This window comes from Lygodium microphyllum, chromosome 17 (assembly GCF_053477565.2).
Source record: "Lygodium microphyllum isolate KBCC chromosome 17, Lygodium_microphyllum_v1.1.10, whole genome shotgun sequence".
Lineage (NCBI taxonomy): Eukaryota > Viridiplantae > Streptophyta > Polypodiopsida > Schizaeales > Lygodiaceae > Lygodium > Lygodium microphyllum.
The window spans coordinates 31,385,832-31,457,920 of record NC_141151.1 but is presented as its reverse complement, the minus strand read 5'-3'; the positions used below and the strand labels follow the sequence as shown (position 1 = coordinate 31,457,920).

General features: G+C 42.6%; 1 protein-coding gene across 1 annotated transcript; it reads right to left on the bottom strand.

The window, feature by feature from the left end:
• Positions 1–47,592: 47,592 nt before the first annotated feature.
• On the bottom strand, positions 47,593–52,083 carry CID7 (CTC-interacting domain 7). Its single transcript, XM_087697285.1, has 8 exons — positions 51,748–52,083; positions 51,329–51,391; positions 49,906–50,214; positions 49,617–49,779; positions 49,107–49,536; positions 48,856–48,926; positions 48,211–48,335; positions 47,593–48,134 (listed from the first exon to the last, which is right to left on the bottom strand). Exons 3-8 carry the CDS (start codon positions 50,151–50,153, stop codon positions 47,843–47,845), a joined length of 1,329 nt encoding a protein of 442 aa, XP_087553411.1. The 5' UTR covers positions 50,154–50,214; positions 51,329–51,391; positions 51,748–52,083; the 3' UTR covers positions 47,593–47,842.
• Positions 52,084–72,089: the final 20,006 nt, after the last annotated feature.

The following is a 72,089-nucleotide window of genomic DNA, read 5'->3' as shown; positions in this document are numbered from 1 at the left end:
TATTCTCCTTTTCTAAGCTAAGGAGGATGCTCTCCCTGATTAGGTGTGCGGATATGTTGAGTGCTAAAATGGTTGTATTTTTAGCTAATTTTTATTGATTTTTGGATGGTTTTTGGTTAATATGAGGGGGTGTTGATTGAATAGGGATGACTTTCAAAGTGTTTTGGGATAGTGTGAGTATGTTTGGAAGAGTTGTGATAGGTTTTGGTTGAGATTTGATGTTCTAATAGGTTTTGTGATGAGTTTTTTGGTTTTGTTATGGTCTATTTTGCCTTTGTTTTGATCTATTTTCTTTCTATTGGTGAGGTTGAGATGGTGAATAAGTCTTTTGAGGATTGATTGAGAGGGTGTTGAATAGTATTGGATGGCTCGAAGTGGCTTTGGTTGAAGTTGTATGATTTTTATGTTTTTTATTGACCCTTTGTTAAACTTCTGTAGAGCCTCTGTCTCTGCTCTATTTTTGTTGTGTTTGCTCTATGAATGTTGTGTGGGATGGATGTTTAGCTTGGGAATGTTTTGTAATCTTTGAAGAGGAAGAATGCAAGCTCAAAACAGCTTGAAGAGGCAAAATAAGTATCTGAAGAAAACTTAAACTGAAGACTGCACTGACAATGACAGTAGTGAGCTCTCAAGGGACACTGTAGTGGCTTTGGTGACTCTTCATATCAGACATACCTCTTGGGAGGGGTATCCATGACCAAGACATGGTTATTGAGGATTATCAATTGTAATTCCATTGTACTATTAAGTGAGGACAGGTGTGAGAGAGACCAAGTGTGAGAGATAGTAATTTCTATGCTAAAAAACATTGTATCTATATGAGAGACTATGAAGGCTATAAAAACATTGAAGATGAATACTACATGATGAAATTACATTCAAAATGGAGCATTCTTTTGTATTTTTGTGGTTCTTTTATGGATTCTAAGAAGAATAGGAAGAATGCGATTAATTTTGTTGAAGATAAAGCCATGGGAGATTCTTGTTACAATGCAACATGAAGACGTGAAGATTTATTGTGCTTGGTGTTCTTTTTCCTGTTGTGGTTACAAAAAGAATGAAAACAAGCTTGTTGATGCATATAAGATATATTTTATTGCATTAAGATCCTTGTTTCTTGGTGTTCTCTTGAGAGCTCCATTAGCCCATTTGGTCAAGTAATCAATAGCAACAATAATATACCTAGCCTAAGAATATTGAGTTATAGGACTTGTAGGTCCTACAACATCTATCCCTCATTTTTCAAATGTTGACATGCAATCACCGGTGTTAACTCCATCTTGTCCTTTTTTGTTGTAACTTTTTTATGTTGACATCCATGATAGTGCTTGACAAACCTTGTAGCATCGGAGAATAGAGTTGGCCACTACAATGAAGACTGCAAGATCTTCAGAGCCATGAAGTCTCCATCAAAGTGATCCCCCACAATTCTTGCGTGCATTTAGTCAAAAATTCATACATTTCATGTTGGCAAACGCAACATCTCAAGAGGCCATATTGGCCTAATTTGTATAGTTGTTCAGCAAGTTGCTGATATCGATTGCACTTTGATTATGAGTCCACAAAGTTGAGCCTTTTCTATTGGTCAATCAAGTATTTCAATTTCCAAGATCTCAATGATGTCATAAGGCCAGTAGGGTGTGAGGTCGGCTTTAAAGAGATCCTTTGCTTTAGGTATTTTGAACAAGTGTGCATCAAGAAGGTCATTTGCAATGCCCTTTTCTATTGGCTCTTGTTGGGTATTCGAGACAAATTATCAACCATGCAGTGTTTCTTTCCTTTTCATTCTAATAGTGAGAAGTTAAACTTGAGAAGAAGTAGTGGCCATTGGGCTATACAACCAATAGCACATGGTTTATTAAAAAGTTATGATAGAACATGGTTGTCCACAAAGAAAGTGAAAGGTATTGCTAGTAAATATAATGATGAAACTTCTTCACTACAAACATCATCACCAATCCGACCCTCTCAATGATAGAATAGTTCATCTTAGTGTCCATGAGTTGGTGGCTAGCAAAGCTCATTGGATAGTCCAATTTTTGTTCTCAAGGCTACTCCCATGCCAAACTTTGAGGCATCAATGTGCACACGGAAGATTATATTCCAATTTGGGGGTTATAGAATCATGTTGTGGTTAGAGTCTTTTCCAATGTCTCATAGGCACGTTGGCATTCTTTAGTCCATTCGAAAATGATCAATAGCTTATATAAAGTGTTAACCTCAGCACAAGAAAAAGTGAAAAAAGTGAAAAAATGCAAGTCGAGAGGTAAAAGAGATGGGCCCAGAAGGAAATCAAACACAATGAAAGAAGCAGGAAGGGAAACTCTCGAAAGCATAGGGGCGGCCTTAAAAGCTAAGTCAAAGGCAAAAGCGCATTTGTAAATGCAAGGCACCCCTGAAACTTTTGTAAAAGAGTGCTAGGCTCCCTTCTGTGCAAATTTTAAGGGTAGACGAGAGGTAGAAAGGAAGCTAAGAGGATAGGAGGACAATGGGAGAGAGGGCCTTGGCCACGGCCACGGCCATGTAAAAAAGAGGATGGCCACCCAAAAGGGATTAGGGTTTTGTATATAAACTCAAAAAGTGAATGAGAAGCTCATTCTTTGGTGTGTGGCAAAGTGGACTCATCTTCTTCTTTCTTGCTTGTGTGTGCTTGAGAGAGGGAGTGTGAGAGTGTGAGGGAGTGAGTGTGTGAGGGTGAGGGATCTTGGAGGTGAAGCTCTCCATCATCTCCTCTCTTCTTCTCTTCTCTTCTCTTGTCTCACGCGTGACTATGAAGGATGGAGCTTGGAGGTGGAGGCTTGAGGATGCTTGAGCTTGCATCTCGAATCATGGAGCTACTTGTGTGCTTGAGGGAGAAGGAAACTCATTCAAGCATCAAGAAAAGCTCATTACACCCTACTAGGATCGAAGGTGTGTCAGCTAGGTGAGAGATAGCCATAGGTGTTCACTTGAAACACTAGAACTATAAGCCGTCTGTGGGTCTTGGCGGTTGAGCATGACCTCACCTCTACATTTTGGTTCCATTGCCGAGACCAACAAATTCAAGCTTGAGCACTTGTGCACTTCAAATCGAGTAACCAAGTAAGGGTTTCATCCCCAAATAGGATCTTGATTAGGTAAGAGGTTTTGGATTTTTAATCTCTGCAAAGTAAGTATTTTCATTTTTTGATGATTAGGCAAGTAGGAGAAATCATTCGAGTATTTTGCTTTCAATTTTTGTTGGATTTAGAGTTGGATAGGACTGAGAAATTGAAGTGGGAAGCTTTAGGGCTGTTGTTATGGAATAGGCCCAAATAGGGCATGGAGAAAAAGAGTGCTTAGAGTGTTAGAATTGCACGAGGAGTGATCAGGGAGATTGAGGTTGAATCTAGCAATGGTTTAAGACCCTGGGAAGCAAAGGGAGACCTCATTTTCACTTGTGGCATTGAGAGAGAGAGAGAGAGAGAGAGAGAGAGAGCTTGGACAGCCAAGGTTTCCTACAAATCGATCGACTCCCACTGGCATCATTAGTGCACATCCCATGTATATACAAACATTGCCTTATGGGCATAGTTGCATTCTGGTTGCTAGCTTGCCCATTATCGTATCATTGATTCAATTTTTCATCATTTTAGCCCCTTGATCGGTGGAATCGGACCACCTTACTAGTGTCCGATTCCCAAAATCAGATGTTTGATTTTGGAAATCGGACGCTTGAACACCCTATACCCATTTGATTTTGAGAATCGGACGGCCAACAATCGGACCATTGCCACAGGCGTTCGATTTTGAGGATTGAACACTTAGATCTGTGACCTTGTCTGATTTTGAAAATCAAACTCTCAAACCACCCTTTCCAAATTTGGCAATCAAACACACTCAAATCCCACCAACCCATCCTATCCGATTAGACATACCCTGTCTGATTTCAAAAATTGAACATGAAATTTGAATCATTCAAAATTGGACAGTTAAAATCATACACTTGTCAAATTGGATGTCCGATTCCTGGAATCAGACACTTCAGTATCCGACCACATTTTGATACATCGAAATTGCCAAATTTAGCACGTCCAAGATGACAAAGAGTACAACCCACAATAGGAGAATTCATCGAAAGCCTCACAGACAAATCTAACCCTAGAAATCATAGTCGAATGACCAAGAATAGTACTGACACTCATATCAGCATATTTGACACGATTAGAGCCATAGGCTAACCAACAAACCCCAATTTGACATTGAATGAGTTGAACGATGTAGCGCATACCCTAATCACCAGCAAGAACCTCTAGGAATTGAGCCTAGAGCCCCATTAGGCGGAGTACATAAATGAGAGTGTGAGAGCTACAATTATCACTTTGTAGTCACACCCACATAGTTTTCCAGCACTTGAAATGCACTTAATAAAAACTGAAAGCTTGATTTTGCACGATGCACAGAAGAGAGTACGTACACACATCAAGTGAGTGTAAATTGAAGATTATTTGTAAATAATAAGGAATTCACTCAGACTTAACAATCAAAATAAACCCACCAGTAGCAGGAGAAAACCCTAAAATGTAGTCCGGTGATCAAGAACCCCAAGTATAGGACCAAGCAAGGACGCGACACAGGAGTCAAACACGTAGCAAGGACTGACACCACTGGAGGAGAGAATCTACCCAACTTGATCAATCTCATCAACAACTTGGTGGAGCACAAGACCGCGGATATGGCAGAGTCAAGCACTAACCATAGACATAGCGAAGAGCTTGACCTAGGTGATTTCCCGACGGAAATCCAGTAGCTAGTCACCAAAACCTGGACAGCCTAACACCACGATAGGCCATCTGAGGATATCATAGCAAACCTCAAAGAGGAGAGGAGACTAGCACGCGATGCTTTGCGAGGCATAGTGGCCTACAATCAAGAATAGCAAGCTAGAAGCTTGCGACAGAATATAGAAATGTGAGAGATCTAGTGAGTGTTAGCCTTAGCCAACAGAAATTGATTGGGACCTAATGCATAGAGAGAGAGAGAGAGAGAGAGAGAGAGAGAGAGAGAGAGAGCTAGAAGGAGACCTTACACTGAGCAAGCTTCTTACGAAGTGATTGCTGGACAACACCTCCAAAGAGCAGAGCACAGCAGCACTTGTGACCTCGTTGCTCACAGGGCTAGGAGTCAATCAGGAGCCAATCAAAAATCCATGTCATTGCTAAGCAGTTGGATAAGTACCAGTCAAACAAAAATCCCTACAGCTTTGTAGAGAAATTCAAGGAGGCCAACGGCCTCATTGATCTCACCCAGCACTCATAGGCTTTCGATCTATGCTTAGGTGATAATAAGGGAAGGACTTGGTACACCAACTTAGATGCCGCAAGACGTAACAACTTTAACTATCTCAAGAATCTCTTCATTAAGAGATTCTCAGAGGGGCGGGGTACTCAGACAACCTGATCGTATGGCTCATGAATGTGAAGCAGAAAGATAAGGAGGATATCAGGGATTATGTGACCCATGTGAGGAGTCTCTTTAAGAGAATCCTGACAAATGAACAACCCACGAAAAGAGCAGTGTCCACGGTCTTCATCAACAGACTACTAAGTGAGGAACTCTACAAGGCCTTGGTAGGCAACTTAAGCTTGCAAAAGACGCACTAACTAGGGTCTTTGAAGAGGCCATTTGAGTGGATGACCAGATAAGCTCAAAGAGCTCAATGACAAGGCTGGCTCTAGAACCTCAGAAAGGGCAACCACATCCAATGAATGGTCGGGTTCCCAAATAGCCAGGATAAGGGAAAGAGTATTGATCAAAACTAGGAGCTAGCGGAGATGAAGATGGAGATAGCAAGGCTACAAGAAATGGTGAGGAGACCAATGTGCCCACACATCTAGTGCATGTATTGTGGTGGAAACCACGTGCCAGACGAGTGTCTGGACCCTAGGTCTCAACCTTCCGCCAATTGCGGTAGGTTCGATCACGATGCCTTGCATTGCAAAGACTACTAAGACAACTCCCATACTCGCAACCTTACAACCAACCTTACCTAGGGAATAGACCTTATGTGCCAGACACGTGTCAGGACCCTAGGTCTCGACCTTGCATCATTTCTAGTAGGTTCGGTCACGATGTCATGCATTGCAGACTACCGAGACGACTCCCACACTCGCAACCTTACAACCAACCTTGCCTAGGAAATAGGCCACCAAATTTTTTTGGGAGGGGAGTACCATTGGCTCTCCCGACACCTAATGATGCTAAACCGACCATTCCTAGGATGGAAATAAATCTCACGGGCATCCCCCAGCCACCTAGACCTTTCGTAACCCATCCAACGCAATGCTCTAGTCCACTACGTGGAGGAGCTAAATGACAACAAGCCCTATGCAAACCCTTACATCTCATATGACGAAGAGGGCAATCCAATCCTCGTGGATTATCGACCAATGCCAGTCATGGTGCTAGGTAGAGGTAGAGGCTTAGGGGGGCAAACCCAAGAACCGATTTCTTATTGGAATTGTAGTTACCCAAGACACATCTCACACTACTTTGAACGGGAGCAGACTAATCGAGAAAAGGTTGGTCTTAGATGCCCAGAGTGTGGAATCACTCACTTATTTGCTGAATTTCCTAGACAAAAATCACCCTCTAGTGCAATGAATGAGCCATTAGTACCATTGGGGTTGTTTGGAGTTGAGAGATTTAATAGAGAGGACACACTTATCCCATTACACGTCATGACTCGGGCATAGATGAAGCAAGCCGACATATCACTACTTGGACCCAACAATCTAGACGCAGTCTCGATAGGGAAAAAGGGCTATAGACAAAGGAAGAAGAGGACAGAGGCCAAGGTCATGCTTAAAATGGAGGGTGCTATGACATTGGCCACAGGAAAGAAAGTCACCAATGCAAAGGCAGAGACATCCGCTCCAAGAATTACTGAGAAGGGTAGTGCTAGGATGGGGGAGTATCAAAACCCAAAACACCAACTTAAAGACATAGAGAAGATCAAGGAGTGGGTGAAAGAGGCCCAAGAGCACCTTAAAGACACTAAGCCCATCTTGGAGGATGAGATCGATGATCTCTCAATCATAAGAACACCAGCTTCGCCTCCACGACCAAAGTCATAAGAGCTGTTTGCACCACAAGCAGTGCCGCTTAGATGGAGTTTAAACGCTACGGGCCAACAAACCAATCAAGGCCATTGGCCAAGGAACACTGGACTAGATGAAAAGCAAGCAGCTAGCAATCTTCTTACAATGCTAGTGACCACCCAGTGATTGTAGAGACGAGCACAAGCTCAACTGTCAAGACCCACGGACCACTTATTATTCAAGTGTTTCAAGTGAGCACTAGTGGCTACCTCTCACATAGTTGACACACTATCCCTCTCTACGAGTGTAGTGAGCTTACCTTGATGCCTGATTGAGTTGCTTCCTCTCTCAAGCACTCTGATAGCTCCACAATTCATGATGCAAGCTCAAGCATCCTCAAGCCTCTTCCTCCAAGCTCCATCCTCCATAGCCACGCACGAGATGAGAGAAGAGAAGAGAAGAAGAAGAGAGGAGATGGTGGAGAGCTTCACCTCCAAGATCTCTCACTCTCACACACACACTCCCTCACTCACTCACACTCCCTCCCTCAAGCACTCACAAGCAAGCAAGAGAAGAGAGGAAGAGAAGAAAAAGAAGAGTCCACTTTGCCACATACCAAAGAATGAGCTCTCATTCACTTTTTGAACTTTATATACAAAACCCTCTTTCCCTTGGGAGGTCGTCTCCTTTTTACATGGCCATCGGCCGTAGCCTAGACCCTTTTTTCCATTGTTCTCCTATCTTCCTAGCTTCCTTTCTACTACCCATCTACCTTTACAATTTGCATAGATCAGAGCCCGACGCTCTTAAAATAAATCAAGGTGCACCTTGCACTCCTTTACGAAAGTATTGAATTGCACTTTTTCTTGTGCGTCTCTCCTTGATTTAGGACTTTTTTACACTTCTTGTGTTTCTCAATTTTTCTTGGCATGCCTTCATTTTCCATGCCTTCGTCTTTCGTGCCTTTGTCCTCCATTCCGATTTTGCCTTGGCCTTGTCTGATGAATGCTACCCCAGCCCTAGTCTTGGAGGGATTTATGGACTTGAAAGGCCCTTGTACGAGCCCTACTGGAAGATGTATTGGAGGGATTTATGCCTTTGAAATTGAAGATAAAGTTGGATAGATCTTTTGTTTGCCCCTCCGTGGATGCCATCTCCGGTGCAGTTTTAAATGAGCTTCTTCATTCACTTTTTGACTGGATATATTGCATTTTCTACTTGCTTTGGTGTGCCTACATGGTGACATGTTGCATAAGATGGGGAGTACATTGCATGGATGATGGGGTCTTTGGAGTTGGTGGTGGAAACCTTTGTTTGTACTTGGGAAGAAAAGAAGCTACACTACCTGGGGGTGTGTTTGCCTTATCATGGAGTGTGTGGTGCTGGTGCTTGTGGAACTGGGACATGGGTCTACCTTGGGCAAGCCCTTGGTGGTGTCCCGTACTTGAGGATCCAATTGGTGCATAAGGGAGGTGTGGTGCAGGGGGCTTAGGGTGACAGGTCTTAACCATAGGCAAGTGTTACCTCCCTAGGTGTGTCTTGCCCTTGATGTGCCCTAAGTGTGAAGGGGGGAATTAAAATGAGCCTAGGGGTTAAGGACGGAGCTGGCCGATCGGAGCCACCGGATGCACCTAACTTGAGAACCCCTAGATACAGTGACTGTGATAGATGTGCAACTTGCGGTGGCTACATGTGATATCTTTTTCTTTTTCTTTTATTTTCTTTCTTTCTTGCTTTCTTGCTTTCTTCTTCTTCTTCTTCTTCTTCTTGTAAATAAATAGTTTCTTGAATTTGGTGAAGTAATACAAGATAACGAATTCATTTTCTAGGTTCATGGCTGTGGGATGGGGAGGTTGGGGGCTTTAATGATTTACTAAGGAAGTGCCTACTTAGCATATACCCTTTTTGGCCTATTCTAACATGGAGAGGTGTTGTGAACAAGAATGGATGGCTATAGTTGGTGAATTGGTTGTTGTTCATGTCCTCAAGGAGAGCCATGCAAAAGGATGGGAGTAACGTAGCACACAGCATTAGCCGAGTCATGGTGCACCCATCTATTCCTGCATTAATGTCAAAAAAGAGTGGCGAAAGATGGTACTTTGCTTCTACTGGTGCGGGGGGGTTGCTTGAGGAGAGTCCTAAGTAATCTAATATAATTACATGTTGTTACAAAGGCAAGGTCTAGGAAAGAGGAGAATTCCATTAGGAAATGGGCCATGGAGTCCCATATATCTTGTTTTGAGAAGGTGAGTGCGTCCTCTAGTTTTATGGCATTGACGTTGTAGATCTTAGGAAAGTTGTATTGGCCATGGATGTTGGGGTCAAAATCTACTCCCACTCTCTGAGGATATGGTAGATAGGTTGGGTCATTCCATTCGAAGGGTAGGGAGCCACAAAACGACATCCACATGTCCATGTTGCTGTTCCAAACTCTTCTCCTCCACTTAGGTTGGGATTCGTAGCATTTCACCGTGTGGGGTACCTCATCAACCTTGTTTTCCTAGTAATCTAGGGATTTTGTCCCATAAGCCGTTGGATTTTTATCTCTTTCATCGAGCCATCTTTCACCAAGCCTTCTTCCCATGGTTATTACTTCCATTACTGCTTCGATGGATAGTACTTTGCTCAAGCCTGTTGGATATCGAAAGGTGAAGTTGAAGGGTTGGCGGCCATTTTCCCACTGCTCCCACACCAACAGCTCTGTATTCCAGTTCATGGGCAAGCATTCCCTTTCTAGTGGGATGGGTGGCTATGGAACTGCAAGAGATTGTGCTTGAGCTCTTTTGCGTGTTTGATCTAACATTCTGGCCCTCTTCTTTTTTGCTTTTGCCTTCTTTTCTGATGTGGCATCTTGTTCTTAAGGGGGCTATGGTTGTGGTGAGGGGGGTGGTGGGATCCATTCCTCATCTTGTTTCATTCCTTCATGGCTTGACCCTGCCCGTGGCTCCTAGGGTTGTCGTTTTTGAAGTTCCAAGGTGTCAATCTCCTCTAGTGTCAAGCTTGCTCCCAACCAATTCTCTTGCCTATCTTGACTGATCGAGTTGAGGCTTGTGTCTTGGACCTGGGAGCACATCCCTTTTTTGATCGCCTAGCAGGTTATTTCTAGTTCCCTTTTAAGCACATCAACTGCCTCCTCCTTCTCTTAGAGAGTGTGATGTCTAAGATCGTGTTGAGGAAGGCATGTTGTTGGACTTTGAGACTACCTCGCCTGCCCTACCTTGTGCTAATATTTGGCCTCCCTCTGCAAAGGCCAAGCGGCTTGCTAGATCCTTTACTTGCTTTCTCGCTCTTGGCTTCCCATTCCCTTGCCTTCTTTTTCATTTCTTCCAGGGCCTTGCTTTGCCTTTGTGACAGGGCCACTATCACCAACTCCTACCTTTTCCATTTTTGTACAAGGTCCTCTTTTTCTTTTGTTAGGCGCCCAATCTCCTTCTCTAGTATGCTCTCTCTGCTTCTAGCATGGTGAGCTCTTCCATGCCCTCTTGGAGTTTTCTCATCTATGCTTCCAGCTTCGCCTACTGTAGAAGCAAGAGTTTGTATTCCCTTTGCATTGCAACCAGCTCCTAGTTCTTTTCCTCTAGCCTTTTTTGCCACTGTTCTTCGTCGTCTTCCTTGAACCTTAACTTTGCTTTCAATGCATATATTTCTTTTTGTTGCAAGGCCACTTGGTGGGTCTTTTCTAGCTGGGAGGCATTTGTTGTTTCCCTTTCCGTTTCCAGCTTCGCCACTACCGCTCTCTTCTCCTCCTTTGCCCTTTCCAACTGAGCATACAGCTCCCTGACATGCTCGTCATGGTCGACATCTGCGGCTCCATGGTGGTAGTATCTATTCTTGGTCACTTGGGCCCCTATTGAGATTCAATGTCTGTAGTAGCTACCGGTCTTTTCACTCATGTCATTGGGGTTCCCGCACTAGAGGTGGGCATTGGGGTATGTGCCACCAAGAACTGCACCCATGCCATGAGATTGCTGGTGTCCACTGTGGTTGGGGTGTCTAGCGTTGCTATGGTGGTCGGGGTAATTGGGCAAGAGAATAGACAGGGTCAGGTGGATTGCAGCCTTGCCCTTTCCTTCTAGGACAAGTGGAGGTAAGTCTTCTAATGCTTGGGTAGTGGTTCCCGGTCTGTCTTGTCTAGGCAGGATATTTGCTGCTAGTTCCCTCTTGCCTACACTACTATTCTATGGACATGTGCACAGCTTGTGCCACGTCCTCTTCTTCTTTCCTTCTCAACTCCTCCTCCTGTTTAGTGGCTTTTCTCCTCCTCTCTTCCTCGGCTCTTTTTGACTCAACCTTGGCTTTTAGTAGGTTTGCTTCCTCTTTTTTCTTCCTCTCTTTCTCTTGCTTCTTCTTTGTCACCTTTTTTTTGTGTCTTCACCTTCCTCTTGCTAGATTGAGATTCTTGCTCCCCCTCTTCTTCACTAACCATTCTCCCACTTGATTGTTCTTTGTCATGAACGAGGAGGTGACCTCTCAGGCCAGTCTACTTTCTATCAATTCCCTTTGATGCTGGGGATTCTCCACCCGCCAGTCTACTTCCAAGGTCTAGTGTCTTGGCTGATTGGTCTATGGTTTTCCTAACATAGGCGTTCCAATCCACTTCATGCAATAAATGAGCCGCCACACTCTCCAACACATGCATGTTGATCCTATGCATGAGCAAATTGTATCTTAGGCTAGAGAAGAGAGTGTGGATCACCTTGGCTTGCAATTTTACCTCCGCGTTGCGAATGTCCGGGATACTTATGCCATCATTCATTAAGACACTTTCCTTCTTCATCCCCAACATGGCATAGACATATCTTTTATGCCTCTTCTCCACCTTCGGTTCCAACCCCAACGCCTTCTCCACTAAGGCCTTGCTGAGCGAAACCTGCACCTACTTGATTCCTTCTCTGCTTGCCAAGGACATTGGCCCACTCTCCTTATTAGGGTCATACATCCTTAGGAATTCCACACACCTAGTGTGGTCAATCCAAACTTTTTTATATACATGGAGAGGTTGCAATGATCCACAATCCTCTTGATGGCTCCCTTGCTGGTCACTACCCCTTCAATGTTGTGGATGTACCTAAACCTGAGCTAGTTGTACACCCGATTTTCAAGGGAGAGGACATACTTCGCTCTTTTTTCTTCTGTGAAGGGTAGGCGATGGGCTCGATCTTACTGCGACATCTTCAACTCCTGTCATAAGCTATGGTTTTCCATTAGTGCTTTTCCAAATAGTTACTCATTGAAAGAAAAGACTTCATGCTTGGCAGATTAAATTGTTTTTAGTACAGAATTAGACTTTTTGCTTCAAGCAGTCTAAGTCTATTGCTTTCAAATTTTATCGTCAAATCCTCAATCGCAAGTTACTTCGTCCTACCATTGAGGTCCCTCATGTGTGATTTTTCTTTATGGTTTTTCTTATGTGTTTGGTTTGATTCACCTTACCTCCCCCCTCTTTGAATTGAGAAGAATCCTTCCTAGGATTAAAGGGTTAGAGGATGAAGGGCGTTCAACACACAATCTTAGTGCTTTACCTTCACATGAGCCAAGCTTAGAAATTTGGATTATACTCAAAATTAGCATAGCTATCCATGTCGAAAGGGTGGATGCCTACATGAGTAATGTAAGTGAGGATGTCAAGCAAGAAGTCATCGAGGTCCACTCGACTAGTGACATGCAACTCCTCCTCTTAGTGAGGATGCGATCTAAATAACGATGTCCCTTAATGTGTTCTTCCAAGGGTCGGTTGCGAATGGAAGTCAACACCCGATAGGAAGTTGGAGCGACATAGGTTGGGTCATATTCAGATGCCTTGATTGCATATCGTTGTTTAGCGTTGGTCATTATTTGGCATCTCTCTAACTCCCATTGTAGGCGTAAAGCGTACTATTTTTGCAAGAAGGAGGAGTCATGGTCGGTGAACTGTTTCAATTTCTCGATTTCTTGGTTTGTAGCCATGATTGTATTCTTGCTATACGACATAATGAGATGCTGCTTGATTGATTGCTCATGGGATATCTCAGTTGCAATTAACTCCTGATTTGCTTCAAAATCCTTAACAAATACATATTCTGACTCCTCCCAAGAGCAAAGGAGTGTTCGTACTTCCGTTGCTATGGGTTCTTCCAAGAGGCCTAAGTCTAGTCAATCGTAGCTTTTAGCCAAGGTCATGAAAGTAGCATCCAAGCATCAGAGGCAAGCAACCAAGTCGTCCCCCGTATTTTCAACTAAGTCTATGGCCAAGGTTAGAATTTATTGTCACTCATAAGAGGGTCAAAGTCTGGTGGGTGGTTGAGGCTTGACAGGACTAGAGAGTTTAGCTAATGGTCACAGCTTGGTTTGCTCTTTAGGTTGGAGCTTGGCCTCACATTCAATGGGTTTGGTGGTAGTTGCGGTTGTCATGCTACTAGATGCATTTGAGATCTAAGGGGTATCATCAACCCTAGAATTGGGCATTTTGTTAGTAGCAAGCTGCGATTTTGGGCGATAGATTAGTTCAGGCTTGGTTGAGCTAGGATTTGGAGGTTCTATGGACTTAGCGGTCTGATTCTCTTGTGTTGTGAGTGTCTCTGGCATGATGTTTCATGTGGTCAAGCTTGAGGGTGTGGCATTTGTGTAAGATCTTTGGTTGCTTTGGTTTTAGGCAACCAAATCCAGGTGTTACCCGTATAGTAGCCTTGCGCTTGCAATAAGGCCTTGGGGACCCATCGCGGCTTGACCATGCATTGGTGTTTATAGTTTCGTCTTGGCATCCTAGGTTTCAAGTGCGGATCATTAGCCTTGTGAGGCCATGGGTTGCTATTCCTAGGCAGCGTTCTGTGTTTAGGTACCCATCTGAACTCGGGTTCGTGGGCTTCAGCATTGGTTCCAGTGGGTTGCTGGCATCGAGGCTTGGTAGGTGCGATGAGCCATGACCCCCATCCTTATTCTTGATGGTGGGTTCCTCTACCGATGGCTTCGCAATCTTGGAAAGAGTCGCGCTGCCCTTACCGAAAGTTGTAACAATGCGAACATTGCCCACGGCTAGGTGGATACGCAGTGACTCATAGTTGACATTGTAATGAGCTTTCTTCTTGAATGTTTGTCCTAATAGCGATTCCGTGCATGCATTCTTAGTGTTGGGCAACACATAAAAGATTATTGGCATGCTTTCAAACTCGATAGAAATTGCAACCTTGCACTTTCCCAATAGCATGTAGGGTTGGCCTCCATAAGGGGTGAGATTAGCATTAGTGGGCTACAACTGTGGTTTGCCAATTTGGGTCCAATGGTCATGAGTTAAGATATTAAAATCAACCCCCTCATCGATCAATGCATTGATGGTGCATGTGTGTTTAGGAGTGACCATCAGGCATAGGTAAGCTGGTGGTACTGCTTCCTCATCCTCACCGTCCACCTCAGTGATAGTGGCTACTCATACGTGGCCAGGGGATGCTAGCATTGGGGGCTCATGCAATGGGTGCATGGGACATACTTCTTTATGCGACTGCCATTGAAGAAGCCTATGCCCTCACCCTCTATGGTTTCGAGTTCTACGTTGCCAGTTTGACTGATGATTCAAACCTTAAAAGGTTCTAGCCCCCAAAACTTCAGCTTTTGCTTATGTCCTTTGACTAAGTATAGCAGTACTAAGTCACCTTGTTTGAAGCTGTGCTGCTTGATATGCTTGTCAAACCAGCTTTTGCGTCTTGCCTTCTTGCGTATGAGCACATGGGTAGCTAGAAGTCAGGTTTCTGTCAAGCATTCAAGTTCAATCAAGCGTTCCTTCCATGCAGCCTTCCCATCCCGTCTTTCTTGAAGGGCTATCCTAAGGCTTGGTACGAAGAATTCCAAGGGAAGGATTGCCTCTATACCATATGCAGTCGTCTTGTAAGCCGTGTGATAGGCCCACAAGGCCGCCATCAACTTGTTATCCCAATCACTGCGTGAAGTAGAGATGACTTTGGTTAGGATGTTTACCAGGATTTTATTTGTTGATTCGGCTTGACCATTTGCCTGAGGGTAATAAGGTGAGGATTTTTTATGGATGATTAGGAAGGAGGACATGATGTGAGCTATCATTTCTTTGATGAACTGTGTGCCTTGGTTGCTAATTAGTTTGATGGTGCTGGTGCGTAAATCGGATGTTGTATGCGTACATAGCGAGCATCAAAAGGTCCCCAAGAACAAAAGAACTCTACTTTTGCACAAAAAACAAGAAAGAAGACTTGCACGACATGAAGCAAAAAGACTAATTGGGTACAATCTCCCCCCATGCCTTGTGTGAGGGCTCCACAAAGCATGTATTTAATATATTATTCATCTTCAAGCTCAAAAATAGCCCAAATTTACAATTAACATGCTTTAGCTTTTGTGTTTGCTTTTGTCCAAACAAAGAATAAAGCGGTTGGGTGCCTAAAGAGTCGGGCTGTGCCCAAATACAATGTCCAATAACAAATATTTAAATCATGCGCCCATGAGCATACAAAATAATAAATAAATATCAAGCACTTTAATAAATAAACGCGTCAAAATAAATATCGGTGCCACGTCTAAGATGCGTGCCCATCAAAAATGATAATTTCTTCTAAATAACTTGAATACATGCTATTGCCCAGTGCTTCTCAACGCCACCGTTGCTTGCTCTACACATCAACCGAAGCATTCACAATTGTTAGAAAAATAATAAAATTAAACCGATAAAAGTGAATACCTAGTAGTCTTCAGCTACAAAATAAATAAATTGGTTAGAACTCAATTCTAACCTTAATTGATTACAAGTGCGCACTCTAAACTCATAAACGTCCATTAATTTAAATATGTATTTTGTAGAATCACCCACTATGGAATCACCCACTTGCACATTAAATTAACAAGATGCCCAAAAAGAATAGGCGTCCCCATCGACTTTTCGCACAAGGAATCCACCTTGTGTATGAGCCCCGGCAATAAATATAATTTTACAGAATCCATCGTAAAACCTCACGGAATCCACCGTGGAATATGCCTCCTGGCATCAGGGACATCCAAATCATGAGATCACTTGCTCCCATAGGAACTTAGCAGTGGTCGAAGCGCCATTCTTTCTCGTAGCTCGAGCTTCTGCCCATTTTGTCAAATAATCGATAGCCACAATGATGTATTTGTCTTGTGAACACTGTGTTGCAGGACTAATAGTCCGATGAAGTCAATCCCCCATTTCTTGAAGGGTTGTTGTACAATAATTGGGGCTAGCTTCATGTGATCCTTATGAATTAGAACTTTAGTCCTTTGGCACTCGTCACAGTGCTTCACAAATCGTACCACATCTTGGAAGAGGGTGGACCATCACAACTGGGACTGCAACACCTTATGGGTTGTCGCGTCTCTGCTGTGCTGAAATGTCCTCCTGCAATTCCATCATGTGCCTCTCTCAGCACATCATGCATCTCGTGCTCACACATGCATCTACGCAATAACCCATCTTGCCCCAATCTATAAAGTTGTCCAGCTATCAACTGATAGGGTTGGATTTTCAGGACGAGCCGCTTGAGTTGGGCCTTTTCTATCGGTCATTTTGGTAGTCTATGTTCAAGCACTTAAACTATATCATTTGCCCAATATGGCATCATGTCAGTTCTAAACAAATCTTTTTCGCAAGATAAGAAAAATAGATGTACATCTGGCAGTTCGTTCACAATGCCTTGTCCAGTCGCTTCTCCCGTGGGGATGTGAGACAAGTGGTCAGCCATGTAATGTTTTTTCCCTTTATACACCATCACTGAGAAATCAAACTCCAAAAGTAGAAGAAGTCATCTAGCAATGCGTCCTATAGGGCATGGTTTGTTAACCAGATACAACAAGGCTTGATGGTCAACAAAGAAAGTAAAATGCATAGCCAAAAGATAATGTTGAAATTTCTTTACGGCAAACACCATGGCCAAGCCCTCTCTCTCTATCGTCAAGTAATTCATTTCAGTCTCAGTGAGTTGTCTACTAGTAAAGCTCACTGGATAGTCCAAGTTTTGTTCACCAGGTTTGCACAACACAACTCCTATAGAAAATTTCAAAGCATCGATGTGCATGTGAAACGTGAGTATCCATCTTATATGCGTATTGGCATTCCTTGTCCATTCGAATATAATCAACAGCTTGTATAGAGGTCTAGCAATCAATGCATATTTTAACACAAACTGCCAATACCTTATATGTCCTAAAAAGCATTGAACACCCTTGTAATTAGTTGGGGGTGGAAGATCAACAATGACCTTGATTTTTGAGAAATCTATGGCAATGCCATTCTTTGACACCATGTGTCCTAGGATACATCCATGCTTTACCCCTTAGAATTGGCACTTCAATGAGAGGTGATATAATCAACATCATTCAAAGACTGTCTAAGTGTTCTTGCCACGTAGGGTGAACACATAAGTCATCCACAAAGACCTCTAACTCCTTCCTCAACATGTCTTTGAATATTGTACACATCAGTCATTGGAAAGTAGTCGGCGCATTAGTCAATCCAAAAGGCATGACTATGTAGGCAAAGACTCCCCATTCAGTGGCAAACACAGTCTTATGCCTATCATTAGGATGCACTTGCACCTGATTGTACCCAGAGAAACCGTCCAAGAAACTGTAGACCTCTTTTCCATCCACTCTCTTGAGCATGTGCTCGAGGTACGGAAGTGGGTAATTATCTCTCTTTGTAGCTGTTTTACCTTCTTGTAATTGACACACACTCTAATCTTTCCATTCTTCTTTAATACGATAACTATGGGGGAAACCCTGTCTGTGTGTTCAATTTTGTAGATGAGTCATCCTGCTCTCATTAGCTTGTCAATTTCTTCCTTGACAGCATGGGCGTGCTTTGGATTCATGGGCTATGGTCGTTGTTTGACCGGTGTTGCATCAGGTGTCATGGGTATATTCTGAGTCACCACACTTGGGTCTACCCCTTTGAGCTCTTTTAGGGACCAAGCAAAGATGTCTACATACTCCCGCAAGAGAGTAATGAGACTTGCTTCGTCTTGCTCAGCCAAGTCATCAACTATAAAGATAGGTCATGGGGTCTCCCCCTCCCTGGCTAAATTGACCTCCTTGACCTTGGCGATCCCTCGATTGGTTTGCTTGCTTGCCCATGTCATTTGGCTCCCAGCAAGATCACCACCCTATCTCCCTTTTTGAACTTTGTGAATCGTTTTGGCATGTTTTGCGGGTTTCGTTGTTCTTCTGTCCGCATTAATTTACTCAACGTCTGTTGTTCCTCCCTTAATCATCGGCGTCTAGGTGGACGGGTAGGTCCCCCTTAGTGTGTCTAGTCTTGGGAGGTCAAGGTATTTCAGGGTCACTATCTGAGCTGACTTCCAATTCAGAATCGAACTCTTTGTCTTCACTAGAAGAGGGGCTCTCTCTTCGTGATCGTAGCTCAGAAGGTGACTCTATTCGCAGCAGTGGTGTGTCACTTGATTGGGCTAGGCCTGCTTGCTCGTAGTCAATTGCACCCGTGTGCTCCAACCAAGTTCATTCGCAATCCTTGTGTTTGAATCCTTTCTTCACTCTAAGTGCACTCTACTTGCGTGGTCCGGGGTCTACCCATATTTGTTCGATTATACACCCCCCCAATGTTGTACTCTAGAGTATCGATTTTCCTTTCACTCTCGTCATTGAAGGAACTGCACTCCTCGTATTCATCGTTAGAGTTGTTTTTGTCCATAGTTGCTCATCATTTTCTAGGTTTTGACATATTTATTCTTGTTGGTCAAGGATTAGAGCCCAATTGTATCTCAATTTTAAATCATGTATCTTAGACCATCGCCATTCAGGCTCATCCAAGAGGTCTTGGAGTGGCTTAAGATTTGTTGATGGATTGTCCGTCGACTTGTCGATCAAGTACCCTAGAATCTCGAGGAGCTCTAGCCTATTGGTTGGGACTCGGAATGTAACAGGATTGGGTCTTCCATGTAGGCTCCCAGTCATTATGCAGACTAGCACTCAAGGTGTGTCCTTGAACTTACTAGTTGCCTTGATGGCGTGTTTATGCTCCTCAGTGTCTGAGAACGGTAGATCGATGGTAGCAAGAACATGCATCCAGTCTCGCTCATCCTCAGGGCATGGGATATTGTCTGTCGCCCTTCAGCATGGTGGAGATGGCATCTAAGTTGACTGATGTAGTCTTCAAAGTGTCCATCTCTACTCTTACAGCCTCTGTTCGATTGCCTAAGAAGATAAGACCATTGCCCCAGTCTTCTACGACTCTCATGTTGTGCATGCAAGTTCAGCGTAGTCCACTCCCTTCATGACTATGAAGTCAACCGAGAGTTGGATTCCTGCAATCTTCACTGGCCAATTTTTCAACACTCCGAACTGTTTCACCTTCATTCCGTTAGCCAACATGACGTTGAACCTAGCAGTCTCGACTCGTGGGTTACCCTAGATCTAGAGTATTGCATGGCTTAGAACACTCACTCCTGCCTTTGTGTCTACAATCCCCTTTCTTGTGACATCCCCTAGAGCTAGGACTGGCACTACTACATGCATTTCTGTGCCTTCCCAAAAAGTATTAACATGCAAGGATTTAGGCATGGAATGCAATGTCAGACTTGGTATTTGGGTTTTTTGTGTCATGCTTAGGCAACTCTCTGGTAATTTGGCTCATTTGGTTCTTTGACCCACTGTTTCAGCTCTAGCCATAGCATTGGATGCTACCTACGTAGGTCGTCCAAGCTTAGAGTTACAGGGGTGGTCACTAGTGTATTGAGGGGGTTGCTAGTCACTTGCCTCTCTCCTAAGTTTGCGATTCTTGGCCAATGGTCTTGACTGTTTTGCTAGCTCAAAGCATTTAGTCTTTGTCTAGGTGGCTCTACTTGTGGTGTTATTGCCTCCCTTGATTTTGGTTGTGGTAGAGAGATTGGCGCACTCATACTTGAGAGATCATCAATATCGTCTTCTAGTATGGGCTCAGCAACTTTTAGGTGCTCCTGGGCCTCCTTCACCCATTCTTTCACCTTCTCGATGGCTTCGAGTTGGCACTTCCCCTTTTAATCGTTCGTGGGGCCGACGTTTCTTCCTCTGCATCAATGACTTTCCTCTCGACAGGTAGTGTTGTGGCACTTCTAGTTTTGAGGGTAGCCTTAGCATCTAATCTTTTCTTCCTTCGTATCTCTAACTCCTCTTTCCAACTAAGGTTGCGTCAAGGTTGCTAGGCCCTGGCAATGATACGTCGGCCTGCTTCGTATGTGCATAGGTCATGACATGCAATGGGATAGGAGTGGCCTCCCCATCGAGTGTCTTGACGCCGAACAACCCCAACAGAACTAATGGTTTGTTTTTCGAACTAGAGGATGGTCTCCGCCTAGGAGAGCAATCAAAAAAGAGATGAGTGATTCCACACTCAATGCATCTCAGGTCAGTCTTATCTCTATTTTCTTGCTCCCTCTCTCGAGGCAGCGCGAAGAAATGTGTCCTGGGTGACCACAACTCCAACACGCGATTGGTTCTTTGGTTTGTGCTCCTAGGCCTCTACCTCTCCCCATTCCTAATGCCATCACGAGGCACTAGTCAGTAGCCCATGAGGACTGCATTGCCTTCCTCATTGTACGACACATATGGGTTTACATAAGGCTCGTCGCCACTAGGCTCATCCACATAGTGGAATGGAGTACCACTCGATGGGTGGGTCACATAGGGTCCAGGTGGTCTAGGACACTTGTAGGATTTATTTCCATCCCAAGGATGGGCAGCTTAGCATCATTAGGTGACAGGAGAGCCAATAGGGTTCCCCTTCCAAAGAAGTTTGATGGCTCTCTATTCACAAGGTAGGGTTGATCATAAGGCTATGGCTATGGGAGTCTCTAAGGTAGTCTATAATGCATGGTGGCATGGCCGAAACTACCACAATTAGTGCAAGGTCGTGACATAGGGTCCTGACACTCGGCTAGCAAGTGGTTCCCACCACAGTGCATGCATTGGATGTGTAGGCGCGTTGGTTGTCTCATCATCTCCTACAGTTTGGTTATGTCCATTCTAACCTTTGCTAGCTCCTGACCCGAGTCAATGCCCTTCCCCGTGTCTTGTGTGCTTGGGCCTACTCTCTCACTCGGCATTGAGGCCCTCTTAGAACTCCTGGTACTGGACTCTTCTCGATTCAAACATTTGGAGCTTCTTTCCTTGAGCTAGTCACCCACTCTAATAGCTTCCTCAAAGACCCTTGCCAGTGCATCTCGTTGCAAGCTCGAGTTGCCGGCCAAGGCTTTGTAGACCTCTTCACTTTGTATTCCGCTGATGAATAACGTGGATATCGCTCTTTCGGTTGGTCTCTTGCCCATTGGGATTCTCTTGAAGAGGCTCCTCACCTAGGTCATGTAGTCTTGAATATCCTCTTTCTCTCTCTACTTGACATTCTGAGTCGCACTACTAGGTTGTCAAAGTACCCAGGTTCGAAAAATCTCTTAATGAAGAGATTTTTCAAGCCACTAAAATTGGCACACTCTGCAGCATCCAAACTCGTGTACAAGTTCGGTCCTTGTCACCTAAGCACAATCTGAAGGCTTGGAAGTGTTGAGTAGGATCAATGAGGCCATTGGCCTCACAGACCTTCTCAAACTATTCCACAAAGTTGTACAGGTCATCGTTAGCTTTGCTCTACTGCTGTGTTATCTAGCAATCGCTTCGTCAGGAGTTCGCTCACTGTGAGGTCTCCTTCTAGCACCTTCTCGCTCTCCAATCGGTTTCTACCTGCTAGGGCTAGCACTCTCTGAATCTCTTGCATTTCTAAGCTTTGGCACAAACTCCTAGTCAGTTGGTTTTGGTTGTACATAGCTAGGCCTTGTAGAGCCCTATGTGCTAGCTTTCTCTCCTCCTCGAGATCTACTATGATGTCCTCTACAGGTCTAGCATGATACTCTTACTGGGTTTGAGCATCATATTTTCTCACTAACTGTTGGACAGCCTCAAGAAAGTCTCCTAGGTTAAGCTCCTCGTTGCTTCTATGGCCTGAGCTGCCCTCTTCCATGTCTAGGACTTCCTGTTGTTTTACAAGCCTATCAAGCTAAACCCATGATGAGAGTGTAGAGTTTTCTAGGCCCTTGTCTTCTCACTCACTCTGAAAGCACAATTGAGAAAAGCTAAAAGCATGATTTCACACAGTGTAGAGAAAAGAATGCACACACACACACATATGCACAGAGTGAGGGTAAGTTGAGGACTGGTTGTAATTAACAAGGAACACACCCAGACTTAAGAACTTGAAGGAACCCACTAGTAAAAGAAGACCCAAAGATATAGAAGGGTGATTGAATCCCCAAAAGTAGGACCAAGCAAAGAACACGACCAATTATCTGAATGCAACAAGGACAAAAAATACCATGGAAGTGGATCTACTCGGCCTTGTCAACTCCGTCCCCGCTAGTTTATAGGGTTCTCTGCTATTCCCTCCACTCAGTCATGATTTGTTAGTACTTTAAGACTCCAATCGATGTTGTTGTTGGACTGAATCACTAGATGTCGACTACTATCACCTCTAGCCACCGGAGTCTCGTTAATCCCTTTGTTCCTTGTGCTAGAAAGGGTTCTCTGACATCTATATGGTCTTCAGATGTTCATACAGTTGGTGTCTATGTGGTCTGGTCCAATTTTCAAAAAATTTTGGGAAAATCAAACTCGGCCCAACACCAAATTGCAAGGGTTGAGTGACTGATTCGGATGGGCTGAGTACAAGTTGGTCCGAATGACTGATTCGAACGGACCGAGTGCAAGTTGGTCCGAGTGTTTGATTCGGATGGGCCGAGTGGTGGGCGTCTAAGTCAAGAGAGCCAAGGGCCGAACACAGGAATAGGCCGAGAGCCAAATTTCTATGAGTCCGAGTCAAGTGGGCCAAGGGTCGATTCTGGGACTTGGCCTAGAATTGACATAATTCGAGACGGGCCAAACACAATGCGTTTTTTCCAAGTCGACGACAAATTCACCATGCCGAGCAATTGTGGCCTCCACACTAGCCAAGCACCTCCAGAACCTACCTATGCATGAAGGAGAAGATGTGAGTATACATGTAGTGGGCAACAAACTCGTCAACAATGCAATTGAAGTGAATCTACGCAATGGAGCTCACTCTATCTCTCTCTCTCTCTCAAATAACCAGGGTTTCAAATGAGCTCCCTCTTTGTCTCATGGCTATTAAACCCCTTTTTCATAAGGTTCTTGCCATTCCTACCCCTGCGCTTGTCGACCTCAATCCCCTTTAGCACTCCTTTCCGTTTTTTCCAAATCTGTGCCCTATTTGGTCTATTTTACAGTAGTAAACCCTACACTTTTCCGATAGATTTCGTAACCTTAACCTACTCTAAATGCAACAAGAATCAAAAGCAAAGCACTGAACGGATTTCTCCTACTCAACTAACCATCCAAAATAAAAAATACTTACTTGTAGCATGGATTAAAGATCGAAAACCTCCTATCTATCTCAAGCTCTGGTTCGGGGATGAAATCCTTACTTCGATGCTTGATTTGAAGTGTGCAAGAGCTCAAGCTTGAATCCATTGGTCTTGGCAATGGAACCAAAATGTAGAGGCGAGCAACCGCCAAGACCCACTGACCACTTATTGTTCAAGTGTTTCAAGCAAGCACTAGTGGCTACATCTCACATAGCCAACGCACTATCCCTCTCTACAAGTATAGTGAGCTTACCTTGATGCCTGATTGAGCTGCTTCCTCTGTCAAGCACTTCGATAGCTCCATGATTCATGATGCAAGCTCAAGCATCCTCAAGCCTCTTCCTCCAAGCTCCATCCTTCATAGCCATGCATAAGAAGAGAGAAGAGAAGAGAAGAAGAAGAGAGGAGAAGGTGGAGAGCTCCACCTCCAAGATCTCTCACTCGCACACACTCACTCCCTCACTCACTCACACTCCCTCCCTCAAGCACTCACAAGCAAGCAAGAGAAGAGAGGAAGAGAAGAAAAAGAAGAGTCCACTTTGCCACACACCAAAGAATGAGCTCTCATTCACTTTTTGAACTTTATATATAAAACCATGTTTCCCTTGGGCGATCATCCCCTTTTTACACGGCTGGCCATAGCTTAGGCCCTTTTTTCCATTATTATCCTATCTTCCTAGCTTCCTTCCTACCGCCCATCTACCTTTACAATTTGCATACGTCAAAGCCCAGCGCTCTTAAAATAAATCAAGGTGCACCTTGCGCTCTTTTATGAAAGTATTGACTTGCACTTTTTCTTTTGTGCCTCTCCTTGATTTAGGACTTTTTTACACTTCTTGTGTTTCTCGATTTTTCTTGGTGTGCCTTCGTCTTCCATGCCTTCATCTTCATGCCTTCGTCCTCCATTCTTCTTTTGCCTTGGCCTTGTCTTCTGCTTTATATTTTTTGGTTTTTCCACCTTGTTTGTCTGAGGGTTAATAGTGACTCTAAGCTTAGGAGATCTACTTAGGCAGCATCTGACATTATGGCAAGAGTTGAAGCAATGGATTGAAGGACCAATGGAAGAAGGGGTAGGTGACCTACATGAACATGATGCAGTAACTCAAATATCCAGTCTGACATTGCACTCAATGCCCAAGTCCTTACACATTAATGCTTTTTGGGAGGGCATAGAGATGCATGCAGTCCTACCAGTCCTAACATTAGGAGATACCACACGAAAAGGGATCCTGGACATGGGGCTAGGAGTCAGTGTGCTTAGCCATGCAATACTCCAAGCTTGGGGTAACTCACATGTCGAGAATGCTAAGTTTAATGTTACACTGGACAATGGAATGAAAGTTAGGCCATTCGGAGTGTTGAAGAATTGGCCATTGAAGATCTCAAGTGTCTATTTTTTCATGAACTTCATTATCATGAAGGGAGTGGATTACGACATCCTATTAGGCCAACCCTGGATGCGCAATGCACGAGTCATAGAAGACGGGGGCAATGGTCTGATCTTCCTATGCAACCAATCGAAAGCGGTAAGGGTAGAGATGAACACTTAGAAGACTACACTAGTTGACTTAGATGCCATCTCAACCATGCTAAAGGGTGATGCGCAAGTTAGAAAATCATGAAGGCCACTCACCAAGTATATCCCTTGTCGTCCTAAGGATGAGCAAGATTGGATGCACGTGCTTACCACAATCGATTTTTCATTCTCAGATAGTGAGGAGTATGAGCAAGCCACTAAGGCAATTGGTAAGCCTAGTGACACGTCCCCCAGTACCAATTTGCATGATGGCAATAAGCTTGCATAGACAACCCAACCCTGTCAAGGTACAAGTGGCCACCATCACGAAAATTGAAGATGAAGGTGAGGAAGTGGTGGCACCTGCCTACCTACACATATCAGTGTGACTGCCCAGAAGACACACATCTTTGATGCATTCATTGACAAGGGATCTAATGATTTTAACATCCTTACTCATGATCATTGGACCCTTATTGGTCAGCCCCCCAACTGCAGCATACCAACACTAAACTCAATCCATTTGGAGAACAGTCCTACTCACTACTAGGAAAGTCCAAAATAGCAGTCTCTATCGAGACTAAAAGCCTACCTATGATCTTCTATGTGATGCCTAACACTAAGACCACTGGTAAGGAATCACTACTAGGATGCGTATTCAAGAAACAAGCACACTGCAATGTCGACTATGACTCGTAACACATTCACCTTGCCATTAACAATATTCAAATAGTGATGGCTTTCAGCAAGGGCAATGCAGCTCCACCAAAGTCTGCAATGCCACAGATGGAGGAATCTAATGCAAGTTCTAAGGAGGGGGCTTGTAACTTGACCCATCCTGTGAAGACAAGCTAGCTGCAGCCTAAAGGAGACACATCCAAGACCATTGAGTAGGAGCTCAAATGGGTGCCCATCATATTGCAAGAGCAAAGTCATTGCAAGAGGACAAGAGCTAGAAGAGTTGACAAAGCTAGCCGATTCTGACTCCTCCTTCTTGAGAAAATGGTATGCTCTCTGACTTTAATGGAAGAAAATGGGGTGCCAAATCATGACCAACGTTGAGCAACGATGTGCCATTAAAACCTTAGAGTATGACCCCACTTATGTAGCTCTAATCTCCTATAGGGTGTTGACCACCATTCGTAAACCGATCCCTAGAAGAGCACCTCCTAATCCACTTGAATTTAGATCGAATTCTCACTGAGGAGGAGCTACACATTGCTAGTCGAATCAACTCAGATGACTTTCTCACGGATGTTCTAACCTACATCACTCAAGTACGCATCCACCATTTCAACATGAACTGCTATACTAATCTAGAATACAATCCGAACTTCTATGATTAGCACATGCGAAGGTAAAACACTGCGAGCACGTGCTAAATGCCCTTGACCTCTTAAACCTTAATCCTAGAAAGGATTCTTCTCAATTCCAAAGGGGAGGGGGTAAGGTGAAGAAAACATGTAAGATGAATGTAAGATTAATGAAACCAAAAGCGGAAAAGAATGTATAAAAATCAACTTGTGATTGAGGAAAAGTCATAGAAATTTTTGTGAAAAAGCATGGACTATTTAAGAGAAAATTTCTCTTTCCTTAATTAAGCATTCCATTTTCCATAATCATTTCTTCCATCGCCTACATGTCTTTCTACAAAAATTATCTAAAGAATACTAATGTTGAACTATGGTATTATGACAAGTACCTACAATGTTAGGTCAAGATAAAAGCAACAAACTTCCATTCTCTGAGGAGGAGCATGCAAAGTACAGCCTCTCGTTGGAAACAAGAGCTTACAATATCAATTCAAATGCAAGCATATCCTGAACTTCCATTCTCAGAGGAGGAGCAGGCAAAGTACAAACTCTCGTTGGAAACAAGAGCTTACAATCAATTCAAATGCAAGCATATCCTGATTTTGGAAGACATTGTCATGGAGGAGCCAACCATCAAGCAATTGGTGAAGCAGTGCAAGCGCTGCAAAAGTATGTGGAGAAGGTGGGCCAAGGCATCGACTACGAGAAGTGCATGGAATTACTTCGGACCTTCAACATGAACCACGACACAATCACGGTACATCTAGAGAACCATTCTGATAGGTTTTGTGATGAGTTTGTTTGGTTTTGTTATGGTCTATTTTGCCTCTATTTTGATATGTTTTCTTTCTATTGGTGAGGTTGAGATGGTGAATAAGTCTTTTGAGGATTGATTGAGAGTGTGTTGAATGGTTTTTTATGGCTTGAACTGGTTTTGATTGAAGTTGTATGATTTTTATGCTTTTTATTGACCCTTTGTTGAGCTTCTGTAGAGCCTCTATCTCTACTCTATTTTTGTTTTGTTTGCTCTATGAATGTTGTGTGGGATGGATGTTTAGCTTGGGAATGTTTTGTGATCTTTGAAGAGGAAGAATGTAAGCTCAAAACAGATTGAAGAGGCAAAAGAAGTATCTGAAGAAAACTTGAACTGAAGACTACACTGACAGTGACAGTAGTGAGCTCTCAAGGGACACTGTGGAGCAAGACTAAGGTGAGTACAGGCCTAGGTAGGGTGATAAGCAGCCAGGAGTGGCAAGAAAGACCACATTTTGCATTGCAGGGTTTGAGGAGAGCTGGAGAGAGAGAGAGAAAGCTTCATTGTGTGGACCTACTTCGATCTTGCCATCGAGGAGTTCTTTGCACACCACAGGTAATTCCACACCTTCTCCTACATGAGTAGCTTGGATCTGGAGGTGCTTGACTAGTAGGAAGGCCTCGATTGCTTAGCGCGACAAATTCTGTGGAGTTCGACGAAAAACACGTCGCACTCGGCATGTCCAAGTGACGGTGATTCTGGAAAATTGCACATGGTGTTTACGGTAACGGCCCTACGGGCTGAGGGAGACTGTCCCCCCCCCCCCCCCCCCCCGGGACCCCCACAGAGGGGGCACCTCCCCCAAGTAGGGTTGGAGAGAAAACACATGCCGTGACAAGTCCTCCAAATTAGATCCTAGTGTAGTCATGGCTCTACATAAGCATGGCTCTACATAAGCATGGATTCTCACCTACAAAAGAGCAACCAAAAGCCCATACCCGAACAAAGACAAAAAAATACCCTAGAACCTCAAAGAGCCAATCTAGCCAACAAGGGTAAAAAGGCCACACCACCAAAACATGTATCAGATGCATTCGGACTGCATCTAGTAAAAGCGAAAGGCAACAAAATCAAGCTACAACTACAAGGATGACTAGACATGACAGTCCTAACAATAGATGCTCCTTGTATAGCACTGCACAGACTATCCCAGACATCAATGGAAAATCCACATCTGGTCATGTAGTTGGGGACTCAAGGGCATTTCTCAAAAGGCTTCAAATTATAAGTCAAGACCCGAAAGATGAAGACATAGTACCACCTGCTTATCTTAGGGTCAAACTCACCGCGAAGAGAGAGCACACTATCAATGCTCTCATTGATGAAGGAGCTAATTTTAATATCTGGACCTATGATACATGGACCCTACTAGACCAACCAAAGCTCACACCGACTAATGCAACTCTTAGTCCTTGTGGGGGACACTCATGAGCACTTATAGGGAAGTGGAAAATCTTTGTAACCATTGAAACGGAAAGCTTGCCTATCATGTTCCATGTTCCTCCAAATAGTGCTAATTGTGGAAAGAAAACCCTCCTCGAACGACCTTTCAAAAGGGCGATCAAGTGCGAGGCCGATTATGTAGCACAGAGGATACACTTGACACTACCAGGTGTGAGGATAATCGCAACCTTTAGCAAGGGTAACCTCATTAAACCTCGAGGGAAAGACAAGGAATATTTCGACATGTCAAGCAAGCCTAGTAATGAGAGCAAGGACTTGTTGAAAGAGTTGGTACAAGCGCATGTTGAACAGAGAGAACTAGTGAGCGAGGCCATGCTTGAAACAAGAAGGTCAAGAGACAATGCCAAGGATAGGCTTTGGACTTACAAATATCGTAGAAGACCATCTAAAGAAGCCCAAGCCTGATAGACAAAGGTATCGATGGAGAGCTAGCACAACGGCGTGATGGATATCCAAAGCATTGCTACGTGCTCAAGGATATTACGTAGGTAACCAATGGATTTGGGTGCCAAAACCCCCGACTAAACCACATTTGTCAACTGAAGGCCAGATCGTATCAAGAGCAAAGAAGCGCAGGAGGAAATCTAAATGAAAAACCAAGTCTCGAGTTGAAAACATTGGAGTGACTGAGCCCCTCAAGATCGAAATCAAGAAACCAAACGGGACTAATCGAAGGGTAGATCCTCAGCCTAGCGTGCTTGACAAGCACATGTCAGATGTAACCATTGAGTGTGCACAAAGACCATTAGTGCTCAAGGAGCTTTTGACTTCCCAAGAGGATCATGAGCACCGCAGGCACAACGTTGCTCATAAGAAGGTTGATTGCTCAACAAAGCAAATAGCACAATCGTCTAACAGCCACGAGCAAATCTTTCAGCCAGTGCCAAGTCCACCTAAGAGTCCCAGATCTCCTACACCCTCTTTCCCTAAACGGACACAAGAAGCACAACAACAGTTGTCAAGTGCAGCTACTCAATCCCAATCTCTATCTCCATCTAAACTTCCAAATGTCCAAGAGGTGGGACATGACACCACCCATAGCTCTCGGCCTAAGGATATGCCTATGCAATCTATTGTGACTAGATCAACTGAGGCTCGATCTGCACAAGTGAATACTCAAAGGGCAAAAAAAGACACAATCACTTTTGATCTATCTGAGGACCTGACACTGCAATCTACTAACAGTAGCCAGTCCATTGAACTAGCTACTACTACTTCCAATCAAGAATCATAGCAGTCACAGTCTTTGGTCGTGACGATGCCCCTTGTGGAACGTGTCCTTAGCAATTCAACAGTGGAAGAGGTGTCGCAACCAACATCCTTGACACCTTCAACACTACCAAAGAACCTAAAGCTTAGGCTTGAGGAGAAATCTCTTGAAGGTTTGGCCAAGGAGATGGTGCATCTGACCAATGAACAAGAGAAGAAGTACCTGATGAAGCTTGATCACAAGCTAACAGCCATCACATGTGCATGCGTCCATGTGGACATGGGAAGGCCAACACTAGAGCACACGAAGCTCATAGCCGAACCCCTGACTTGGGATAAGCAACAACATGTTTGCTCCCGCTATGTAGCTATCGCCAAAGAAGTCATAAAGGATATCCCAGAGGCCACAGCTAGAGAATTGCACTTGATACCCTCATTCTAATACAGCTCAATGTGAGACAAAGAAGGAAAAGATCGAAGCAATCAAACGAAAAGGGAAAGGACAAGGTGAGTTCGTACAGAAATGGTACTCCAATCAAAGTTTGGTAGCCAAAATTGGCCACCAACTAATGACACTCGCTAAGCAAAGAAAAGCCCTTTGGATATCAAAACATGATCCCACATACATTGCCCCAACCTCATTACGAGTGTTGGCAGTGGTCTATGAGGTCCAGCTTTCTGCCACACTGTCCAAAAACATCCCTTATATGATAAACTGCTTCTAGAAGAAGATCTACACATGGCTAGCATGCTAGGAGTAGGGAGCATGGTTCTTGATATTAGTGCATATGTCTTTTGCCTCACTCAAGAGCCTGCAATTCTAGATCTCTATGCTTCCCATCAATACAACCCTGACTTCTTCAGCTGATTTCGTCCAAGCTTACCTGACAAGAATTCTAGACTATCTCTCCATTCTACATTAGAGTCACCCAAATATCCTGAGCAAGAGAAAAACAGCTCTAAACACAACACCTGCACTAATAAGAAGCAATGGAGGCATGTTCCAATGGATAGGGACAAGAGTCTAGAGCAAATCCCCAACCAAAAGCACATGCCAATGCAATCAAATGAGAAGCTAAATGGAGGGAAATTAGCTGAAGAAGTAGGCTCTCCAAAAGGAGAGGCAGTTGTACCCTCACAACCTAGCGAGGTTGTTCAACATGCCCCAGATATGTCCCATGAGGACACACTAGAGAAAGAGAATGCTGAGGCCTAGCCAAGCACATCAACGACTGACCTAGTTCAAGGTCCTGAGTCTTCAAGGGATACACCTTGATTGCCTAAGAAAAAGAAGAGAAAAGAACAAAAATAACAATGATAATTGCAAGTGGTTGTAGACCCCAAGAAGATTGAGACCAAGGGTACCGAAGAGCTGAGGAATAAAGCATCCAGTCCACCCATGAATGAACCCATTGCCATCTCTCCTAGTAGCGGTGAAACCTCAGATGCATCCATGTGCTCTGAAAAATCAAAGCAACCATTACCATCAACGATTGCTTGCAACACCCAATCCACCAACAACAGAACTCGCATTGACCAATCAAGAGTGGATGCAACACTGTCACAACAGGGTGACAAGACTATACTGGTCACATCCAAGGAGAACCATGACACAATAGCAGTAAGGCCTTAGGAGAAACATGGAAACCCTGAGAGCATAAGCAATCCTAGCGTTGACCAATCTTGCTCATCTAAGCCTGAGCCCCCAGCTATGCTAAAGCCTAGGGAAACTCCTAGAACCTTACATGAGATAGAAACCGAGCAAGCCCTCATTGAACATAGAAGTGTCGTAGAATGCTTAACTGAGTTGGATACAAAACTCAAATTATTCGCACGTGTCTACGTCCTTGCAGACATGGGCGCATTCCCTAGGGGAAAATTGAAAGAATACTTGCCATTTCCCCTATCCTGGGAAGAGCAAGAACATCTTAACGAGCACTATAACAGGCTCCTACATGAACGCATGTGACTCATCTCTGACAAGGAAGCCAATGAACTACGCTTAACTGTGACATTCAATGATGTGCTCTACCAACCAAATCTCTTGGAGATAGAGCAACTAAAGCCACAATCAGAGGTCGAAGTCAATTCGAAAAATGTTTGTTTGAAAACCGCCTTACAATGGTGGTTTTCAAATTATGACGGGTCTCAAAGGAGCGATTGGCTAAATGGCAGTCTCAAAGAGGCCCAACCTATGTGGCAAAGACTTCCTTTCGAGAACTGACTACCATTTGGGGTATAGACTTAGCCGGAACTAGCCAAGAGAACTCTCTGGCTGATAAGGTTCTCACTGAGGAGGAGTTACATGTTGCCAGTAGACTCGGACAAGGTACCATGCTACTCGATGTTGCAAAATATCTATTGTTATTGAGTAAGTTACCATGAGTACTGGATGTGTGTGCCATACTCCAGTACAATCCTGAGTTCTACAATTGGTTTTTATCCTCACGAAGTGACATGGATTTATAAATATGTACATAAATAAACAATGAGTTTTGTGACCCTGTATAGATAATATCAACATATAGAAGCAATGGTAGTCAAGCGCAGGGAGAAGAGTTGGGTTTGACAGGCTGAGCTCCTCAGTTCCTCCTCTCACCACACGTCTAGAAGTCGTGTAATCATTCCCACCTCCAGGTGGAAGGCATGCAACCCTCATTACCACCATAGAAAGCCTTGAGACTGACAATCTTTGATAGCATAGATGGGGCGTCATCCCCTTCTATACACCTTTTCCCTTTTTGTTCTATCCTTTCGGGGACGAGCCCTACTCCACTCCATCATAATCAGTCCACGCAACTTAGCATAAGCCAAGATCTGCTAATGGCTGGAATACGCCCTGCAGTCAAAGCAGGACAAATATCATCACAAGGGTCGTCCCTCTACAACAAACACTACATACCTCACCTCACCCCTCCTCGTCATATGTGCTTGATAATCCACTATTTAATCCCTTTCATGCAAATAACTCTATCCTGCCTCAAAGCCTAGCCTTGGTTCACATTTTGCAGATTCCCCCACAGTAGCCATCATGGAGCACACAATGTAGCTGGTATGCAAGAAAGCTCTCTTCCATAGAAGGGAGCATAAGGCACAAGTGCCTCCACCAAAGCGATATGTGCCTACCCTTAAGAGGTACACACCAAAAATAGGCCCTAAGCAACACCATCCAAGACATAGGCCGAAAACTCCCCAAGGTAGAAGGACGAAGGCTCAAGGGAGCACCCGAGGTGTAGCAACACCTGCCGTGCACGCCCTCACCAAACACTCGGGCACCAGGTGCTCGAAAAAGGAGAAGGCGGCTAGAAACAAGAGGGAATTTGATGAATTATTTAAAAGCATTCTTGAAACAGCTGCGGCTAGGGACTACACCATTCGAGTCCCGGTCGATATCTTCCTCGCCCGCCCAGCCTGATGGGAGCCCACCACCAGCACAGCCCCAGTCGTCTTATTACCCAAATTCACCCCACCGCATACAAATATAATGGGCCCTATGTTGTATAATATGCTTGCCAAATGCCATTTTGTCATAACTTTTTGTCCTTAAGTGGTTAAAGGGGCAGGCTCTCCAATTGGACAAACGTCCCTTACCTACTACTAATACATGTCACGTCTTTAACAAGCGCCAATGATATGCATTGCAGTCAGGACCATAGGATTTTGATAAAGTAATATCTTTTTGTGTTGCATCTGTCATTATAATTGCATGTGACTTGCATATACTCTCACCAAGTGTTAAGTGGATGCAGGACAACACAGGTCTTTGTACGAAAGTGTTCAATGCCCAAGTCACCGCAAGAGCAACAATCTCACAAGAAGCCATGACGAAGCCTCACCGCCAAAAGTGAAAATCGCTCTTGCCGATTGCCCACATCGCATGGCCCAAAGCATGATCAGTGTGGCCACTCTCTCTTTCTGGGTCAAACGCTACACCTGGCACTCACGGTAGCTGTTACCTCAATTATACCAACATCACACGTGATAAAGAGGTTTTGCAAAATCTCCAGTGTATCTCCCCATCTCAACAACTATTCCTCTAGCAACGAGGCTAGGACACAATCATCGATGTAGTATCCAATTTCGCAGCCTTTGAATCTTGACATTTCCCAATCCAATTGAAAGGCTAATAGCCTCAACATATTGCAATGGTTGTACTCATGTTATTCTTTTTTTTTTAAAGGGGGAAAAGAAAAAGAAAGAAGAAAAAGAAAAAGAAAAAAACATACAGAAAGGAAAAAAAAACATTCACAATCACAACACGACACCTAGGGTTCCTCAAATTAGGTACGCCTAGTGACCTTGGTCGGTTGGCTCCATCCCTAGTCCCCAAGCCCTCTACACATCCCCCACAATTGTTTAGGGCACATCAAGGGCAGGACATACCTAGGGAGCTTGTCTCCCCTATGGTTAGACCTATCAGCCTGGCCCAATTGCATGATTCCTTTTTACATCCGCCTTAATATCATTGTAATCGATCGTGGTAAGCACTGCATGAATGGCCATGAAAAGTACACTGTACTCGTTGAGCAAGCCTAGTGGCTACCAACTACCAAAAGTTCAGTATCAATGTGTTCAATTATGCTACATCATGCTGTCACAACGCAAAGGATGTCTCATACATCTTCATGTGTATATCTCCTCAACATGGGCAACTTTGCTTCATCCACACATTGTTACGAGGAACCAACCCATGGTCTTCTAACTACGTAATATCTAAGTATGCATGAGCACTCACATAATATCTGCACCAAAATATATACACAGTTTGGGTCCTCTAGTGCAAGACAATACTCTCAGCTTTCTTAGAGTTTGACCTATCTCCCAAACTAATTAAACTACGTCTTGTGCATGATAAAGAAGACTAGCACTGCCCCAAGGAATAGACCACATATGAGAGGTTTTCAATTGCAGGTATTGAAGACTCCTATGAAAGTGTAGTTTGCCCTTCATCTCAACACTCAACTCTGAATTCTTATCCTTTATCATCATGCAAGCATACCAAGAATCGTCGGTCGTAGAATCCCCAAAACATCAACACATGTACCAGCCCATGAGTGCAACTCCCAGTCCTATCACCAATAACGTGCCTCCAACGACCTTCATCCACACCACCACCAAAACTCCACCATGGCAAACCTCAAATTTCCCTTCCACCCATGTCTTTGGTGCATGCCAAAGCCTGCTACCTACGACGGTGAGTGCCATGGGACTAGCACTCGTTTAGGAGGGGGTAATGTTAACCCTCAAACAAATAAGGTGGAAAAGCCAAAAAATATAAAGCAGAAGACAAGGCCAAGGAAAAAGTGAAACAGAAGACGAAGGTGTGTCAAGAAGAGTTTGGAAACACAAGAAGTGCAGAAAAATCCTAAATCAAGGAAAAAGGTGCACGAGAAAAAGTACGAGTCTATACTTTTGTAAAAAAGCGCAAGGCGCACCATGATTTATTTTAAGAGTACTGGGCTCTCACCCGTGCAATTTGTAAAGGTAAATGGGCAATAGGAAGGAAGCTAGAAAGATAGGAGGACAATGGGAAAAAGGGCCTAGGCCACGAACGGCCATGTAAAAAAAGGGGATAAGGGGATGACTTCCCAAAAGGGATTTATGGTTTTGTATATAAAGTTGAAAAGTGAATGAGAAGCTCATTCTTGTGTGTAGCTAAAAGTAGCTCTCTTCTTCTTCTTCTTCTTCTTCTTCTTGCTCTTGCTTGCTTGAGCTTGTGCTTGAGAGAGGGAGTGTGAGAGTGTGAGGGAGTGAGTGTGTGAGGGTGAGGGACCGTGGTGGAGAAGCTCTCCTTCTTCTCCTCCCTTCTTCTCTTTCCTTCTCTCCTCTTGTCTTGCTCGCGGCAATGGAGCTTGGAGTGTGGAGCTTGAGGATCGAGCTTGCTTGAAGCTTGCACTTGGATCATAGAGCTACCAGAGTGCTTAGGAGAGGAGACAACTCGATCGGGCATGGAGGTAAGCTCACTACACCCATAGATAGATAGTGCGTCGGCTATGTGAGAGGTAGTCATTAGTGCTCGGCTTGGAATGCTTGAAATAATAATCGATCTGTGGGTCTTGGCGGTTGAGCTAGAGCTCCCACGTCCTTCTTGCTTGCTTGTGTGTGATTGAGAGAGGGAGTGTGAGAGTGTGAGGGAGTGAGTGTGTGAGTGTGTGAGGGTGAGGGGTCTTGGAGGTAAAGCTCTCCATCATCTCCTCTCTTCTTCCCTTCCCTTCCCTTCCCTTCCCTTCCCTTCCCTTCCCTTCTCTTCTCTTCTCTTCTCTTCTCTTCTCTTGCATGCGGCTATGGTGGATGGAACTTGGAGGTGGAGGCTTAAGGATGCCTGAGCTTGCATCTTGAATCGTGGAGCTACCAGTGTGCTTGAGAAAGGAGGCAACTCATTCGGGCATCGAGGTAATCTCACTACACCCCAGTAGGATCAAAGGTGTGTCGGCTAGATGAGAGATAGCCATAGGTGCTTGCTTTAAACGCTTGAACAATAAGTGGTCCGTGGGTCTTGGCAGTTGAGCGTGAGCTCGCTTCTACATAAAGGTTGGGTGATTAGTGTGTAGTCTATTACAAACCATCAGTAATATCCAATGTGGCCAAGGAAGCATTGAATGCCCTTATAGTTCATCAGTGGTAGTAGTTTGGCAATGACTCTTGACTTTGGAGAAGTCAGTTGCAATATTGTTCTTCAACACCACATGCCTTTGAATGCATTTGTCTTATCCAAAATTTATACTTTAAGGGATTTAAAGAGAGGTCACACTACCCACATCATTCAAAGATTGCTCACCACTTCTCAAGATCTTCTAGTCCACCTGTAATGCAAAAGCTTGAAGGAGGAGCAAAGAAAGAGTGTGCTAAGAGACAGAAGAAACCTCAAGGTCTACTAAATTCAAAAAAGGAGATATCATAGTGGTATTTACTTTGGCTAAACAAGAAGGACAAACCAGCAAGCCTATTAAACAAATAAATTGTTTTGGTTGCTGAGGTTGACAAGCCTAAACCCATTTACCCTCATCTTAGGTAGCGAAGGGATTTTTGGGTTCAAATCGCTTCCCTTCCCTTCCCTACAGTTCAATTTCATTTATAGTTCAAATCGTTGCCTTTGCTGGACAAGGGTGTTTCTCCTAGTGGTTGCAACTCAAAAATAATCCCAATTTCATTTATAGTCACTCGACTTGCTTGACTGAGTCTTTCTTGCTCATAATCTGGTACTTCCCACCAATACACTCAAACCACCAAGCTCTATCACAATCCATCTTGACTACTCCATTGACAAGTAAAATATGCATTTCCTTAGGTTTGGAATCAACAATGATCTATTCAATTGCATGCTTGTCAATGTCATAGTCAATAGTTTTGAGTCTTATGGTTAAGGCTTTGTTCCTTGATTCACAATCAATGTATACACTTTTCATGTATTCTGCTCATCATCTATCATTGCCTCTTATGCCAACATGAGGTTCTTCTCAAGGAGGGCCCAATTGTAGGGGAGGATTAGATCATGCACTTTGGTCCACTTCCATCATCGAGTTTCTAGGAGCTCTTTGAGTGGTTGTAGGTTAACATTAGGATTTTCATATAGTCTCAATTTCAAAAATTCTAGGAGCTTGATCAGTTCTAGCTTGTTTGCAGGTACTTGAAAGGTCATCCTAGTAGCTATTTTGGAACTTCTTGCCATCATACATATCAAAACTGATAGCATGTGTTAGTCTATGGCATTCATTATTTTTCTTCAATGTTCCATATGAGTGGTTGTGGTGGCCACTTACTTATAATCATCCTTGTCATCTGAGAAAGGCAAGTCAATGGTAGCAAGGATATGTATCCAATCTTGTTCATCATCAGGACAGGGATGTTTTCATGAGCAAGCCATAGTTTGATGTAGTCTTGGTGTTACCCCTCAAAAAGATAGAGATGGCATCTGGGTTAATGGACAAGGTTTTCCAAGTATCCATCTCAATCCTAATAGCTTTTTTGCAGTTCTCAAAGAACATTAAGTCATTACCCTAATCTTTGATTGCTCGTGCACTTCTCATCCAAGGTTGACCAAGTAGGATTGCATAGTCCTTACCCTAATCTTTAATTGCTTGTGCACTTCTCATCCAAGGTTGACCAAGTAGGATGTCATAGTTGGCTCCCTTCATGAAAATAAAGTTCACTGAGATTTTGATACCTACAATTTTAGTAGGCAAGTCCTTCAATATGCCCAACGATCTCACCTTTGTTCTATTAGTGGCGATAAATTGTGCAATTTTTCCACAAGTGGGTTACCCCAAGCTTGCAATATTACATGGCTAAGGATGCTAACCCTTACTCATTTGTTCACAATCCCCTTTCTAGTTCAATCTCCCAATGCAATGATAGGAAGGACTATGTGTATATCCATTCCTTCCAAGAGGGCATTTACTCACATAACTTTCTAGTTGTGGGATTTAGAGTTAGACTAGGTATATGGGTGTCAGTGGTGTGGTCTTGTGGGGTTGTTATATGTGGCTGCCTTGAACGATTGATCCACTTTTTTCTACCGTAATGGTAGGGAGATCAGCATTGAGGTCAAAGTAGCCAGTAAACTAGCATTAAGTTTCTCCTATGCATATGCATCAATGTCTTGTTTCCACTGGTCATGATGTGGGGGCTAATTGTTGAGCTATAACTTTGCTTGTCTCTGGGGAGATGCATTGAGCATGTGGTTTTCTTCTAGCCCCATGTAGGTAGGAGAAGCTAGTGGATTTACTATTGACAAGTCATATAGCTTCTTTTTCCTTACGGATTTAGTGTTCTTATGGGTTCAGTGTCCTAGGAATGCACCTAAGCCACCTTTACCCAACTTCTCTCTTTATCAAAATTATGTCCAATTGTTGCTTGGGATCAGGTTATTCCCCACCAACCTTGGCACTCCCCTTCTCATTCGTCTTAAGAGCTGATGTCTCTGCTTCAACTTTAAGAACTTTTTTTCCTTTTGTTGATGTTGTGGTGTTGTTGGTCTTAAGCATTAGTTTCTTTTCGATTTTCTTCTTCCTTTTCTATCGATTATTTTTGCCTATAGATGAAGCATCCAAGTTGCTAGATCCAGGAATTGAAATGCTATCATGTTTCACTTGGGCCCTAGTCATGACATCTAAAGGAATCATTGTGGTATCCTCATCAGGCATTTTGACACAAAAAAGTTATTTGGTCTTTCTTGTTCGTTGTACAACAATGGCAACCACCTAAGAACCTCTTGAAATGCATAGGTAATTCCCTTGCTAATGCACTTTTCCTTCTCATGCATCCCTCAACCGTGCTTGTGCTTTAAATTCACTCTTCAGGGTGAACATCTTTCCTCACTATGCTCATGTGCAATGAAGCACATGTCACTAGCAATAGCTTGGCCAATGCTATGCAACTAGTCATGCTTTAGGCAACCTACCTTAGCCAATCTCAATTAATTGAAGTGAGAGGTTAATTGAAATGAGTATAACTCACTTAAAATTTGGTTGGGAAGGAAACAAGACAATTGATTGGACTAAGCAAGTACTCTATGGAGCAGTTCATTGGGTCGATAGAGACCAAGTAAGTAACTAAGGTATTGGATTTTTGCCTCACAAATGCATGTCTTGATGCAATTGATTATGTATTGATGTGTGATTTGAATTTAACCATAGTGTCATTAGTCACTCAATTGCCTTCTCACCTGACCAATACGTGCGCTTTACCTATGTGTAAGACAATGCAAGAGGACTCAAAGCAAGCAAGAGCCTAACCCACATGTCTATAAGAGGCAAGGCTCTGATTATTCGAGCTTAAGTACATTACCCCTAGGCATGATGTGAGAATCACGTGGTTGATGCTAAGGACTTGATTGTTTCCACTATGAGGTATGTTGTGCCTCTTCTCCTCACGTTACAAGTGCTACTAGGGTGCAAGCTTTGGAATTTCTAAGAGTTCTTAGCTCGTATGGTGAGATGGATGCTTAATGGTGTTCTCAAATTTTGGTCGATTCAAGCATTATGCTTTATCCAGTTTTCTAGGGCCCTCTTTTGGTTGTCCCCCCTCTTATTATCTAATGGTTGAGGCCTAGAGGCAATCAAAAGAGATTCTTCTTTGGCACTCTTATCAAGGAAGGGCATCCTTGTGTGAGGTGGCTAGGAGGAGGCACTTATAGCTACGAAGCTAAACAAACCTTCTTGTGCAACATTGTTTGACCTTCAAATGGGTGTAGAGCTTCATCCTATTATTTCTCAAGGTATGATGGAGTCTATCAAGAGGGTTAGTGAGCTAGGGTTTTGTGGCTTCTATAAGGTGCACTATTAGAGTAAATATGCTAGTGTCATGCCATCCCTCTCACGTTATTTTTGGCAAGTAAAACATGTGATTGCTTGCATTCCAAAGGACTCAAGTTCAACAAGTTGAAACCCCACCATATTGCGTGTACTTCTAATAAGAGTGCTTAAAGCTCCAAGTTATTAGATGGGCCTCTTTAGCTTTGGATGGGCCTTGTGTGTTTCTTATAGGCCTTGGAAGGGCCTTATCAATCGTGTTAGATGGTTGTTCTCTCAATGACCACATGAAAGGGATAACTACCACCCAAAAGGATAATGGGCTAGGCCTGTAAATGGCCGCTTGAAGGGGATGATGACTGCCCATGACAGTAGAGGCTTAAGGACCTTTAAGAGACTTAGCCGCTTGATTTTCCTTTGGCCTAAATAGGCTGGTCACTCATTTAGGCCCATCACTTGGCTACTTGGAAGGTTCTGTGGTTAAATGTGGCCTATAGGCCTTAGTCTTTGCCAATCGGCCTAATGGTTGGCCATATGGCATCAACGGCCTAAGGGCTTCCACCCAAAGGCCTTCTGGCTGCATGGTCAGCCTATCATGGCTCCCCCCTCCCTTTTTTAATTATTATTATTATTATTATTAATTTAAGAAAAAGAACCTAACTTGCGATCAAAAATGGCATATTAAGGCTGTGAAAAGGCCTAAATGGCTAATAAGGCTATCAAAATCTTATGCAATTGAAAAACTACTTAAGTGGCTGAAAAATGAATTCCAAAAAAGCCCAAAAAAAAAATTCAAGGCAATTTTGACTAAGGCCTTATGAGGCCCTACGATTGCCTATCTCCTGTTGTGATGCTTGAGTCAATGTTTGAAAGGAACAAGGATTATGCTGCCATTAGCATTGTTGGTGGCATGTTCAGCCAAAATTCTCATGGCCTTAATATGTCATGTTTAAATTACTAACCATAATAATAATAATAATAATAACAATGCCCTTATGAGCCTTAGCACACAGCTGATTCCACTATTCATTGAAAGAAGAGCTCAACCATGTAAATTATAGATGTCTCTTTGCTACAAATGATGTAGCAAATGCCATTGTCATGCTAGTATTCGGTCTCCTTTGCCTTCACCCGCTACTCACAAATCCACTTCGTCATCTCTCTTTGGTTGACTTGCCCTTTCTATATTCTCTACACATCCACTAACCTTTGAAAAAAATAGAACACGAAAAGCACAAATGCTAAAATCCAACACCATATCAAGAAAAACAAGGAGTCCTACAACAAATGAGTAACCCACAAATCCTTCCAAGCCCCTTGCTTACTGGCCCCCTTCTTCTTCCTTTCTGTAGACCACCAAAGGCTTAAGAGTTTTATATTTTTAAATATTTTTCAAGGTTTTTGGACCATTTTCTATTGCTTCTACCTTCCTATACAAATTCAAACCGACCTACAATCCCTCAAAAATACAACACACAACAACAACAAAAATCCCAACACATGTGCAAATCGATGGCAATTTGCCCATTCTATGCTAATTTGTGCGGCATTTCAAAGTGCAAGCTCATATTCCATCGCGTGACATAGCAAGTATGTGCATAGTTGCTTGGATTCGTTACCCCGGCAACAATGGAACCAAAATGTCATTGCTTTCACAAGCTACGCATGCCAGATTTAATGTAATGTCTATTGTTTCAAGCATTTCAAGCAACACGGCTATGGCTGCCTCTCACATAACCATTGCAAGCTCTTCAAATAAATATAGTGAACTCATCGATTTACCTTCTCATTGTAGTCGATCTGTAAAAGGCTCATCGATGGCTCCACGATCCTTGTAACGCACCTCAAGCAAGCTCCACCTCCCTTGCTTCGATCATCGCGTAAGCATCAAGAAGAAGAAGAAGAAGAAGCAAGATCTTCTCCACATCAATCCCTCACTATGTCTTATGCATTCCCCCCCCCCCCCCCCCCCCCTCTCTCTCTCTCTCTCTCTCTCTCTCTCTCTCTCTCTCTCTCTCTCTCTCTCTCTCTCAGCAAGAAGAGAGAGCTCTTAAGATTGCACACTACATGAATGAGCTTATCCATTCACTTTCTAATTTTTATACATTGCCTCAAATTTTTTTAGGCACCCACCCATTGCATTAGCTTCGATCGATATTCTCTCATTTTAAATATACTATTTTATATTTTGCAATCATTTTTGTTTCACTTTCCTGGTCGAATTCCTTGAGCTTATGCCTCACTTGGATTTTACAATTTGCACAAAACCGGGCCCAACTCTCTTTTACAAAAATAATTTCAAATAATATTCCCATCATGAAATTGTATGTGCTAAAGAGTTGCTCTATTTTTGCTTCTCTTGTCCTCTTATATTTTTTAAAATTCTTCCCTTCTTTTGCTTGCTTCCTTTGTTGCACCTTCCTAGAAGGGGTTAACACCCTAGTAAATCATAAAAGAGCTCTAGAAGAAGAAGGCTCCATCCACTTATTTTGATGTAAATCTAGGCATAGACATACACTATGGTCACCATCCTAACCTCTTACCTAAACCACCATTTCATTTACATCATATGCATTCTACTGAGTGCCATGGAACTAGCACTCAATAGTGAAGGGAGTATCGTATGCATTCTACTGAGTGTGCCATGGAACTAGCCCTGAATAGTGAGGGGAGTAATGTTAACCCTATTCAAGGTTAGCAAGTCTGCAACTACCCTATTCAAGGTCGGCAAGTAGGCAACTGCTCAAGAGCTAGAAAGTAGAAAATGTGATGGATGTATGGCACAGAACTTTAAAAAGTGAAGGCGCAACAAGGATAAAGGCTTCAAGATAAACATGACCCAATGATCAAGGAAAAGAGTGTATCAAATTAGGAAAAAAATCTACAAATAGCTAGAGGATGTTAAGAACTCTAAGACTATGTTGGAATTAAAAATTTAATGATAAATTCCTCGAATGTTCAATGTGACATATTTTTTAAGCATTTGGATCTCTCCCATGCAAGTTGTAACTAAAGTATGCATAAACACGCCAAAGCCAATAGAAATTAATGAGGACTTACTAGACAAGTAATAACTCAGCAACAAATGTAAAGAGTGAAATTGTCTATGGGCACCCAAAGTAAATGGCCCTATCCTCTTGTGATTGTGTCCACACATATTTAAAGTGCAAAAAACTAATGTAAGGTCATTCCAGTGTGTGCTAAGTTTGAAGGTATCTTATCTCTACTATTTCCCACTTCTTTATGGTCTCATCTTTTGCCATAGCTGAGAGCTTGGAGCACCAAGGCTTTTTGTAGGCTCGGGAGCTTGGAGCTAACCATATTCTTAGTCATGGTATCATTCTTTTTACTCTTGATCAATCTCTTTTCATCAAACATTTGCACCGAGAGAGGTCGACTTGAGATAGAGAAAGATAGAGACAAAGACACAGAGAGTTGTTCGACGTGGAGGAAGTCACAAAGTGATTCTCCTCCTCTCACACGTGCACTTGCAAATCAAGTGGTGTGGAGCTTGAAGTTTCATGGCACGAGATTAGCAGAGCTTGGGAGCTCTTTGGCATGTGTAGACTACAAACACTAGTAAGTTCTCTTACTTTGTCTACTATTTCAATTTGGTCTCAATAGCTAAATAGAGTCAAAGACTGTTTTGTGACTTGCCCAAGCTTGAAGGATGGGCATGGCTAGGAGGTACACAAGGTGAGATACTACAAGCAATTGAGGAATTGAGAGTGCATGAAACAATATACACCAATCTATCTAGATCCAGCAAACTAGTTGGTTCGAACTACATAGATACTACACAAAGTTGTTTGCCTGAACTGTAAAGGAAATTTTATGGAGCCATGGAGATGATAAGTGGATGCAAGATTCAAGAAACACCCCTAGATATCGCAAAGATTAAGGCTATTGGGTAGGGGATTAATTGGATGGTTCCCACATAAGATCATTAGAAGAGGAAGGATGCCCATTGGTCACTAGAATCAATGGCCAAGGTTATAAGGAAAGTCTAGAAAGCCATCCCATTTGCAAAATTCAATTTCTTCTTATGGAGACTAATTATGAAAAAAGTTCCTACCATGGATTTTCTAAGAAAATGGGCCCCCATCCCCCCACTATCTAGTTTGCTACACCTATAAATGAAGATGGTTTTCACCTATTTGCCAAACATGCTAGATAAGGCAAGTCTACGTGATAGGATTAGAGGATTACATGGAAGCATACCTTATTAGGAGTGTGAAGGGTAGGATGAGCTCGAACTTGGTCCCCTAATGGAATGTTACATGGCTAGGTTTGGTGATGTGTTTAAGGATGAGCTTGAACTTGGTCTCCTAGTGGAATGTTATATGGCTAGGATTGGTGATGTGTTTAACAGGTGATCTCTCTAGAGAATGGATTCCTCTAAGTCGCATCTTCTTCCAAGAAATCATTCCATTGAATTAGGTTCCTTAAAGGATTTTCTCTCATTTTCATGATTATCTTTGGTTGGACCTGACGGATTCCTTGAGTCGTCATTACAATTTGTTCATCAAGGACATGCTTAAGGTTGGGAACACAGGATTTCAATAGGCTAATATATGTTGTCCTTAAATAGGTTACATTGGAATATTATTTTCAATAAATGAGCTAAAGTGAAAATCAAGCAATCACAAGTTACCCAATCCATTTTCATAGCTTAAAAGGACGTTTTCATTAATTAAGATTTCACCTTATGACTCAAACCCTATTTCTCATGTTTTCACTCTACTTAGAAAAATTGTCAATGGGGAACGATTCTTCTATTCCTCAATTCAAACGATGTCTCTCTAAGCGTGCCAAACTTCTTTTATAACTTCTTGAAGAAGTGTGCTAACATTGGCAATGACATCTCCTTTAGACAACCCGATGTTGAAGAGCCTACACACTTTGTCTCAACTTGTTTATTACGTTCCCCAATGTAATACTTTGTCTCAACTTGTTTATTACGTTTCCCAATGTAATTGTTTGGAAAGAGTACTCTTTACTCAATTGGTTAATACATCTACATAATCCATTCTTGCAATTCGTAATAAGTTGAAGCATGGTGAAAACTAATAAATGTTGGTCTCAAGTTGCTTCTTCCATCAAACGGGTACATCAATCCATCACACCAAGTGGAGACATTAACTCCCACTGCTCTCATTTGTTCAACTTCCTCATGAGGCTGAACTTTCCTCCTAGTATTGTTAAGGCACACTCCTTGAGGAGCTTGGTAAGGACTTTATACACCTACATGCTCAAATCATATATAGCTTCAATGTTTCCTTCTTTGATAACTCACCATATCTCCTTTTTTGTGGTCACATCCAAATTTCCCAACCTAAAGTAGGCTAACTTCGGCTAAAAATGCATTAAAGGGTCACAAGTTTATGGTGCACAGCTTTTAATAACCAAAAGATGTCCTTGACAAAAGGTGGCAAATAGTATTTTCCATATTTTTGGGGAGAGAATACAATGTCTCACTTAGAGGACCCTTTTTGCTTCCTCCCCAATCCACTATCCTCTTTTAAATTGGATCAACTTGAGTTTTAGCACTTCAAAGGGGATTGTAACCAAGATAATTCAAAATATCCTCCATCCTCGTTATGCATTCACAACTATTGTTATGTCAAGCATAACCCATTTAGGCACAATTCAATAAACAACAAAAATAAATCTACTAAGAAGATAATTGTCATTATCTAAGTCAACAAAGCCTAAAGTTAATATTAAAAATCTCAATATAATGCCTTGATGTCTTTGAGCTTGTCTTTGCAATCATTCAAGTTGTTGACTTCTCGTTCATCAGACTCTCCATGCAAAGGATTATAATTAAAGTTACCATACACAATACTCATCCTAACCTTTGTTGTAGTCCTATCTCATGAAGTCTCCTACCATTTTTTGGATTTGAGACTGCAACAAAACTCCACAAAACCATTATCAAATTGGAAATAGTAGAAAGTCCACATCTTCGTTTTCTTAAAGACAACTTTATAGAACGCAGGGCATCTATGTCATTGTAAGTGCCTTTTACATATGAAGTGGCAACCATATACATTTAGCAAAGATGTGACAACATAATACAATGGCCTTGGAACTTTCTCATGCACAATACACTATGACAACTACATTACCATTGGCAAAGAGGAGATCAATGGCTTGACGCTGAACAATTCGAATATACCTAAACAAAAATATGTAAGGGAAACAATAGATTAACAATCTAATCTTGCAAGAGTGCTAAGGAGGAGTCAAAGACAACCTACAGCACACGTGTGCTAACAAAAACCTCACTTTCAAGGAAGACACATGCTCATATAAAACTGAAGGATGAGCTAGAGCTTGGTAGGGACATGCAGTTTGCTATTGAAAAGCCAAAGAGATCCTACAGCAGTAACCAGTGTACAATATGCATGACAGAAGCACTAGGCAAGGCAACAGAAGCACTAGGCAAGGCAACACAATGAAAATGAGAGAGTGAACCAGTAAACAAAGATCAGTAGCACATCAATACCTCTTAACTTTAAATGCACACAAAAATGGTAAAAAGGGAGCCCAATTGTACTCTTTACTTTGCTATTAGAACGGCTAAACTATGCACAAAATCATAGTACTGAGCTAGTGGAAGTGAAAACTTGCAGAAAGCAGTAGCAAATCAATATCTCAAACAACTTCAATTGCACAAAAAAGTAAAAAAGGGAACTTAACTGTGTTCAACTAACTTTGCTATCATAAAGGCTATATTGTGCACCGAATAATTAAAATACTAAACATCTTACCGTTCTTATACCCTACTGTACAATTGAAAACTAGTACCACCTCCAAAAAGTGATGGTGACCTACAAAAACAACCTAGGCACCCCCCACCCTCCCCCCCCCCCCCAAAAAAAAAAACATTACACAAGGAGCAGTCTTCCCTCCCAAAACCCATGTGTAGTTCTTAAGAATACAAGGTCATTCGCCAACATGCCTCGGTACACAACAATATGATAAAGATGAACATCATATGTTTCGTTTGATTCAAGACACTATCTCAGCTACATTACACGGTAGATGAAGGGCCTCCAGTACAAATTATTACCAACAGTCAAACACATGTAACAGTGATTCCATACTATACAGCAGTGCACCACACTCAAATGCCTTGGCACACACCAGATTATAGGTACATACGCTGATACCTTTCTTAGCAGAGTGCTTAGGTATATTACAACCTTCAAAGAGAAAGATTCTGCCCATTTTAAAAGTTCTTACTCTTAGTAACTCTGTACAACCACGAGTCCTGTTTTAGCCCCAGTACCCATTTATGGATATATTGTGGGTGTCATGATGTTTGCATGCAAGTTTTAACATTGCATCAGTAAAACCATTTTGTGGCTGATTATGTAGTCGATAATCCAGTATATTACATCATGAAACATACTCCACAAAGACTTAAAATCTACAACCAGTCTGATGTGCAACTCCATTAAAGTTAAATACATAAAAGACATCCACACTGCGATCTTTCATGAAATATGCAGCATTGGAGTTTCAACTTACCTTCCACAAACCTATAATTTATAGATGAAAATTGCTGGTGGATTTGCAGATCATCACATCAACACATGATGACACTAAATATGCCAGAACATAAATGCACACCTGTAACAGACTAAAGACGATACATGAGAGATTTTTCCAACTAAATAATACTGCTTGAGCCAACATTCTACAGCACCTTAGTGCACTTCCACTTTCATGTACAATAAATAGTACATCCACAACTACACCATGGTAAACAGTGATCCTATGAACAAACCACTGGTGCCGGTTACAGATTGTGGTAAATACAAACAGAGAGGTTTAGCTAACCACCACTCTCAGCATTCCAGGCTGCTGCTCTGTGAAGTGATGTTCATTCTCCACCAAGAACTTTTCTACTGCAACTGGTAACCTTGCAGGTGTCCTAGCTCCTTTAGTATGGTGACCTGTGCCAACACAAATGAAAACCTGCTGCCGCTGCTGGGTTGATCTAGCAGCCAATCGGATTGCTTCAAGTTCCCGCTTCAAAAGAGGGATGGCTTCACTAACATGCAAGCCATGTAAGTCAAGTAATTGAGACTGGCCTTGAGAGAATCCTCCTATGGATGAATTTCTGAAGCAACCACAGATAATCAGTATGAAGACCACCCTACAACTCCCAAAACAGTAACTTGAAAGTCACTACTTGCCTCTGCCTAAATATTGCCTCTCCAGCCCTTTTGTGTGCCTCCTTCATTAGTCCATTGTACATCTGCCCTTTTGCACTTAAATCCTTAGCAAGAGCTTTGTTTCCTGACAAATATGCTCGCCTTGCCTATCTCACCATTCCCAGCAGTTTTGGCAGCAAGTAAGGATTCATTAGACTCGTGTAAAAATTCTACAGCAAAAACAAGCACCCTAGCTGTGAAAGACCTGCCTTCAAAATTTCCAGATACTGCACATAAAATGTCTACTTACAGCTAGAGACAGGATTAAGATTACTACAGACTGATACAACATGGATTAAAGAACCCCTAAAACAATCAATGGCTGTAAAGCTTCATTTTCCCCATGATCTGCATAAGAACATGTGCTTTCACAAATTGTCAAATGTTTCATTGCCTTCATTTGTCTAATAAAAAAACTTGCACCACCAAGACCTTACAAGTCTGAATACTTTCCTTCAGGAAACCTATCAAATTAAGCCAGAGTTCAAGAATGAAATGTGTACTGAAGTGTAAAGACAAAACATCAACATTCATATCAGAAGATGTCCTAATTTGCTACTGTTCCCCATGAAACAACTCAGTAAAAAGAGGAGAATAAACAGAATGTATTAAGTTTTGTATGGAAACCTGTTCAAAGTAGGCATTACGAACACGAGCATGGTCGCGTGCTTCTTCACGCAGATCAGCATAAACATTGGCTGCAATGATGAATAAATCAAGTGAGTGGAATCGACAAGTGACTGATCAATCAGTAGCAGCAACTTAGTCAACATCTGGAATTTGACACATGAGTTTATTGACATGGTGATTTAATTTCCATTAGTGGCATTTATGTTTTGCTGTTAAAAATCCAAAAAGCAAGGGCAAACAAAGCTTACAAACTGCTTCCCCCGTCTCCAACCAGATAGGTGTAGCTGCTTGAGAGTGGCGTCTGCTAAATACTTCACCATTGACTCCCCTAAAGTCCCCAGCTTGCAGGCCTCCTTCCAAACTTTGTGGAGACGTCCTGAAGGTCCCAAATCCATGGTCGGCAAGTTTATTTCTGTCCGACTGCCACGGTGAGGTAGCATTCTTTCTTACCACATCTGCAAAATCAGTAGCACCTCTCGAATCACCAGCACCATATGGCCTGACTGTGAATAGGCTTTCAATACCTATTGTTGACCTAGCGCTTTGTGACTCCTGTTCATTGAGTGATGAACCATTGGGAAGCTCAGATCCTGACAAAGCTGGGAAATCCATCATATCTAAGCGTGGAGAAGAAGATGACTGCAGTTGGAACCGAGAAGAGCCTGCCTCATCTTGCAGCTGAACAGACAAAGTTAGCACAGAGTATGTCGGAAAGATTATAGAACTCGAAATGCATCTCAAATAGTATCCATCTGTACCTCCAGCTGGGTGAGCATCTCAATGGTGAGGCCAAGATCACCATTATTTGCCGAATAGATATCAGCAAGACTTTCCGCTCCAAAGCTCGGAAACTCGTTTACAAGTAGGTTGATGGGGTCTATTTCTGCATTCTCTTCCAGCATTAACTGCTGGAACTCTAATCTGTTTGAAAAAGTCATTGGCATTTCATGAATTTTCAATCAAAAGCAAGGATAAAATCCTCAAGTCAAGTTTTTGTTACAAGAAGGCAAGCTCTTTGTGAAATAACACAAACTGCAAAAGTCACACCTGTCATCTACTGTCTCAGATAGATACTCAAATTCTGGTGTCAAATCATCAGGAAGTTGATCCTGCCAAAATTTCTGTCGTTCATCATCTGATTCAGTCAATTTGTTTGGGCTATTTCTGCTAAAAGTGGGTACATTATTGGTTACTGAAGAAGCCTTCCCATCTAAAAGCTTCAATCCCTTAGGAACAAACTCTGCCGCATGTGGATTAAGTGTTGTGCGTGGCATTGGTTTGGATGACGAATCCATGTCTTGGGGCCACAACCTTGCATTAGTAAAGCAGCTGCTACTCCAGATGCCTTCAGTTCACCTATTGTTATGCAAATTTCACTTCACAAGTCAGATGTATACTGTAGAAGATACCATAAACATCACACCAAAATTAATACAAATCGCCACAACTTGTAGTAAAGATTACGACAGTGAACACTTATTCCCAATCAGCCTCTTTCAACCTAAATACTGATTCTGTCAACTTCCGAAAGGCTGCCCTAGATTTCAATTTTCGACTTCCAAGCACTATTTCAGAGACCTTGTAGCTCCAAGGCTTCCTATTCAGCTACCACTGCAGAGAGCTCAGACCCTGAAGTCTTGATACAATGGCAAAGCAGAAAGCCTCTCACTTTTCAACTTTCAAGCATAACTACTATGAGAGCTTTTCAAAGCGGGATGGCCTTCTATGATAATGTTCCATATAGACAATAAACAATCTTTCACAAGCGTCTCACCACCATGATCCAGTATGTGAAGGTGATATTGCCAACCATCCAGTCAGGTCTCATACTCATCCAAACATCCACTTGGGCAAGAAAGATTCAAAGTACTAGTTCCTCTGTTATAATATCTGGGCGTGGCATAAGCCCATCAATTTTTAGAGTCTAGATTTAGGGGAGTAATTAACAAAATCTAACATTTCAGTAGATCTATTTGTGTTTGAAAGTAGTAAGGCCGAAGTAACTTGACTAACAGCATGGAGGCAGTCATTAATCACTGGGACATACCGCAAAGCCACTGATAGCAAAGACCCACTTGCAGTTATGTGCTGTGGTCACTACACATCACCTTACTATGGATAAGGGCATGGAATAGGCACCATAAATAAAAAGGGAAACTAAGGCCAATACGGCACTTGGCACAGAAAATTCCCTCAGCAATTTTGCATTGAGACAGCACTCCCTGTGCCCCTCAGATCTATTGTGAGACTAGCTGTGAACAGTAGACGCACATGACTTGGAATGCTGCTACTCTCTTCGGCATTCTTAGATGGCCTTGCGGTTTCAAGACCAGTGTACAACCAGCCTCCCAAATGTTCTGCTAAGGTCAATGATTCGCACCCTGGGCAACCTCCCTGTTACAAACCCATGCAATGCTCAAATCCGGGAGCGATTACAGGGAAAACAAACCAGACAGAAAAGAACGCAGACCTGCAAGAAATTGGCCGGTGGCAGAAACTGCGAATCTTCCTCAGTCATGCAACTGCTAAGAACCTGCTGAAAGGCAATGGATTCACTGAGCTCTTCCAACATTTTAGCATGTCTAAGTATCCGACTCACAGGATTTCATATTAGGGACAATATTAAGTCGGAAAATCCTACTTACATCAGAAAATCTAACCATATAAAAATCTTCTGCAAAATGCCAGCTTCGGTAGAAACTCAGAAACGTATTTCACATGAATTAAAGAAAACACAGAGAAATTTCAAGCACACAAAAAAGCCCAAATCTTGAATAACACAGCGAAATTTCAAGCTCACAAAGATGCCCAGATTTTGGAACCGAGATAAAATCAGGATTTTCTTCGTTTTTTCTTTTCCAACTGTAATTAAAAGACAGGCCGGCCCACCTTTGCAAAGCTCGCGGAAAGGGTTCTTCGCTGAAGCCCGCTGCCAGAGAGGCACCACACACAGAGAGACAGACACGGACAGAGATCGAGAGAGAGAGAGAGAGAGAGAGAGAGAGAGAGAGAGAGAGAGAGAGAGAGAGAGAGATTTTGATGCTTTTTCTTTGCCTTTCTGAGTTTCTACTTAGATCCAGAAGTGAGAGAGATTTTCATGAAAAGCAACAGACCCCTTCCCTGATTTTTCTTCATCACAGTGGTGGGAGGAACAGGGGAAAGGAGAAAGAGGAGGACTTTCCTCCTTAGAGCGGGGGCGGGGGGGGAGACGAAAAGAGAAAAACCACAGAAAAATAAAATAAGCCCGAAGGTCTTTCCTAAGATTTTCATTCGGGTCCCTTTTTTTCCCTTAGGGACTTCACAAAAGGGCATAAGGTCATGGCTTAAGGATCTGTCTCCACCGGCAAAATGGCTTTCCCCCCCCCCCCCCCCCCCTTAGAGACTTCACAAAAGGGCATCATGGCTTAAGGATCTATCTCCACCGGCAAAATGGGTTCCAACCTAGGCTCACAACCATGCAACCTGGTCTCGATCTAGTTGCGAGCCCATAGAAACATGTTTAGCAAAAATTCAAGTAAATAAAATATAACCTTATAACTTGAAGAATTGTGTCCATGCATTGATAGCGAATAGGAAATCTCTAGTCTAGTCAAGTCCCTTTCGCTGATCTTCCCCTAATTTGCAAGCTATATTCCAAGACCATTATACTCTAAATGCTATATCTACCAAAATGACTTATAAGACAATACTTTTAAAGGTAGATTTCAAGCTTCCCCCCAATTTACATTATGCCCTTTCTATGCCTACTATTATGAATTATTGTGTTGTAAAAAATTGGCCATAAAATATTATGATTTAGAGCTATGAAAACAATGACCCAATTTCGCGACAACCTACAATCCATCTTTGACTAATCCAGAGACTTCATCCATCACTTTTTTTATGGAAAGACATCCATAAGCATTTTGAAACTAGTATGCGAATGAGCACGAATCTAGGGGCCATCACTTTACCGGTCCCCCTTACCCTAAACTACACCAACAATTGGCAACCTAGTTGGTTAGGATGATGTATGAGTTATCAAATGTCTTTGTGTCAAAAATGGGGCAACTCTATAATGTCATATCCTTTGGGATGCTTCTATCCATTGAGTGAACAAGATTGGAATTTCCCAACCAATAATTTCAAATTTAAGAAAAGCCGGCTAGACGATGCCCTAATGCATCATAAGAATGGAGGAGCAGTCATGCATTGAATGTATCAATGTTTGCATGTGAAAGGTCACTAATTCCATTGTTCCTAGAAAATGAAGGTTCAACAATTTAGTAAGATGCAATAATGTTTATTGTGATTTCAATGCTTCGTCCCAACTTCTTTGCCCATACGTATTTCCATTCAAATGCAGAGGCAACAATAAGTCACCCAATTGAGACCAACTACCTTGAGCAACTCGTTTATGACAATTCAATCATCTTACAATCATAAATAGTATAGTACTTAGGAAAAACTTACAAATTGTTGACATTGATGGGTTACATATTAGCTCCAAAAGAATGTTTTCTACAAACATTGACTAAAACCTAAACATGTATTGAAAGGTTGTCAAGAGGTAGGGGTAAGAAATATTTCTCATTGAACCACATTGAATCCATCTATATTAAGGAGGGAATTGGGTCTTGTACACTAGTTATTTGCTCTCAACAACTTATGACAATTTTTTGTCTATGCTTTCATTTTCATGCAATCATGAAACAATTTTCTCAACATTTTAACAAGCTATAAGATAATGTGAGTCCACCTTCTCTTGAGCCCCTACATAAGGTCGACCTCATTGAAAGCACTACACATGAAAAGGTATGCTTACTAGTTCATATCAATAAGTTGAAACTTTTATGTTGACACAATTCAAGCATTAGCATAAATTGTGGAAAAGGCCATGTGCAATAGACCACGAAGAAGAAAAAAGGTTAACATCAGAATAAGCTCTAAGATAAGGGCTAGTACAACTAGACCATGGCAACATCTTCTATACTACAACTCAAGTAGTAATTTCTTATTTAATAGTCTTTTGTCTATGTTGCAAGGAAAGGCTCCTCTTTTAAGATGTAAGCATATCTATAAGCAATCGAAAGCATTGGACATGGATAAAAAAGTGGAGAGATAAAAAGATAAGCAACATGAATATATACTATATTTATTATTTTCGTTGCAATTAGGGTAACAATTGAAGTACAATTCATTCACTCGAGCCTATGTGGCAATCATATGGAGCTCCCAAATGTTTCAAACTTTTTATTTGAATATTAAACTATCATTTTTTCTTTTATAGTATATGCCTCCATTGCAGGGCTCTCTCTCTCTCTCTCTCTCTCTCTCTTTTCGTAAAAGGTAATTGTATTAATTACGAAAAAAATACAAGATTACTCTCTCTCTCTCTCTCTCTCTCTCTCTCTCTCTCTCTCTCTCTCTCTCTCTCTCTCTCTCTCTCTCTCTCTCTCTCTCTCTCTCTCTCTCTCTCTCTCTCTCAAGGTGAGAAGGATCGAAGCTTGCACGGGAGAGTAAGAGCAAAAGAGAGGTGAGAAGGATCGAAGCTTGCACGAGAGAGTAAGAGCAAGAGAGAGAGAGAGAGAGAGAGAGAGAGAGAGAGAGAGAGACTTACAATGTGGGAACTCTAACAGTCACAATGTGTGACCAACCTTCCCTTTATTCATTTGTCACTAAAAGAATAAAGAATAAAGTAACGGTGATGGGCACCCACCGCCTGCAGTTTGCAGGTGGCACGGATACTATGAGTGTAGTAATACACGGGTAGCTACGGGGAGGCGCCTTTACCCGCAACAACCTTCCACTTAAAGGTGTGTGCCCCAATGAGGAGTGAAAAAGAAAAAGAAAAGACAGTATACACGTACAACAGGATTAGAAAAGACGTCATCTCACGCCCATCAATCTCCTGAGAAAGGCAAAGCGCTTTGTAGAGAGGCTTTTGGTAAGTAGATCTACAAGATTCTAGTTAGTCAAGATCTTGACAAGGTCAATAGACTTGTCCTCAATGACCCCACGTATGAAGTGATACCTCACCTCAATGTGTTTCATCTTCGCATGGAAGACCAGATTCTTGGCTAACTGAATAGCACTCATAGAATCCGAATGTTGTGTAGGGATGGCAGCAATACCAAGGTCATGAACCAAATGGCCTCCTTGCAAGCCTTAGTGGCTGCAACATACTCGGCCTCAGTGGTGGAAAGGGCCATACACTTCATCTATCTCTAGTAGAACACTCCACTGCAAGCTATGTTGCCTGCCTAACATTCTGTCCAACACCCTGCCCATGAGTACATGCTACTGCTGCAGGCTATCCAGCTGGCTATACGGGAGCTTGTGGCTCCTCCTAAAATATGACCATGTGTATCTCCACTATCTTCTCAGGCTGCCTATGCATCTTGTCTTCATGGAAGTCTACATCATGGCTGCAGATGACTTTCCGTGCCTACAGATCCCATAGACAGTAACCCATCTCTCCTACATCTCCATAGCCAAGGAATATGCATTTAACACTCTTAGGATCTAGCTTGTTAAGCTTGTCCTTGGGTACATAGCAAAATGCCTCACATCCAAAGACACATAAATGCGCATAAGAGGGAGGCTTTCCTCTCCATACCTCCTCTGCAAACCTGGAAATCAATGGCACTACAAGGTGATCTATTAATGATATGCACAGTAGTCGTAAGTGCCTCTACCCAAAAGTGCTGGGGTAGGCTAGCCCTCTCTTGGATGGTCCTATTCCTCTGCTTAGCCCTACCATTCTGGGGAGGGGTGTAGGGGGCAGTCAACTAACGCTTGATATCCCTCTCATCACATAACTACTCAAAAGCACGTCAAACATACTCACCCCCATTATCTGTCCTTAGGCATTTCACATATGCCCAGACTGGTTTTTTGCCAAAGCAAGCCATCTCTGAAAAATTGTCAATACATCGGACTTCTGCTTTATGGGATAAGCTCATACTTTACATGAAAAATCATCTATGAAAGTAACAAAATACTTCACACCACCCATAAATTGATAGGGCATGGGACCACAGACATCAGAATGAACCAAAGCCAAGGGCTCACTCAAGCGTAACATACAAGACTTCTTATGTGTAGACCTAGTCTGCCTGTCATAAAGACAATGATCACAAGAATCAAAATGAGAATAGTCAAGGGGTGGTAAGTCTTGTAAACCAAAAAGCATTTTCATTCACTTAACGGACATGTGCCCCAAACGGGCATACCAAAGAGATACATGAGGTAAAGACCCCACAGACAATGAACGATCAACTATAGATCTAAAAACAACTAAGGGGTAAATGCTGCCAGCCTTGGTACCTCTCGCAAGCACAAGCTTGCCACGAGTAATCTTCCATGCAGAGTCTCCAAAATATACATGATATCCTGCGTCATCAAGCTGTCTAGTAGACGAGATTGTATGTCAATGTAGGTACATGATGTACATCATGCATAACAAAATTGCTGCCAAAAGGAAATTGCAGCCTAACATCACCAATGCCGATAATCTCAAGAGACCTGACTGTCATCACCCAAGCACACAAAACTCAAAACAGAATGGTATGAATGGAGCCACTCTCGGCAAGGTGTCACATGAAAGGACACACTTAAGTCCAAGAGCCAACATTGTGCATACATAGAGTGTATCTCTGTCATCTGCGAAGCACTAGATGAAGTTGCTGCAAGGATATAATCCCCATCACTATCCTCAAGCTCCATAACATTGATCTCTTCAATTTTAACACTTGACTTAGCAGGTACTATGCTGCGATCAAAAGACTTTTCCTACACTTTCTCTTTCCCCTTGTCTTTGCGCCTTTCATTACATAATTCATGACATTATGGCCTTTCTTCCCACAATGATGACAAGTCAGATTGGCATTTATTTCCCACAATGATGACAAGTTAAATTGGCATTTCTCCCATGAAACTTACTGCACGCAACTTGGACCAATATTTCTTCAAATCTTATCCACAGGCATTACTATGGCCATTCTTTTCATTTCCATCATGTCGGCCTCTAACTATCAAAGCATGAGACACATGAGAGGCATCCAAACTCTTACTGTTTATCTCTTACTGCACAAGAGAGCTCTCAACATCAAATATAGCTTCAGAGTAGTGGCAGAAGCACATAAGGCAGTGCAGAATACATTCCAAGACTCATTAAGAGTTCCAAGCAAGAACAACGAAATGACATCCTCTTTGAAATCACTGCCCTGCGAAATCAAGTTCTTAAGAATAGCATGAAACTGGCTCAGATGAGTTGACATGGTCACATTCTCTTTCATGCGGATAAGCTTTTTCAGCCAATACATTTGACTTGCAGGACTTTGCTTGTCATAGAGGTTCTTGATCTTATCCCAAAGTTGCCAAGCACTTTGTGCTTTCTCAACCACATTGTAATGCACATGTTCAGTGAGAGACAAGATGAGGGTGGACTTGCATAACTCATCAAGCTCCATCCATTCCTCATTAGTCATAGTTTCAAGCTGCTGCCCACTCAACCTTAGTGGCTTTATCTGTGATTTTTGCACCAATACCTGTGAAACTTGGCTCTTCCAATAGGCATAATTCGTACCATCAAGCTTAGTGATGTTGAAGATATCACTACCAATGGAAGAAGATGCCATACTTCAAGCTAAGATAGTGCAGACAATTCAAAACTGCTTGTTGTAAATTGCAGAAAATGACCAAAAAACCACCAAAACCAAGGCAAAATGGCAAGAAATGAGTATCTAATGATGATGCCCACCAAGTACCATCGAAAGTACATCAAACTAGGATGATTAAGCATGAAAAATACATGACAATCCGGAGATATATGCTTGATGTAATTTATGACATCAGTCTACAATGACAGCTAACAATAGGCAAAACCCAATATTCAAAGTCAATCACTAATTGTCAATGCAAAACCAACATCAAGTGAACATAAACAAGCATGTAACAGTCAAACTGACATGATCCAATACCCAAGCATGTTAGACAAAGTCCGTTAGTAAAGTCGGTACACCCCCCATTCAACAGGGAAAATGTACATACCACTGCCAAGACCTGACACAAGTCGGTGTCTACTCAATGAATACAAAGCTGAATTAGCCCAAGTACATCTACATGGACCAATATATATCAACCATACATCATTCATGAGGAGATACTAGTCTGAAAGATCCAAAAGCTCAATATGCATAACCCGCACTGCTCAATGTCTGATAAGCGTACAAAGACGCTCCCACTGGCGCAAAAGCTGTAAGTGTCAGGAAAATAATCTCAAACAAAGTATGCAAGAGCACTAGTGACGGAATATCCAAGATCATACATCAGTAAGACATCCAGAGTATATGAGCGGTCAAGTATCCAATGATAGCATCCAATGTCATGCAGACAATCCCAATCAATCTCTGACAAGCCAAAGCAAGACCAAAATAAGCTCTAGAATATCCAAATTCAAGCCCAAATGAAGCTCCAATAGCATTCAAGTCCAAACAACGTAACTAGCATGTATAGGTAACATAAGCATCAAGCATGTACCAACAGGTCATACATAGACCATAGGTATAACCTCTGTCACACAAAGTATGCGGGTGTAGACCAATGTAAAGTAAATGCCAACCAATACAAAGCTCAAACAAGGCTCAAAATACATTCTGGAACCATCCAAATCATTTTCCAACCTTCATTTGCATCCCAATAGTCATATGAAACACCCAGGAAGCACCCGTGGACCAATAGGCAAAGCATAAAGTGACTAAATAAGCTTCAGCCCTAGAGTGTATAGTAGTGATTTACTGTGTAAAAATGAGTATTTTAGGCCATTAAATCAGCTCCAAATGATGTCCAATCAATAGGCATACTTTCCCCTAACATTCGGGGACCATTCGAGACCCAACCAAGCATCAAATGTCAATGCCAACCAAGCTATAGCATCAAATGTAGGTGTAACAATGCTTATAACAGCCTGTGGACTATTATGACAGTCCCAAAATAGTACTAAATCAGACCCAAATCTATACCAATGCTGAATGCTTCAATCTCAGGCTCCAAGTATGCTTCTAGGCATCAAATGAGACCTATCCAAGTGCCCAATGGTTGGAGTAGCTGGAGAAGATCAATGTCAAGCTAAGGAAGGTACTCCTGCATGTCATGTGATGGCACAAACTAATCTAGGGTCTATGGAAGGGTTGGGCAAGGTCAAGGCAAGGCTGGGGGGTAGTCAGGACCCCAGGAGCTCCCTCTTGAAGGGCAAAGTCATTGGTAGAGTGTAGGCATCACAATAAGCAAGAGGACATGGATGCCCTGATTCACAAAACCTGTGGACTGAAGTGAAATAACAAAAGAGAGCTCCAATACCTCTGAAGGAATGCCATGAGGGTGCCCAAATGGGCCGGGTAGGTGGTCAAGAAGTCAGGGAGTGATCGGAGCTCGAAGGAGTCGGATATGGCTACCAAGAGTGAGAACCAATGGTGTAGGGGTTCAAATTAATGTTGAATGAGTCATAGACCAAGCTCGAATGCTCAAGAAACCATGCTCTGATACCAGTTGAAAGGTGAGAAGGATCAAAGCTTGCACGGGAGAGAGAGAGAGAGAGAGAGAGAGAGAGAGAGAGAGAGAGAGAGAGAGAGAGAGAGTCACAATGGGGAACTCCAATAGTCACAATGTGTGAACAGCCTTCCCTTTATTCATGTGTCACTAAAAGAATAAAGAATAAAGTGACGATGACGGGCACCCACCACCTGCAGTTTGTAGGCGTGAGTACTGTCAGTGTAGAATACATGGGCAACTAGGCATAGGCGCCTTTACCCCCAACATCTCTATGTGTGTGTGCATGCGTGTGTGTGCGTGCATGCGTGCATGTGTGCATGTGTGCGTGCATACGTGTGTGCATGCACATGACCAGCATTATGACATCGTAAAGACCCGCATAAGAGGCAATAAAGTTAGAAAACACAATGATCCATTGAACTCATTGAAATTCATGCCCACAAACAACGAACGAACAACATGGGCAAGTGTCTACTATAGGAAAATTTCCTCTCTTGGAAGGCTAAAATGCATTTTACAACATTTGCACAACTCACGTCATGGAAGGAAGATATTGAAGTAGGAAGATACAATAGGTGTATGCAAAACTTAAGTAAGAAAGCTACATGAAGAGGTTAATGATTGCCAAAAACTGCTAGAGACAATAAAGAAGGAAGAGGAAGAAATAGCCGAAAACCCCATGTAGGATGAAATTTGGAGTTACTTGGAAAATAAATCATGATGTACAAAAGAAATGCATGCTTGGATGGAGCTGTCTAGATGCATCTAAGGGGAGATAGAAGAAACCTCAAAGTGGATCATGGTTACCTAAATGCGAGAGTGTTGAGATAGAAAGAAGAAGAGAGTCCACTAGAGGATGGCAATGACAAATGCCACCTAGGGGGTGGTCAATCTATGAATGGTAATGAGAGATGGATGAATTGGTAAGGACTTGACGAAGAAGAGGCTTGATGTTCTTTTAAAGAGGGGAACCCTTAATTGGGGAGAAGATCTACCTTGAGGATGACCTTCCTAGCCCAAGTAGGCTCGCGACTAAAGTAAATTCCATGGATTATGTCCTAAATACGCAGGGTTGCAAGGTGGACATATGGGAGATTTACAGTGGTTATATCATCATCACAAAGAGATACCCATGACCTAACATATTGTATGAGTTACATTGGACAATCACGAAATGAAATTGCAATCTTGAGGATATATGTGGGCTTGTTTGAGGAGACCTTTAGAGACATTGACATCATGCTATAAATGGAGACACACCACAACCCATGTATCTACCCACACCGAAAGGTGGTCAAAGCTAGTTAACTCATTGTAGTTGGCCATGTCACAAGGAGAAGGCACTAGAGAGGAGGGACCAAAGGGTTAGGAGGAGTGCTTATTTTATACAAGGAGGAGCTATAACATATTATGTGGATTCAAGTACAAAAATGACTACCTACACTACACACACATGTCACCCACTTGCCCTTAGCAATTGTTTAACTCATCTTTTTTGGTTTTTCAAACCCTAAACTTAGGGTTTGATCTTTTTACTTCTAAAATGAGAGCCTTTTCACCTTTTTTCTAGTGTGGTGATACAACTCAACAAGACTGCGCATCTTCTTGAAGTGATGATGATTACCTCCTCCTCTCTTTCTCCATGCACAACCTATGTTGAGGCAAGTGGCTGGATCACATAGATTAGCCAAATTCTTCTATTTTGTGGTTTCCTTTACACATTCCCTAATTGTACACATTCATATTGGTTGTGAGTACAGTGGTGGGGCTGCACTTTGTGAATAGCACATATGCATTCCCTTCCCTATAAAATAATCAATGATTATCATTTCAAGTGTTGCGTTTCTATGACTATGTGTGCATTACTAGTTGTATTGGGCATTGATACACCATTTATTTAGCCTATGATTTGTTACTTTATCAAACATATTTGGTGCACTTATAAATTGTGTGTGGTATGCTATGTTTTCTATGAATGATTTCTGATGCCTTGTCATCTATGGTTGGTTAGTACACAAAATCAATGTTTAGTTGCACTAAAACAATATGTGATGGTGGCTGAAGAGCATCATTGCTCTGCCATTCATTGGTCGTTAATTGCACTAAAGTTCCATCCGTTTGTACAAGTTTACATAATATATTTATGTTACAAAATCACATATTGTAGATGGTGTATGCAAGTATTGTCTCATTATGGTCTAATCTTGTGCAAATTTTGCTATGTTCTATACTACATACTACACTAAGCACAACATGTACCTTCGAATATTGATGTGCTTTAACTCTACAACATTTTTAACTACTAGAAGAGCACTCATGCTTCACTACCCTGGTATGGTTTCTATTTCGGGGTCTATCAGGCACTCAAACTTTACTATGGTTTGTTGTAAGAGACCTTTTTATCTCTTCCACCATATTTTGGAGCTATTACTAGTATCCCCCCATAATTAATATCTTGTGTTGTGAATGTGTCTTCATGCATAATTTTGTTATTTTCTCACAATTTTAATGCTACTCCCAAACCTTTGAGTTATAGATAACACCACCTACCCATCATGTTGGCACTTCAGTCTTATCCTTCTTTATCCTCTCTTTCACTTTTAAGGACTTGCTATTATTGTTATTCTTCTTATACCATCGATCATCTTTCAGTTTACTATTTAGTTTCTATCTAGCTAGTTAATGCTTGTGTGTTTGTTATAAAAAATGGAACAAAAAAAGGTAATCACCTATTTCCAAGGGGAAAATGGATAACAACTAAGGACTGTTATTAACACATGTGACATAGGATTTGGTCATTTATTTCTCACTAACAATCTATCTATTTGGCTCCTAGGTAACAAATGGTTCCTCTCTTTTTCATGCATATGTTTAACTTGCTTTATATCTTACTGAGTATGCATCATTCATCATTTTCTATGAGAGGTGTTTTCTATTCCATTTATGTATACACTCCCAAATACATTTTTTCAAATTTAAAATATATTTCAATTGTTCTTTCAAGATCACTTATGCTCTTTAACTCTATAAGGTTACATGGGAGTTATAGTATTGCTTTAAGGTCTCACACACACACACACACACACACACACACACACACACACACACACACACACACACACACACACACACACACACACACACACACACACACACACACACACACACACACACACACACACACACACACACACACACACACACACACACACACACACACACACACACACACACACACACACACACACACACACACACACACACACACACACACACACACACACACACACACACACTGCAGCATTCAACTTTGCATTCATGGACTCCATATATGATACTAAGATATTACCTTACCTACCACTGTATGAGGATACCGTGCATTATTTTTATATATGAGATGCTATATTTGTTGGGGACTTTAGTACATGTACATCAGAAAGATAGGTGCCCTTCCTCGAGAGTGAAGAGCACACTTTTGCATCAAAGTAATTGGGACTCAATAGGACATCACAAGATAGGACATGGCATTACAAAGTGCAATGACCACGATGATTATCTCTTGGCCTTGTAGGAGATGCTTGTGGAGGTGCTTATGGGTTAGCCATTCTTAATGGCCTAGATAGATGGCCAAGATTTGAGTGCTTTCATACACGTCCCATATAATTATGCACCCAAATGAAGCAAGTGAGCTTCTAAGTAGGCCCTATATAGAGGCTCAAAGCAAGTAAGGTGGATTATCTACTATGATGTGTATGTTGAGAGCTAGTTGTGCAAGGCACACAATATGACTCGTAACCGAATCACAATGTCCCAGACACCTTCTTCTCCAATTCCTATGATGTCTTATCAGGCTTCTCCATCATTGGAGGCCCTGAGACGGCATTATGGACTCGGTGAGGAGGACGACACTCCACCTTCACAAGATTTCACTAACATGACAGAGGAGGACTTTGAGGAGTACTATCGCAACAAGTACGGTGATGTTTACACCCCTCCTACCAGTTTTGCTACTACATTTGGACCGGTTGGTGAGGCTGGCCACCTCTTCGATCATGGAGGACATACAGCATTCAGAACGTCTGGAGATCCATTTTCATCATCTCCGCCAGGTCCAATGCTAGGTTTGCACAATTCTTTTATGTTGCATGAATCAAAACCCTCGCCTGTTTCTTCTTTTGAGGTACAGGATTCGGATGGCTTTGCGTTTGTAAACTTCAATAGAGGGGGCTCACGAAGGAGACGAAATTCAGGTACATCTACAGCTTTTATTTCATTTGAGCATATTACACACACTTCTCACTTCCCTCCCATCCCACCCTCTTCTATATCACACCTTGATCATCTCTCATCATCTTTCCAAAATCTTGGATTACACTCCACATCTGCATCACACACCCTAGGGGTTGGATGTACCATCTCCACTCCTAGCATCTTTTCCTTCTCCACCCCATTTTCTACCTCTTTACACCATGGTACTTTGTTAGGGGGAATGCCACCCTTTAACGCAATGCCTCTCACCTTTCAGCAAATGAGCATACCCATCACTCTTGGGACGACTGTGATGGGCATCCCCCTCACTATCCCCAGCTTCACATCTCCCATGACCACTCATACGCAGGGGTTTCCATCCTCAGCTTATGGTGCGTCTTCACACTCTCTTTGGGTTACACCTATGCAGGGATTCCCATCTTCTGCTCCCCGTGTTCCCATCCCATCCCACCTCCTTGGGTTCCTCGTGTGGCTACCATGCCCATGCCTAGTCAGCCCATCCCTACCTATGGATCCACCTTGCACACTACCCACATGCCTGGTGGGCACTCTGGGGCCCATTCCCAAGTGTACTCCACTCCCCCATCCTACCTCCACTACACATTTTCACACTATCCATCTCCGAGCACTACCACTCCTGTTGCAACGGCCAAGAATGCCTTCACGAATAAGACACGTTTTAACAGGTCAAATTTCACTACTTGGCCGAATTTCATGCAACAAGTGCTTGAGTCTCAGGGTCTTTGGGGCCTTGTCATTGGTCTAGAGCCTATGCTGGACCCTCAACTAGCTCACCCTGACTACATCGGTCAATGGAGAGTTTGCAATGCTACAACCAATGTTGAGTTGATGCAGGGATTGCTTCTTGAGTTTCACTCTCAGTTGTAGCACTTCCTGCTCGTGTCAGAGCATTGGAGTCACCTTCTCGATTGCTATGTGGCTCGTGATCGTACTCGGCGTATCAATCTCGACTTTGAGCTTCAAGAGTTCTCTCTTAAGGTAGGGGATGATTTGAAAGTCAAGCTGGCTGACTATAGGCGGTTACTTGGTGAGTTTGCCACTAATGGCTCTCCAAAGTCAGATGACAATCAGGTTACATTCTTCTTGAATAAGTTGCTCGCAAAATACTTCAATTTCATTCAACACATCATCTCCCAACCTTGATTGCCAACCTTCTACGAGTTTGAGTGTCAATTCTTGTGTTACGCAAGGCTGCATGATCAAGTCCACAAGAAATCCTCATCACAGCCTTATTCAGAGCAGAGGGGGTTGGTTGCTTCTTCTTCAGGAGGGAAAACCACTAGTGGCAAGAACTCGCTAGATGCAAAGGCAAGACAATCAAAGGGTGACTCCTCTTCCTCCAATGGAACCAAAGAATCAAGATCTATCTAGTAGCAACTCCCTAAGAAAAACTAAATTTGCACACACTGCCAGAGAGCAGGCCATGTGGATGAGGAGTGTCGCTCCAAGTCCCAAGGTCTTCCACCTAAAAAGCCTTAGTAGACCGCTACGACTTTATAGTCTAGTGGGGCTATGCCTTCCGCTGCTACCCCATCTGCTCCTCCAACCCCCACAACGACTGCTGGACATGTGGCACCCAGACAGCCTCAACGGCCATCCTTCTCTACTCCTGAAGGGTTGGTTGATTGGTTTGCAAGTTCCAATCCCGTTTCACTTCATGCATCTATCTCACCTTCCTCCCCACCTCGTCAGGCGTTCCCTTGGCAGAGCCCTGCCACTACTAGACGTACGCGATGGTGGCCACCTTCTTAGACTAGCATGTCTCTAGGTCCTTTCGGATACCCTAGGTCAGTCTAGCATTCATTTTTTGCACTCTTAGAGTTAGGCCCATAGGATTTCTGTCTCTACATTTTAAGTCTTCCGTTGCATTTACTCACACACACATACACATTTGCATCTTTGCACTTGTTCCTTCAGTTAGCTTTTCATTTTTGTTTTGTTTTGTTTTTTGGAGCATCTCACTATTGACCTCTATGATTGTAGACTTTGATCTCCTTTGCAGGTTTTGTTTTCAGTGTAGGGCTAACATGCAGGTTTGCCCAGTTCTACCTGGGCTGGAGACTTGGGATGTGCGATGTTCCTTAATGGTTTTATCATCCTTGGAGTTTTGCTCTTCTACCAGCATGGAGGCTTCCCCTCCCGAGGCGGATTGTGCAACATCTCTCTTGATGCTATCATGGCGGTGACTTCTACCTAGCTCTTCCAATTGGGATGCTTCCTCCTCCTCTTCATTCCTTATGGTTCTCGGCACCACAGAAGACCGACATCAGACTCCTCTTCCTTCTTCGGCATCTACATCGAGATTGAGAGGGGTTCCTACCCTTCTTGGTATTCTACAGGCTTCAGCACTTTGTCTTCGACATCGGCTTCTCCCCCCTGTTGTACCTTACCCTTTGCATTGCATGATTTCATCATCTTTGTACTAGGACGCTTGGGCAAGTGAACAATTTCCCCATGAGGGACACTGTCCAAGTGGCACATGCTGCATGAGCATTCTTCAGCATCTAGCATACTTTGCATCTCATTGTGCAGAGCACCACTTGAGCGGATCCTAAGTTGTTTCCACCGGCGGCTATTGTTACCACACCACCATCCTTCTTCATCACATGGATACCTCATCACCTACTTTTCCTCGTCATCGACACCCGGAGTGGATGGGTTAGCTTGTACTGTTTTGTGATGTGTTGGGTATACCCTTCTTACTCTTGTCTTCTGGGTCACTATTCCTCAATTGGCCGCATCCCATAAAATTTACCACACTTATTCAAAAAAAAAAAAACAACACAAAAAAGTTCCATGTAGTTCCATCCGCCTTTGTAGGGCTTGGTAGGCCACTGGGTAGTCGACGTGCACCCTTTGTCTGATGCCTTGTCCTCTCTAGGGTGACTACTTGGATTCCCTTGGTAAGATAACCATCACCCCTGTAGTCTTGGTAGGCCATTGGGCAGCTGACGTGCACCCTTTGTCCAATGCCTTGGCTGCTTTGGGGTGGGACGCCTTGGGGTACATCAACATCACAATGGCTGGCCTAACCTTTCGGCTCAGTTTTGGGCCTGAGAGGGGGTATTGAGCTAAAATATGCATTACTTGCTGATTAGCCTCTTAAACAGCCCCAAAAGACACTAAAAATGCTATTTTAGAGTAAAACCCTAAAATGGGAAGCGGTTTGAGAGCGTTCAGTGGAAACCCTAAAACTGGGAGCGGTTCGAGAAAGTTTAGTGGAAACCCTAATTTTTGGGGTGCCCTTCCACATCTATAAATAGATAGGCTGCCCCCATTCATCAATCATCCTTGTTTTGTAGGTTACACTAGCCCACACACCCTCTGCTGCTGTTGGCACCCAGTTTCCAGCCTACAGCCCGCCTCCATCTATTGTTCAACCATCATCGACTGTAGCCACATCATCTTTAGCCTGTCCATTGCTGTAGGCGACAGCTCTCAACTGCTGGAACTATCCCAGAGTGTCGTTCAACTTGTTGTCCATCATCTCCAGGGTCAGCCAGCTTGCGTTTTTAGCATTGCAGGCCCTGACACTCTCAGACACTGTTTCAGCCTACTGTCTACATCAGACTATGCACAATTTTCAAACCCCGATCGGTGGTACACTGCTGCGTTTACCAGTTTCTAGCCTCAAGACTGCTGCGTTTTGGTGACCAGCCTGCTGCCATTCACTATTCAGTACTCCTACACTCCGATTGGTGGTCACAGACTTGGGATCCGTCTTTGATGGACGTCACACTCTGACATTGCTCTGCGCTTGAGCACACTATACACTCTTACATTCATTTACAACATTCATTCACTTCACAGTTGTGTTCTCTCTCTCTCTTCTTCTGTTTGTGTTTGAGTTTTGAGTTTTGTGTTTAGGGTTTGAGTTTTGCTCTCTGTGTCTGTGTCTATGTCTTTGTGTTTCTATCGTGGTCGTACACTCTATTTGTCCTCAATGCAAACACTTATAGTCTTCTTAACACCCATCCCTTTCAGCTCCAAGTCTGGCATGACTTCCCGAACAACCTTATGAAAAGAACTTTTCGGGATGAGAATCTTGTATTCACGTTGGATTCTCCTTATCTCTCAAAGGGCGACAGTGCTCGGTTTCCATCTCCTCTTCTTCTGTGGTGGTCCTTGTGCTCTATGGGGAGCACCTGTTGCTGCACTAGAGGAGGCTCCACCTTGTGCTCCAGGTGGTGGGCCTTGGCGTGAGGTCTTCCCAGGGCCGAAATGATGACATGCTTGCTTGCTGCGTGCCATGCAAGCTCGAGGAGGGCAAGACGGAGAAGAGACAGAGGTTGGAGATGTGAAAATGGAGGAAGCAAAGAAAACAAGATGTGAAAATGAGAAGAATAATGAACTTTTAACCCATTTAAACCCCAAAATCAGGTTAATGCAGCTTCATACACATTGTCCATCGTGTGATCATAAATCCATAACCTTTTATCGGAATGTGACGAAACTTCACACGCGCACTCGTTAGGCGGCCAAGAGATGCCAGGAAAGTGGCTCCAGACGCCAGATTTCAGACCAAGGGTCCGAAAGCTTTTTAAAAAAAAGGGCTCTTGGCCACCTAACGAGTGCGCATGTGAAGTTTCGTCGCATTCTGATACAGTTTAGTATTTTTAAAAATTATCCCACACCAAAATTTGTCTGCAACAAGAAATGGCAAATTTTTGCATGTTTTTCCTATTGAAATTGATAGTGCTAACAAAAACTGTAAGTAATAATTGAAATACAGTGAAGATGCATAGTCAAAGTTGAGAGTGAAGGACAAGTGTAAAATTTTAATTCATATTTTAAGGGCGCATACAATAGTTTTGCACTGGGACATAGTCATATGTCCAATGCACGAGGATAACACTGTGCCAAAAAAGATAACATTACAAATTGTGTTCATTCCATTGGAACGAATGCATCCTTTACTGCTTGAAGATTTCTTATAAGTTAGAAGCCCTTGGGGGTTACAGTGATGCGCTTTGCATATATTGCAAAATGCTGAGCATTAGTCATCAAGTCAACTAAAAAGGCCTCTGCAACACACTGTAGAGCATGAAAACATTCTTTTGTGAAGCGATCAGGTCTATCCTGACCTTGTGCCAAAAACCACCTCCTGCTTTCTGTGCGGTAGAGGTCTTGCACAATCTCATGAACAAGTCTCAAGAAGCTCACCTTCGGAATGATGAAATCAAAAGAGCGTTGATACCTCCTAATTTCTCTCAAGGCCACTGTACTTGGCTTCCACTTGTGTTTCTTGTGGGGATGCTGAGGAGGACCCTTGTGGGTTAGGTTGAGAAGGGGGTGCATCTGAGCTAGTAGATGCTCCAAGGGGCTGAACATGATATGGGGCTCTGAGCGGAAGCTTATTTGCAACTACCTTAGACCTAGCCATCTTTCCTGCACAAGAGATGCGAGAACTCAATGAATAAGATAGAAAGTGAAACCCTCTTTTATATAACCCTAAATTGTAAGACTCATTCACATAGATGCACACTGTCTCTTTCTCTCTTAAACTATAAATTGCATTCACACTGAACACATTGCTCATCTTATTATCTTGGCTCTCTTCAAACCCATTTACTGCCTTGTCGAAGCCTTGTTTCTAGCCACTTGGCATGGTTTTCTTTGGCACTTGGGGCTTCATAACATACTCTTTTAGTGACACGATGTGATTCCATCATGTCTGCAACTCGTCAGCACTTTCATTTGCTCTATTTTGCGAGAGTTTAGCTTCATCCGCTACTATAATCGTATACTACCAAGATAGCAACTGGATCTTGGATTGCTACCATTCACCCCTCCACCATGATCTTTTTCTTTGGTATGCACCACGCGCTATCCAATGTGAATTTTCCATCCCTTGTGTGGACCAAATTCTGATGCTTTCCTTTTCTACAAAGTATAGCCTATGTGCCTTAAGGATATGCCACAAAGACACATATCACACACGAGTAAAACTATGCTCAATAGTTTATACAATTCATACAATTTCAAAATATTAACTTAGTGCATACCATATAATATGTGATAGAGCTTTTGCCCCATGCTTCCACCATGTTTTCGTAGAAGCTATGCACAACATTGATAAATTATTGCTTATCTTCATTGTTAAACACCATCTTGCAAAGTAAGGGAGTCAATTTGTTAAGACTTATCCAAACCTTAGCTTTGGCCAATCTTGTTTTTCCTCCATTACTTCGATCAGGAACTGCAAAATGTAACTTCTTCCAGCCATCGTAAACCATGAGATTCCCTTCCTCATTGATGGGTGCTGAGAGAAACTTCCTAGACTTTGCTTCTCCAAAGCAAGGCTTTTTTGTCAAGTTACCAGATGTTCATGATCTCTTCTCATCTTTTTCAATCATCACTTCATGCTTGTGTAGCCCAATTTTTGATAGCACTTGCTCCACATTCCTACACGTTGCAATGGCTTCTTTTTCTGATTGTATCCTATAAGCAAAGCAAATGTATTCATATACAAGTTTCTCCATGATTTTGACAAAAGCATGTAATGAACAAATGTGAATATGATCCAATGGAATGTTGAAGATGGGCTTCCAAGTGGGATCTTCTCTATTGCGCGTTGGTGCATCACTTGTCACCCTTTGCCAGTTCTTCTTTCCGTCCTTTCCTTCCACCCTCTCTGTCAAGCAATATAGGCATGGATTCTTTGTATTTGCACCATTTGAGGTTCCACACATGCATTTTAAAGTTTTCAAGTCTCCTGTTGCAAGATGCCGTTCAACCAAGTATTGACCATACCCTTCAACTAAGAGCATCTCACCATGTTCCTGACGATCGATGATGCTTGGAATGCTTGTGTGCATAAAGAACATCTACAACACCTCAAATGTTTCCTTAGGAACTTCAAATGCAGTGAGCCACCACACATGGTACTCAGATTGAACACTAAAGTTCCCTGGGTTGTTCTTGTCAAATTGTAAAGCTCTATTCATTAGAGTTATACTAACTCTTTCAAGCTTTACTTCTTTGATGACCTCACTTTCATCTAATTTTATAACAAACTGCAATTTATCATTATATTCATCAACATACATATTGTAGTACATTACCATTGCCGACTGCACCTTGTACAAATCTAAATAGTAATTGTTGAGTTCGGTGAACTTTACCTCATATGCATTTTTGGTCCCAATCTTTAGTGTTTCCATGCATTGAACATGCATGGGATCTCCTATCAGCTCCAAAACCTTTATATTAAGTTGCTATCGAGCCTCTATTAACTTTGAAGGTTGAGGAAGAGACATGATTCTATTTCTCTTCAGCACACGACCAAACTCAGCCTTCACATATTTGAATATCTTTGAGTAAGTCGTTGTGGTAATATCGGCCCTGTCACAAATAGATTATGTATCCACAACTGAGAACTCATTTGATGCATCTTTTAATGTGCACTCAATCACCTTTTCCTTCCAGCCTTAAACTTAGGATTGCTCAAAGTGTTTTCCAATGTACTTGCCTTCAACAATCTACTAATACATGATCCAACCTCACCCTCACCTAGGTTCTCTTTCTGAGCTACCTTACATGCTTTGATACGTTGCTTCCACTAGCCGCTATTCACAATTAACTCATTGATTGGCTTCTTATTTCGTTTGCGCTCCTATGTTAGCTTGCTGTTGATCTTTCTCAAGCCAATCTTTCTTAAGTTGTCCAATTGTGCCTTTGCCTCCTCATATGAGATACCAATGTCATGGATAGTGTCCTGCATTGAAATAATTTGATTGTTTTGTGAATTATAGTGTCATTCAGCTGTACCACTTCTCCAATGAGCTATTGTATATGAAGTTGATGTGCAGCGATCACATCATGGCAATTTTTTATTGTTACTTGGCAAGTTGTAAATACTTTGAATGCCTGATCATTGAGCTGCCTAGGATAACCGAGTAACCCATTTTCACCCTCACACACATACTTCAGCAAATTTGTGATTCCTAAGAAAGTTGGAGGTCTATTATTTAAGGGGTCAATTGGGTAGATTCTCCCATCAATCCACAAATCCACATGTTTCAATCCCATTTTCTTGTAACTTTGCAAAACCTGAGGGTTGACACTGGTACGCTAGGTTCTTTTAAATAATGGGGTATATTCAATCTCTACCTCAATATGCAGCTCCTTCTTTCATGTATTCATTTTACTATGAATAGAAACGGGGAGCCTACTTGGTTGTCACAGGAGGTAGAGTGGAGATGCACAAAGAGGCACACAAAGGTGCCAAGGGAAAGGAGGGTGTAAGTAATTCACTCTATTAATGAAGGTTGCATAAACATAGAGAAAAGGTAACAATAGAGCCATGAGAGAGTATAGATATGGGGGAAAATTGCTCAGAGGGTAAGGATGTCCAAGTCTTTCGTATTTTAGACATTTCTATTTTATCTCCAAAAACATCTCCAAAA

Coding starts and splice junctions, on each gene's coding strand:
- CID7 (XM_087697285.1), bottom strand. CDS start 50,153: ATGGATTCGTCATCCAAACCAATGCCACGCACAACACTTAATCCACAT. Junction 48,927..49,106: donor GGAGACGGGGGAAGCAGTTT/GTAAGCTTTGTT, acceptor TCATCATTGCAG/CCAATGTTTATGCTGATCTG. Junction 48,135..48,210: donor GAGGCAATATTTAGGCAGAG/GCAAGTAGTGAC, acceptor TGGTTGCTTCAG/AAATTCATCCATAGGAGGAT.